At 38.4% G+C, this 70,757-nt stretch overlaps 1 protein-coding gene and 1 long non-coding RNA gene across 2 annotated transcripts; both read left to right on the forward strand.

Annotated features, from left to right (window-relative positions):
- The first annotated feature begins 26,140 nt into the window (after positions 1-26,140).
- Positions 26,141-57,402, forward strand: MTPN (myotrophin). Its single transcript, XM_014881593.2, has 4 exons — positions 26,141-26,321; positions 48,398-48,511; positions 49,601-49,684; positions 54,159-57,402. Exons 1-4 carry the CDS (start codon positions 26,250-26,252, stop codon positions 54,243-54,245), a joined length of 357 nt encoding a protein of 118 aa, XP_014737079.1. The 5' UTR covers positions 26,141-26,249; the 3' UTR covers positions 54,246-57,402.
- A 3,099-nt stretch (positions 57,403-60,501) lies between these two features.
- On the forward strand, positions 60,502-68,237 carry LOC148223702 (uncharacterized). The gene is made up of 3 exons (XR_015804004.1): positions 60,502-62,295; positions 62,952-63,001; positions 63,086-68,237. It is a non-coding gene; the product is annotated as an uncharacterized LOC148223702 (long non-coding RNA).
- Positions 68,238-70,757: the final 2,520 nt, after the last annotated feature.

The following is a 70,757-nucleotide window of genomic DNA, read 5'->3' on the forward strand; positions in this document are numbered from 1 at the left end:
CATTGACGTAAATCTCCTTTTTCTCTCCAGTCCCCCTGGCTAGCTCTGGACCAGAGATGGGTGGGAAATCCTCACAGACAAAGGCAAAAAAACCAAAGGAGGCTCTTTTTCTCTGGAACAGACCCACGACCAATGGGACACCGCCAACAGGGAGGGGCGAAAGGAAGAATTTTACCACGCCACAATGTGGGAGACGGAGAACAGGAGAAACCATTCAGTGCAAATATAAAACAATTTCTTAGTGTAATACAACATATCATTATATCATTTCCTCAGAGAATCAGACAGTTGTATTAATCTGATGTTACCATAAAAAATTTTGGGAACTTAGAAACAACAAGAAATGTATTGGCAGGAAGCAGGCGTGATGCTCCAAAACTAAATACTAAATACTAAATAAGTAGAGGGGCTTAATCCCTCTACTTCCATTGCAATTGTGTCAAAGGTGCATAACAGACACTCCTCAACTCACTGAGATTTTGCACAACTACATCCATGAAGGAATGTAAAGTTCTAAGTTAATGGAATGGCTGTGTCATAAGAACACCCCAAGAAAATGAATAATTCTGTTTACATCAGAGGAAGGGAGGAAAGAACTCAGAATATCCCACCAGCCAACAAACTAGAAAAAGTGAAAACTGAGTAAGTATTAGGTCCAGTCATTGAGTAAGCATTTTTAATTCTTTCGGATTTTCCATGGAAACAAATCTTATTGCAAGGACAAAAATTTATAAAGTCTTGTTTCTGCTGGACTTATGCCTCTTTGTTGATTGACTTTTTAACTGAATTACAGCAACATCTCCTTTTATCTCCACATATAACTGGATTAGGAGGCTAACGTGTTTTCCCTTCTCTTCCCATTCCAACTGTCATCCAGCAAAGTAGGAACAAACCCCTCAATTTCTTTGTCTACCTAAACATCTCAAGTATTAAGATAAAGTAATCTATTTCCCCTACAGTATCTCCCACTAGCTGCATACATATGAGCAGTCACAGCCCAGAGAATAGAAATTTATCTAGGACAATGTTACAAGTGTTTATAAATAAATATTTCTTATCCTCTACAGCCCAATCTTCAGCAATTCTAGCAGAACAAATTGCTTTTCAAACCTCTGTCTCTGGAAAAGGTTTAGGAGGTGATATCACACTCAGATTGAGTGATTCCCTAAGCTTTGTTTCCACCAAAGTTAGCATTAAAATAGTGACTACATAAAAAGATGTGATGTAATAATGCAAGTGTACAAAAGAAAAAGAAAAAACCTAAACCAGGTTTCCTTTGGCTTTTGAATCTTAGAAGCTTTCACAGCCTTAACATTTAGTTAAAGTAATTATGAATATTTAGAACATATCTAATATTATATTTTTAAACAAAATATAATCCTATTTTTAAGCGTATATACTTATATATATGTATATATAAGAAAATGCAGTTTATATATTTACACACATTCAGTTATACACCACTGGATGATAGTATTTTGTTTTATTATTATTTATGCAGCTGGAATGATTGCTATTCCAGCCTATTAATTTCCAGCTATGATCTATAACATTTCTCCAGGAAAAACTGCGGTGCAAAAAAGAAACAACAAAAAAACCCCAACAAACCAACAAAAAAAATCAACTTAATCTTTGCTACTGTCACCTGCTCTAACAGAAGTGCTGTTAATTGCAAACTGGGGATCCCACTATTAAGATTTCAATAATTGAGACTGAACTCTGAAAGTAAGTAATAGATCTTCTTTGTAAAAGCAGCTTAAGTGACAATTGTTCATCTCTACATATAGCAAATATATCTGCATGACATGAAGTAGTGTTTTATTGCAGTCAAAAAGCCTTCTGCAGACAGCTTTTTTCTTTTGCCTTGTGAAGAAAACACAGGTAGGCGACTCCAAAGATGAGCATTCATTATTGAACTGGTTCAGGTTCAAGCTGCGCTGTTCAGACATTTACAAAGATAAAACCATCTTTGCTCTGAGAATATGCAATTATCAGTCTTAAATGAAATTGATGAAAAGGCCCTGATGAATATTGGACCAGGATGCATGAGCAGGAAAGGTCAGATCTGGGCTTGAAGTTTCATGCATCTATCAGAATACACAGCAGCTATTTAATATTGTGAAAGAAAAACCAGAAAAAAACAGGATTTTTCACTGTTTACTAATCTGGACTATCTTATTTTGGGCTTAGCTGGTTGGTGATTTTTTCTTCCCATGTTGAAATGGTCATACAAAACACAGTTTCCAAACATCTGAAACAAAAGCCATGCAAGCAAAAGGATAAAATCACTAATCTGCCTGGGGAGCTTACATGAAGACATCTAAATTTAGACAGTTTTTGCTGCTTTGCCTAACAGAATAGGTAGAATCCCATGCTCAACTGAAGTCCTGTTCAAGATCATTTTTCAAGGCTCCAGTGTAAGTAACATGCACAGGGTTTCACTTTCCTTCAGGTAAATTTTCTCAGTACTGCTGTGAGTGAACATCTTTACCTCAGAAATTCAGTTCTACCTCTGTGAAGTATTTTTAGTCCTTTCGGGGTCAGAAGTAGGAAATTAGAAAAAGACCAATAAAATCAATAAATTGGGCCAAATTTCTGCAGGCTACCTATGGAATGCAGTGCAGAATTTGTCCTGATTACTTGTAGTGACCTCTAGTATTTCCCATAAGAAGGTAAATTCCAAATTTTAGATTTTATTTTAATCTTAGTACAGCATAAAGAAAATATCCTATAAAACAGAGAAATGGTTATTATTAAAAATGACAACTTTTACAATCTTATAGTGGATCAGTGAGTAATAAAGTATTAATTTTTTTCTTAATTTGAAGCAGATATCTTGTTCTATTTTTGATGAGGTGCATTCAAATGAACATAAAATAAGGTTATGTATCTGAAGTGACAAGATTAATAAACTTTAAGAGCCATTTCCTTCGACACAGCATAGCTCTGCACTGTGGGTTCTGGGGGGAAAAACAAATCTGTGAAGCAGACCAGCTCTGAATAAGATGAATAGGCATGTCTCAAAATCTCTTCCATCTGTTTCATACTTCTAAGTGAGAAATGCTGACAAACATCATGAGTAGAATTTCTTACAGCCTTAGTCCAGGAGAAAAATCTTTAGTTTTAGGCTCCATTTAAACTCATCTTTTCAATTGTCCACATATGCAGTGGAATTCAGGCTTGCATTTAAAGATAACCATATGCTTGATTTGTTCAAATGTATTCTTTAAGAAAGACTACAATTTCACAGGAAAATGGAAAGACCTGTATTCATTCAATAGAGCTTAGATTAAGAGACTGGAGACCAGATCCAGGGATGCATTTAGGCACCAAAAACGAAACGAAATGAAATGAAATGAATAGACTAGACTAGACTAGAATAGGTTGAGCACCTGTAATATTTCACTGGTCTAGGCCTTTGAAGTCTAAGTAATATCTGCCCCAAAATAAAATTCCCCAACATTAGTAGCCCAAACCATTGTCAAATCAATCTTGGGGATATTTGTTATGCATTTAAAGATAACATGCAGGTAAACCAAAGCTGATAAGGCTGAATGTTCAACTCGTTGACTTTTACTTTTATTTACTGTTTGCTTCTAAGTAAATTTAACAGAGCAGACACATCCATCATTAATTACTATGTTTAAAGCTTTTCCCTGAATGATAAAGAGTAAAAATGAGTTCCTAGTTGCCCCTTTTCATTACATTTTTGCTAGAAATTACCTCCACATGCACAGTTAGTTATACATATCTGTCTTTCCTGCAAAAGAAATACTGCCCAAGAACATATTGTTCCTGAGAATTAAGAAAATGAAAACAAAAATTCTGCAGATTAATATACAGCAGCATTTCTGATGCTGAAGCTAAAGGGATGTAGTTCAGTTGATTAGGCACAAAATTGATTTACCTTTAAAGATGTTTCATATTATAGCTCTTTACTTCCAGACTCCCAAATGGGGTTCTTTTGGAAATCAGTCTTCATTGACAAATGTTTTTGACAAAGCAATAACAAATGAGGCAGGGAATGGCTCCAAGGAGTGTGCTTACTGCTGTCTTCTCAGAACACCCAAAGGCACTCTTAAGACCTGCTTCATTGTCTTTGCTGATAGTAAATGTGCAGCCCAACTCCCTGTTGCAACCTGGAAAGCATCTTCCAGAGCACTCAGGATCCATATTTAAAGCCATGATTGTTGGTTTAATGTAGCTTGTGAAAGCATTAACATAAAATCCTGCTAAGCATTTCTGGTCAGGTCAGTAACCAGGTACCTGTTTGCATAGGAAGCTCCATGAGGTTCCTGGGACTTCTTTTTAAATATACAGCAGATTTAATCAAACAATCTATGAGGACCAACAAGAGCAGAAAAAAATATTCAAAGGCATGAATCGCAACTACATATCTCATTCCCATCTACTATGTATAGAAATTAGGCATTTAAATGACATGTGAGGCCATCAAAAATTCCACCTGCTAATTTTAAAGTGCAGGATGATACAATGTTTCAATAAATTAGAAAGCATATAATTCTGAACAAAAGACATCTTTGGACTGAATCTGCTGCAGGCTCATGAAAGACAAATGTCACTGGAAATGCATTCACTAAGTTAGTGCATATATGCAATTCTTTTGTAATATAAAAGCTGTGGTTTCTGCTGATTGTTAAAATATTAAGAAATTTCTCCCCCCAAGCCATAGAGAAAAAACATTAGACAGTAACTTCATGTGCATTAAGGCATAAAGGGGCATAATTTCAGCTGCTAGCTAAGACATCTGGACCTTTTAAAAGTGTTTCTACAATAGGCTGTTGCATTTTAGGACACAGCAAAGATTTTGCCCATGATCATAGGCTTGCTTACCACTTCTCTTTTTCCCTATAAAGTAGGGCTGACTTAGGCTAACCATTTCAAAGCCATTTCTGAGGGTTAGCATGTTACACTCAAATGTGCTCTTTGCATCAACTAATGTGTTTTGCTAAAATCACAGGACAGCATAACGAATTTTACCCACCTGTTTTAAGAACTGGAATATTTGTACTCATGGAAACCTCAATGGAAGCTAAAACGGCAGCTGGAATCATGTTCATCGTGACACTTACAAACCTGGACTTTGCTTGCTTTAAAAATTAAAGCCGTTATAAAACTTGAAGTTTTATACATAATAATATTGAAGGCAAAAATTAAGCTCCAGAGAATAACAGAGCTGAGAGCAAAGTCTGGAACATAACTTTTAACTCGAAGGTCCTGTGCTTAGTTTCGGGATATAATAGGTTTGAATAATTAGGGTGCATTATACAGACATGATCTGGGTTTTTTTGGCTCTATGGAAAGAAGTAAGAATAAGTGCAGTTGCTTTTGTGCTGAATTTTCTAGCAGCTGTGTTAAGTCAAACTGCTCAGGCCATGTGTTTTAAGTCCTGAACAAAAGCATGGACCTGAAAAAATATAGCAGGAGTGGCTTCTCATCTGGTCTTGCACTTCTGCAGGCAGTAAGAAAAATGCAGGCTTTGTACACAACCTGGAGACATGTTTCTTTCTCGTGGAATGCTGTCTCCTAATTTGAGAGATTTGCAAATTATTATATGGCAAATTGAGCAGAACTCAAACTTCACAAATTAGAGTGACAGAAAAATGTTTTGTAGGAGTACAAGCATGTTTTGCTACAAATGCAAGACAATGAATACAGGAAAAGTATAATCTGACACACAGTTCACTGAAAAGATCCTACAGTTGAGACCATGAATTCATTATGAAACTGCTGTCAGCAAATCAATTTAAAAAAATGTTTGATATCATTTGGAAAAGTACTGAGAACAAGACAAAGGACATTATTTTTTACTGTTAGAACCTTTGTTTACCCATATATTGAGTCCTGTGATAGGTTCTGATCCCTGCAACTCAAGAACAATGTAGTAGAGTTAGAATAAGTATAGAGGAGCATAGCTAAGATTATCATGGTGATGGAGAAGCTGCTTTATGAGATGCTAAAAAGGACAGAAGTCTTCAACAAGATTATGGAAGGCGAGATAAAGATTTACAAAATAGTTAAAGCAATGGATAAAGTGAATGAAGAACTGTTATTCACTGTACCACAACACAGGAACTAGAGCTTATCCATCAAAACTATCCACGAATCAATTTAAAAGATCTCCAAGGTTAGTGACTCAAACACTTCCCTGCACAGCCTTTTCCATTGCTTGATAAACTACAGTGAAGGAACTGAAAAGGATTCCTTATACGCAGTCATAGCAGCAATATTGCAGGTTACCATGGGAATATTGCCCACATACAGTTAGTTACTGTAGACTTAGAGCAAAGTATCACTGTGCCTTCCAGGAACTGATTAAAAATTGATTTGGGGTTTTTAGAATGCATGCAGAAAAGCTACACAACCTATCAAGAGGAGACAGGAGATGCTCGCTCCGACAAGAATGTGGCAGACATGCTGTTAGTTTCTAGCATCCCAGCTCCAGCAGATAGCAGTCAACTACCTAACTAAATCAGTAGGCTGTAGATCAAGAGAACTGTAACGTGTTTTAAAGCACTTCCTAAGAAGGAATGAAAGGTCGATTATCAGAAATTATGCCAAGCTGACAGGCAGAGTCTGTGGAGGGAGCAAGGATAATCAGCCTTCTTGGATCCAGGAAACATTAAGACTTGGGAAAAAGCACGCATATATTTTGGGTTTACTGATTTTGTGATATACCTTTCTTGAAAACATTTTATTCAAAGGAAATGTTAGATGTCTTCTAAAAGAGAGCTTAATCACTGTATAAGTTACTGTTATTGCCCCACATGGAAAATGAGGGGGAGGATCTTTCCTTGCGGAGAAACTCTCAGGATATCCTGGAGAGTAAGGGATATATCAGACTTGAGGGTAGGAGAGGAACCAGGTTCCATGCAGAAACAGATGATGAGAAGCCAAAAGCAGTAGAATGGGGAAGGCTGCACTCTTCCTGAATTGAAGGTGGCTAAGGGTGCTTTTCAGCTGGCACAGCTGAGAGATAGGCTTTGAATACAGGATATGTGACGCTGCCCGCCTTGTCCCACTCGCAATCAACCCGCTCAGCTAGCCCGCAAAGCGGGGTCACGCCAAGAGTGGCGCGGTTCTGGGATCCGAGAAACCCGGAATATGGGTAAGGCTCAAAGCCTCTATAGCGGCTGCAGGCGTCTGGAGAGGAACACACAGTCCGGGAGGGTCCTTCTGTGGCTTCAAATGAGAATTCATTAGGTAAGCGGGAGGGAAGCAACAGCGATCGGCAAGAGGTAAACCACAAAAGGCAAGGGACACGAGGGTGCAGCAACTTACATAAGGGACCTCCCCCAGGGGAAGGCACAATTCACAAACCAAGGAGGAGAACTCAGGGGAGTGACACAAGGCGGGGAAGCCAGTACACTTGACCAAGGGGGGAGACATAGGCGGGGCCCACCTTACAATATCGAGTCATTTACAAAGATAAGGGTGATAAGCACAGTAATTTCTAGAACAATGGGAGGGGCCAGGGAGGATTGACAATCTGGTGGGAAGGGATAAGGGAGACGGACAGGGAAGGATCTGGAAATGTGGGAGGAACTTAGGACAACTGACAGGGCAGTGGCAGGAATAGGGGTAACTTGAAATATAACCAGGCAGGGGGGTACAGCGTAGGATTGAACCATTATAATGCAAGATACAACAAAGGTGAAACAAGAAAAATCAACACGCTGCAACAGGTGTGTTAGTAATTAATTAACTTTACGCGCAACTCTGACTGTTAAAATGCCTAATTTGTGTTAGAAATAGTTCCTACCCCTGAGGACTGCAGAGAATGCAGGTATGGCAGCTGGTAAGAAAAAGGGATAGACACCCATCTTACACATGGAGAATGCAAACATGGGATGATAAAAAACTTGTCTGAAATAGCAAAGGTGTCTCAGCCACAAATAAAGACTGATCCCTAGATTACTGAATCCTTCTCTCAACCCTCAAGCCCAGGACCTCTTTCCCACTTGCAGTAATACTGTCATATTAGGCAGGCATGTACCCAGCTGAAAAAGTTAATACATTGCATTAGAATGACTCCATATAATAAATCAGCTGCAAGGGAGCATCTGGCAACATAATCTTCTTGCTTTCCCTTCCTTCTGCTCCTCTTCTTGTTTCTCTAGCTGGTGATTTCTTCCTTTGGATGGAATATCTTTTCACAGAAGAAGCTTTCAATAAGCTTCAATTTGATCTTTCCATGCCTCACTCAGCCATGACACGCACACGCTCTTTTCATATTATCACAATGACTAAACAAAAGAGTGGAAGACAAATATCCACCGATGTTCATTGATAGTTTTAATGAAATTCACTTCTGTAATGTTTGTGCCTGTTCTTGTGTTGCAGGAGGATTTTAGCCAGGCCGATTACTGACATGGAGGGGAGGATGTGTGTATGTTTGTGGAAAGCAGGGAGAAAAGAGTGAGACTGACAGACAGAAAGATCTATTCAAAGCAGAAACATGGAATATAACCTACAGGGTAGATGGATAGAATACTCAAAAACTCAAATCAGCCTTCTCTCAACAATTGTGCTGTGGTTACTGCGCTGCAAAGAGAGAGAAAAGACAGCAACACACACGGACCTCTTTTGGGGAAAAAAGGCCAACTTTATTGTACGGACATCCCGTATTTAAAGTGTGTTACGTGCAGCTAGCACAGGACAGTAGTTCATTGGACTACTGGGACAAACATCTCTTGGGACAGCATGTCCGGATGTCCCGTGGGAAAGACACCAGGTGTTAATCTTTATTATGACTTCCTTTCTGTTTTTCACCAAGTTATGACTCTGGGAGACTGCCTCCCTTAACTGAAGCTGTAGTCAGCTTATCAGCCTGGGAATGGACCTGGGAGACAGGAGAAATCCAGGCCTGAAAGGAATTACCAAGCTGTAGTTTCCTAGCTCTCTAAATGTGTGTGTCCACATTGTGCCAGTCATCTCTCTGGTAGATTTCCCATAGTTTCCCTTCAGGTTTTTTCATGTTTTCTTCCTACATATACAACATCCACATTTAGTTTACTTAGCAGTAAAAGGCGGGTGACGGAGGATAAATTTTTTTGGAAAATCCCAACGTTCTAGGCTCACTGAGTGTCCCCATCACATTTAGAATGAGACAATGGAGGCAAAAGAGCATCTTGAAGAGTCATAAAACACAGATTGTCAACTTCAAATGACCAATTACAACACAGCCTGTATTTAAAGCACTTCTGTTAATCACAAACTTGAAAGATAAAATTTTAAAAATGCATATCTAAAATTAGTACTAGGAAGCTACAATTTGCTCATAGATATTTCATGATCTAAGAAAAACTCATCAGATAAATTGCTTGCTGTGAATTACTCACTTGGGTCTTAGATTGCTATGTGTTCAAGCAAATACAGTGAAAACCTATGACTCCTTGTCATTGGATTTGCTCTATGGGAGCTGCTTCACACTCACCCTTTTTAGCAAAACAGGTTTTGTGTGACAACAACACAACAGTAACAAAAGGATTTTCTTGCCTTTTCCTCTAGATTTTAAATAAGCTTCCAGCACATTCATATTGTAATTCTACCTTTCACATACAGACTGACTCAGCAGAAGATTTCAACTTCCTTGCCTGCAGTTAAGAAAGGCTGAAGAACGATCTTAAAAACCAGGAGAAGGATTGTATGGTGAAGGGCATGCTTATCTTCCCTGTTGAATTGTCACATTAACATGTTTTGTAGCTGGTCTGAACCTTGCATTCCAAAGGCAAATATTTTTGTCAGTTAACCTAAGCACAGCTGAGGGCTGACAAAGGCCATGTTATTGCTGCCCTTTAAGCTGCAGCAGCTTAAGAGCCTACCAGAGCCAGTCCTTTCTCCTCACAGAAAAACCAATGGGCATTGCATAAAGAAATGGTTAAGTAAGGAGCTTTCAAAAAAATCTCATAGGCAAGCAAAACAAAAGACTATAGAAAATAACCTTGCTGCTGCAAAGTAATTGCAGAGAAACAGTTACAATAAAACAAACCAAACCAAATCAAACCAAACCAAAAAACTACAATACATTCACTCAAAAAACTTATGTCTACAATGTGAATCTTCTCTCCCACTTGAGCCAACCAGATAACTTATTGTTTTCAGGTTAAGAAGACTAGCTTCCCCTCCTGCCTTTTATATATGAATATACTCATAAAAGGCAGTATTCTTCCCCTCTCAGCTCCCTCTATCATGATCAATAATGAACTTATATCTCATTGCCATATCCTTGCCAATCTCCTTCATCATTTTTGAAAAGCATTTTTGGTTATTTCAGTTGCAGAGTGCTTAGAATAGTACTTATATTTTTGTTTTGTCCTGCTTCAGTCAGTAGTCTTTAGATGGATGACTCAAACATAAAGCAGGTGAAATGGATAAACCTAAGAAGGCCTTGGGCTGCGGCACTTGCCTGGTTGAGTATGGTTTGTTGTGTTGTTGGAGGGTTGTATTGTTACTTACCAGTTGTTTTAAACTGTTCTCATTAAATCTGTGTTCCCCAGTTTCAGTCTTTTGTGTTCCAAGTTGTACCCCCACCCTCAGAAATTCTTGTATCCCCAGTTTCCCCCTTACCTTCCGTCGAGCAAGGCCTCCACTGCTCCCCACCTGCCCATCAAACCGCTGACACCGCCTAATAAACCAACTGAGGGACTCCCATGATGCTCAGCGCTAATGCGGAAGTTTGATTAACACCCAAAATTCCTAAAAGCAACAATCAGGCACGAGAACTAGATCTAAAAGGGGCATTAATATGCGGGCAGAACATCAAGCTACTCATGGAGAGTTTCCATCTTCCTTCCTTCACCTAGAGAGCACCACGAAAGTATGATACCCCTAGACTGCATGAGCCAGAGTGAGTTCCTGGGAACCCCAATGAGGACGGAACCCCAACTCTGCAGCGCGAGCAGCAGATTCGACTTGCACCTCCTCCTCAGTGGTGTCCAGTGGGAGCAGTGGCAGCATGTGCAACCCCTCGAGCCCCCCCCCCCCCCCCCCCACCCACAGCTGATCCTCAATAAAAGAGCTGATATTCAATAAAGGCCTTTCAAAAGGAGCAGGTCTCCTGGCCCCTTATTTACTTCACAGGTACCATAAAGCTACAGCTGATGCACTATAAATCCACACACCTAACTGTGATTAACAGAGATAGGTGTTTTAGCCAGTGATCATATGAGGGATATTGGTGAGGAGGAAGAAAAAGAGATCCAAGAAACCACAGTGAAGAAAAAATTGTCCTGACAAAAGTGGCTATGTGTATATATATATATATATATATAAATGTTAACTATCCGCACAAGATAAATGGTGGGTCAACAGCAGAGAATGTCATTTGCCATAGTGAAAAACAGTCCTTTCCTACCAGGGAGCAAGACAACAGTGTCTTTGGCCGAAACAAAAGTACAGAAAGTACCTGAAAGCATTATTTTTTTGGACTGTTTCCCCAGATAAGTACCTTATTTACTTTTCCCAACCCTCTACCTCCTGACAGGGAGGCTGAAGGAATAACAGCTCTCAGGGAGTGCTCTCTTAAACTTTCAGGTGCAAGTATCTGGATGAATCATGAAGTAGGAAGGGTCATAGTCGGCTTATGGAATCTTTTCAGGCTCTTTGATTCCAAGCTGCAGGAAAGACTCCCATTAGTACATGAGTCTTTGCATCAGGTCATACAGATATTTTCAGAAGCCCTGAGGTATATCATGCAATAAGCAAAGCAGCAAGCATGTAAATTTATCTTCAGTTAGAGAAATTCAACCCAAGACAAAACTAAATGTCTTTGATCACTTTAAGTTTAAGAAAAAAGTTATTTAGGGTAGTTTCTAAAGGTCTGAAGAAGAGGATGAATGAGTGACCTCCACATGCCAATGAAAAGAGTGCTGGACTATTTTAATGATTGCCTGCACAGAGGAAAGCGAAACAGTGCCTACTTCTCACGTGTCATCTCATGTATATCCACATAATGAAAAAAAGAAAGTTATAACTACCCCAGAGCATGAAGATATCCCTTCAGGAAGTTGCCAAATAGCACTTCAGCAAAGTATGTAATGATAACTTAGAGAAGCTACCATGAAACTAGATAACCTTTCAAATCCATTTATCAAAGTAGTTACATTTTTCATTTCAAGGCAAGTGACAGATAATAAATATAGATCAAAGGAAGCCTGTCAGTACATAAAAATATGTATTAAATGAAAAATTGATTCACAAAATAGCATTATATATTTTATAGCCTCTTCAAAGCTCCTATTTAAAAACTGAGTTTTGTTTTCTATGTTGAACCTTAACTATCATATTACATAGCTATAAGCCTTGGGGAAAAAAATCACAGATTAAAGATCTGTAGTGAGTAGAGATGGTTCCAACCACAGTCCAGAAAAAGGGATGTGAATCCTTTCAGATTCCAAGGGCTCCAAAATGAGATTTCAGTTCAGAAACACAAACAAATGCTTTAGTTAAGAAAATTCATGCTAGAAACCAGATTCAGTAAATGGCTTCATCCGCTCTGCTGAACATACACAGATATTTTAGATTTCTTTTTCTGAGGTGCAAGAGAGCAAAGCATCTTCCCATCAGACAAGAGGCATTCCTGGTGCTTCAGATTGTGTAGCTAGGAAAAGCCACAGCCCTGGGCTTTGGATGCAGATTGTGCCACTTGGCAGGACAGTGTTTCACAACAGGTCTGACAGGTAACCAGCTCCTTGGCAGCACCACGGTGTCCCTGTTTCTTCTTCATTTTGTGACCTCATCCCATGATCCCACAGGTGATCTCCTTCACAGCTGTCCTTGGTAGGATTATCAGGAGAAAATGTCAGAGACAAGCCCTGTCAATGTGGGAGACAAAAGCCCTTGCTGCAGGGAGAAGCAGAGAAATCAGAGGGACAAAGCTCATGCAGAATGCCCAAAACTTGACAGATGTGTGGATGCTCTTGAGACAAACGGAACAGTGGTTCCAATGGCCTTCCCACACAGCCTGCTTGTCAGTCCTCTGCAATCCACCAGAAGTGACAGTGACAGCATGCAGCATCATTTTCACCTTCCCCAGCGGGTTCTAGCCAACCTGGCTCCCTCATGCACAAGTTTTCTTTTTGAACCCGACAACACATATGGATTTTCAAGAGAGCTGAAGTCTAAAATTTGTCCATCATTGCAGATTTTATAATGTACCTTGTCATTTCTGGCTATTTGATCCCTTCCATTCCTTTAGTAAGAATTGAAATGTTACCTTGAAATTGCAGAAGCTGAAGGAGGGATATTGCATCCCCTAATGCCTTAGGGATGTTTGACTGTAACATTTGTACAGTTTGTTTAAAAACTCATTATTTTAATAGAATTTTTTAAATGGCAAGTGTCACTTTTTCACTTAATTTTTCAGGACAATTGACTCTTTGGACGTATTACAGAGAAAATTTTAAATGTTCCATTGATTCCAAAGCATATACCTGAAGTTTTGTTAGAGTTTGCAATGCATGGAGTGAAATCCTAGCTTCTGATCTGGAAACAACAAATATTAAAACTACAGAAAACTGCATGAAAATTCTATAGCTTGTCAGATCTAAAGTGCTTTATAGAAAAAAACATAATTTCTAGAGATTCTCCAGCATCTGAAAGGCTTTGTCAGGAAAACATGTTTTAGACATAGAAAATACTAATAAAGAGAAGCCAGGATGCCTCCAATGTCATGATTCATCCACTATTTTTTATTATATAGAGTTTTAATTCAGATTCTATTCTTGTGATGCTGATTTCAAGCATTACTCTTTTGATGTCAGTTGGTTATAGAGTAAAACTCCCCTAACTGTAGGCAAATATAACAGTTACTGATGGTAGTGTGGAATATTAGAGAGAACATTCAGCTCAGCTCCAAACCTGAAGTTTACTAAGGTAATGCTTCAAATACCGTGGCTGGTTCATCAACCATGCAAGGTTCAATAACAGAAAATTAAATTTAAAATTAAATATAATAAAGAACTATTTAGGTACAACAGGGACAGGCTCCAGAGAAAAGGAGTTTACTGTTTACTCTTACTCAGAGCACATTTCCACATTTTCTCTCCCTACTTATGTAGGAAACCTCTCAGATGTTCAGACTATGATGCACTGGGATTTTACACCATTACCCAGTCTGGTGGATCTATCAACCAGAAACCCCTTCCAAATGTGGGAAGGCTTCTCCTACCAATTTTAGTATCTGCAATACAGACAAGAAACATGAATACCAGGCTAAAAGGAATTACTAATGTCAACATTTCTAAGCCGAACTGCTTATGCTAAAATCATTACCAAGAGAAATTGGTGTAGGCACTGACATTAACCATTCTAAAGTCACATTCATTCTTCTGTGAGAAAAACCTATATATAGTGATATTTTGTTTTTTAGAATTAAGTACATACTGAAAAGCAAAATTTTTTTATTAGCATGGCAAATGTAGCCAGCAAGATTCTGGATGGAAAAGCATCTGGGAATTTGTAGAGCTGAGCTGCTGAGATATGAGTGACTGGAAGAGCAGTGTGAATACCTGCCCATTCCTTTCTCAGGTGAGTTGGTTATGAACATGCTTGTTCTGGTGAATATGAATTATTTATGCTTCAACCATAGTTTGTTATAGCAATTTTTAAGTAAGCAGACAGTTATGAAAGGTTTAAATTCACAGAAATGGAACATGACTAATCGTCATAAAAAAACCAGGTTTGAGGATGTCAGACTGATTGTGCACCCACTGAAACAGGATTAAAGCAAGCAGAAATCTGCATACAGATATGTTCTAATATGTCTGCATAATCTACATGTACATTAATGCAAACAGGCTTACCTGCAAAAAGATAAGACCTATAATTACAATGGCTTCATTTTATTTTACAAGCAATAGAGATAATCTTTGAGTATACAGGCACTGATATGTGATAAATATGGACATACCACACTGAAAGTACACACACCCTTACATAGGTTCAGAAGGTCATTCCTGCTTTATAACATTAGGTCAGGATAGCTTCTATTTGGTGTCCAACCTCTTGATCTCTGCTAGATCAAGTCAACCTAAACCCATGAAAACCTTATCCATAGATCTTAAAGCACTTTATAAAGATGGATAGGTATTATTTCAACCCAACAGATGTGTAGCAGATAGGCCTAAACTCATGCAGGGGGCTTCAAATCTTTCATCACATGCAACTAATCACGCAACCCTTCACGCAACAACCCTAACTGAGAAAGAATCATAGAATCTTAAAATAATTTTGGTTGGAAAACACTTCTAAAATCATCTAGTCCAGCCATTGACTTAATACTGCAAAGTCCCACCACTTAACCGTGTTCTTAAGAGCCACATTTACATGTCTTACATACCTCCAGGGATGGTGATTCTACCACTTCCCTGGACAGCCTGTTCCAACGCTTGTCAACTCTTTCAGTAAGGAAATTTTTCCTAATATCCAACCTAAACCCTGCTGGCACAACTTGAGTCCGTTTCCTTTTCTCCTATTGCTTGTTTGCTTGGGAGACCAACCCCCACCTTGCTATAAATTCCTTTCAAGAAGTTGTAGAGAGTGATAAGGTCTCCCCAGAGCCTCCTTTTCTCTAGCCAAAACACCCCCAGCTCCCTCAGCAGTTCCTTATAGGACTTGTGCTCCAGACCCTTCCCCAGCTCCACTGCCCTTCATGTATTTCTTTTAGTGAACGGCCCAAAACTGGACACAACTCTCGAGGTGTGGCCTCACCAGTGCCCAGCACAGGGGGACAATCAGTTCCCTGGTCCTCCTGGCCACATGCTGGCTGATACATGCCGGGATGCCATCGGCACGCTCCTGAAATCCCATTTAGCTTCTCCGTATTGCACTCTCTGCACACAGGAGATTCACTTCGGGAAGAAACCACTAGAGGTCAGGCGGGATATAATCATGGCCACAATGAGAAGGGAGATTGTTCAAAGTGGCATTTATATATTTAAATAAATAAAATAAAATAAATAATAAAAAATTTAAATTTTGGCTACTTTTCATATCAGGAAGAAAAACTGTGCTCTTGAAAACTGATATATTCAAGACAAATCACATGCACTGGTATGAAATTATCAGAGAGGAAATAGTTTTATTACATAGGAAACAGGTGTGCAGGTAAATATAGGCATTCTATATAAATTGAAGTTGTTTACAGTAAACAAAGTTGCTAAACAAACACTCAGAAAGTGTTCAAATCTACCCAAAATTTATTTGCTTACTGTATTTTCAGCTGCCACCTGAAACAGGTTTTCCACATTGCTTTCGCTATACAAAGTTGTGTCTGAGCAGGACAATATGTAGAAAAACACTATAACACTCTTTTTTTCTCCTCTGAATGATAAATCCAGTCCCAGTCTTAGAATACATGTAGACTATCATACTGAAATGAGCACAATTGTTCAGCAGCTGTTCCCTGAATCTCCCACTCAGTTGTCACTGTTGTGGTGTTCTCCTCAGGGACATCTACTCTTTCAGTGGAAATGGATGAGTCAAGCTCATGGGCTCACGTGTAATCACTCCCTGTCACAAAACCGGTGGCACCACTCAGTGGGAGAGCTGATCTGCAGCTGCCACAGCCTCCTTTAGCCTCATAGTTTTCCTGGCCACAGGAAAAGTGCTTCTTCTGATGAAAAGATCTCTCCCCTCTGATACAGATACTCATATTCCCCTGCATCCTCTACAGGGCTGTAAGCTCAAAGGCTAGGTGGCATTTTGTACTTCAGAGTATGATTCAGAGAATTTCCTCAGACAATCACGTTTCTTTTTCCCCTGTGCCACTTCACTACTTGGTGCACTCATCATCCTGCTTGATTTGCAGCTGGGTGCTCTAACAGCACTTCTGTATTTCCTGGAAGCTTATTTCCCAGGAAACATTTTAAGTAATTCCACCAACACTGTCATTATGGTAAGCTGAGTTATCACAAAGAAGGCTACAATAGCCATATTTATTTTGTTAGCTACCATGTCCTTAGTGAACAGAAGAAATTATTTAAAACTCAGTAACAATTACTAAGCTTCATATCTAACTGTATCTCCTACATTCCTAATTCAGTACAGATCTGTAAATCTATAGTGATACTTGTATCTGATAACTCCGTCAAAAACAGCACATCCAGCAGGAATATCACTTAATTCAAGTTAGCCAAAATCTGTATAGGTACTTGCCATCTACTAGACTGTGAGATAGCTGTCTGAAATGTGAAAGTCCTTAATTAGGCAAAAACAGAAACTCAAAAAATCTACACCTTCTTGCCACAATATGATGAAAAATGAACAACAGAAAACATGAAAACATGTTACTCATTAAAAGATAATCTGCTAATCTTTCAATACTTACTGATTTCTAACAGCTCATGTCAACTTTAACAGATATTTAAAAGTAAGTCCTACATCTTCTATTCAGCTGCTTCAATGTCAGAACTGACATTACATAAAGCAGGAAAAGCTGGGAACCCTCCTGCTCTGATTTATGTCTGAATAGATGCACAAAAATTGATGTCTAATTGCTGCCTGCAATGGTGTAAACTTGTTTCTAAAATTGTGGCTCATAGTGACTTGATTATTTGCCCCTTACCACTATGAACAGGGTCTACAGAGGCAAATTGAAAAGTGCTACTGAAGTCTGCCCTGGTTCCTGTGTCCCCATACGTTATATTTATGTGGCATTGATGTTTTAATACTTCTAAGTAATATGCATAGCTAAAATCCATGTATGGTTCAGTTTCCTTCAATTCAAATTAAAAAAGCAACCCTCAAAAAAACCCAAACAAACAAAAAACTCCAACCAAACGAAACACAGAGCCAACTGTTCCTCAGTTTCCATGGAGAAAAGGAACAAAGAAATAGACAGACATAGGAAAAGTCATTGTTTTTCTCTTGTTTGTATTTCACCTCCACTGCTAGGTCCTGAATTTCACTTTGCATAGCAGCTGAAAATTGGAGAGTAACACCTGGTGGATGGATAAAGAAATAAATGTCACGTTTCTGTGCATAGGTGTGTTGGTTTGAAAGTAAAACCAGTGCGAGACTCCAAGTCAGTAATACAATTTAATAGGAGAAAAGAGAAAAAATAAAATACATGCAATAATATAAAAGAAACAACCACCAACAAAGTCAGAAATACAACCTGACACCCTGTCAGTCAGGGTGTTGGTAGCAGTCCGTATAAATGGTGGCTGCAGTCCTCCTGGATGACAGATGTGGTTCAGTTGAAGCAGTGCTCCTGTAGAAGGTGCAGTTTTCCTCCAAAGATCCAGCGATGATGTGGAAAAGGTCCGACTTTCCTCTGGGATCCAGTGGAAAGGTCTGCCTTCGCGTCCCAAACCCCAGTTTTTTATCTAGGTAGGAAAGGCTTGGCTCCTCCCCCTGGCTGGGGCATCTCCCAATGGGATGATGTAATCTTATCAGTCACACAATAGGACTTAATGGCCCATTAACGGAATATATCTTCTGGAGGAAGGATGGGTTGTGAAAAGATAACGATGATCATCCCCCTGATCTTATCAGATGGCACATCAGCAGAGGATATCTCCCACAGAGATAAGGATCACCACCCCTCCCACATTTTAACAGATGGTGATAGAATACACATTTTTGCATTGTACCCCAGGACAATAGGCTTTATTATTACCATGTACATAATGTGATCTGCAATTGCCTTTCAAACGGGAACTATGAGAAAACACTCTAAATACTCAGGTGCCATTAGTGATTCTGCAAGATAAGGAAGACTATGCCAGAAAAAGGGAAGATATGGAATGACACATACACAGCATGTGTTGGTTTATCCAGAGAGGCTGTATTAACACACTGCTCCTATACTCCATGCCCTCTGGCAGAGACAGAGTAGGTACATCCACAAGAATAGTGACAGAGCTCCCGGGCATATTAGACTGGATGGATCAAAGCATGGACAAAAAGTGGCACTGCCAATTCATGGGGGATGACCACAAAGCTTTAAGATTATCTATAGCTGCAGAAATATTCTGGGCATAGAACTCTCCCTCTCCTTTTCCATGCTGAGACTTTATAACTTCATTAATCTGCTGAGGATATAAACAGAAGTATCTATTAGCACATGGTTGGTTAACTGAAAGTACAAATAAACTGAGAATCAGGAGGGGCTACCGTAGCCAGTCTTTTCCATTACTGAGGGTACTGCAGGCACTTTGGGAGGCATGGGATAGCACAGTACAGAGACACCTGAGATGGCTCCACTGCTCCAGCCCGGCATCTCCTAGGATGAGAAAGAGCAATGCAGATATTTTTGTGCACACAGTGATGGAGAGCTGCAGTCTGTTAACAGAGGTGATGGCTGTACTCTGTCACTGTGCCTGTCACTACAAACATCAATGGCTGTGCTTCTCGAGTGTGATATACAACAGGAGCAATCTGACAGAACACACTGAGCATTACTTAGCTGTTCTCTTGAGAGACTCCTGCAGTATTCCCACATACGGTGTTGGAATAATTAATGTTAGAGGATTGCTGGGGCCTTAAGTAACTGTGCTATTAAGGTGAAAGATAAAATTTTAAAATTTTAAAATTTTAAAATTTAGGACGGCATTTAGTCCTTCCACTGCCTGCTAGGACCATGGAGAATGCAACAAAAACATTCTTTGGGAGGATGGAAGGAGCAGCACTGTGACACAGCATTGCTCCAGACTGTACTGGAGATGCACTCCAAACAGAGCAAAATGTTTCATAATCCATACAATCAATGTAGCAAGATGAAATATACACCCACTCAAGGAAGCGATTCCCTTTTGAAAAAGAAGGCACAAACTCTTACATAAATGGATTATGGTAAGAGTGTTACCACAGTTCTGCCTCTGTTAATATAAAAGGATAGCCCATGTATTAAATAAGAAATGGACAGAGGAAAGAGAAAAATATGGAAAGAGAGAAGAAAGAAAGAAAGAAAGAAAGAAAGAAAGAAAGAAAGAAAGAAAGAAAGAAAGAAAGAAAGAAAGAGAAGAAGAAAGAGACAGAAAAAGGAAGGAAGGAAGGAAGGAAGGAAGGAAGGAAGGAAGGAAGGAAGGAAGGAAGGAAGGAAGGAAGGAAGGAAGGAAGGAAGGAAGGAAGGAAGGAAGGAAGGAAGGAAGGAAGGAAGGAAGGAAGGAAGGAAGGAAGGAAGGAAGGAAGGAAGGAAGGAAGGAAGGAAGGAAGGAAGGAAGGAAGGAAGGAAGGAAGGAAGGAAGGAAGGAAGGAAGGAAGGAAGGAAGGAAGGAAGGAAGTTGATTAAAAATGGGCACTAAGTCATTATGGTTAGCTGAAAAACACTGGAGAGCTCTCAAGCACAGAATTTTTAGTTTATATAACCTGTCTGATTTTTACAGGAAAAACATAACTGGAGACACAACTGAAATATAAATGACATAAGAATATGGTTAGTTACTGTGAAATAAGAACATTTTCATTAATGTAGAAGACTAAGCATTTTCACTGTTGTACTACAAAAAAGAATTTGTTGTGTGGCTGTGGTCTTTCTTGCATCTGTTTCCAAACATATTACTTTTTGAAACAAGGAGTTGCAAAAAACAGAATATGTTCCAATTGGTGAAGAAATCTACTTGTCAACAAAGTATCCTAAGTCTTTTTTTTGTTTTCCCAATTCTTTTCCAAAGGCAAGTAGTAAGAACTGTAACTGATTCCTTGTCTATTCTGCATCTCAGCATATGATTATCAGGAAAAAAAAGCGTCAATATTGGCAATATTTTTCACTGATATAACATTCTTCATCTGAGATTCTCAAGCTCTCCACAATTGTAGAAAAGTATTGGATTATGGATGGGAAAATGAAAGCATAGAAAATGATGTCTGGGACAATGGAGTCACTCTGTGGCACTGTGAGTGTGGCTTATTGCTTATTGTTTGTTAAACACCACTAGTGAATAAGGCAAAACCCAAGAAAATAAGGAATTTACTGTCCTTGCCCTTATAGTTATAAGGAGATATTTGGCTTATTAAACACATTGGTATATTCAAAATATTTCTCCAAGTATTAGACTATAATAATTAGCACAAACATACATAAACAAATGAGGGAGGGTTTGTGGTTTGGGAGATTTTAAAAATTTTTTGGTTGGTTGAGCGGGGGGTGGCGTTCGGATTTTGGTTTGATTTGGTTTTCTATCTTCTGATAAAAAAGACAACCAGTATAGGACAACCAGTAAAAGCAGTGACCAGCCTACACAAAGCCAGGCCTATACTGCTCTGAAAATGTACATCTCAGGGTGGAACCCTGAGTAGTACCTCAGTGGTCCCCATTTGATTATGATCGTGTGTGGACTATGAGCATAAATTTTCATCACTGTTTTCAAATGTTCAGATATTAAATCCCCTGTAAAGTTGGACATTATGAACTTGAAAACTGTTGGTTTGATTAAAGTAGATTTATTCCTTATCTTGTGATCAAAACCTCTGTGTTTTCTCGAATGATGATAGCTTACAGTACACATGCAGACTACACACACTGTAGAGTTTCAGACAGTGCTCAATACACTCAAAATAAGAAACTCTTTAAAAAATAGCAAGATTTGGAAGCCAGCAATCAATATCTCTGACGCTTGCAAAATCTTGCCACCATGAAAAAAGGGGTCTCAGGAAATTCCTATTAAAGGTAAGAAAACCCTAAAACACGATGAAGTACATAGTCCATGAGCGGAAAATTGCAGATCTAGTAAGCAAGAGGCAGCTTCCTTTAAACTTTAAGACATTTTCTTGTTTGTTTGTCCTAATTCTGGTAATACCCAACCTCTGCAGTCCTCCTTTCACCCAACATATAAATTAGACATATTTATGCTCACTGTCCAAATGTAACTTTCACACCTTTTCTGAATTAGGCTAAAAATACATGCATATGTGTAATATTTTTTTCTCAATGGCCATCATTTCCACAAGAGGCAGAATTTTGCTATCCAATTCTTCAATAAAGACCTGGGAATTTTAACTTTTCTAAGTGCTTGTAAAATTCTAGGTCACTTACAGTATTACTCTAGGCAGGTGAGAAAATGCAATAATAATAATAATTATTATTATTATTTTCAATGAGCTAAAAAAATCACATTGGTATCACTTTTACTAGTCAGTTGTTTATTGCTTTAACAATGAGGGAAATGATGCTGTTACATTTCCTCTTTGTTAGTATCAGTCCCTAATGCATCCAACTCTCATTTGCTTACTAGCAGAAGATTTCACCTTTGTCAGCACTGCAAAGCCCGAGCTGTTGTGGGAAAAAACCGAACTGCAACCTATTCAGCCCCTGGCCCCATCAGCAAAGCTTTGGGCTAAATTCTACGGATTGTGATGCTCAGCTGTCCTGAACAGCCCCTGCTTTGGAACAGAGATGTATTGACACTCACTGCCAGCATGGCACTGTTAAATACCCTGATGCTTAACCCTTCATTGCAAAGGTTTGCCTGAAGGCAATTCCAGCCTCCAAAAGAAAACCAGGGACTGAATCTTTTCAGTCATTCCTTGTGAGGCTGCAGGTGGAATACTGCTTACAGATTTGCACTTCTGGGGCAAAAAAGACAGGAACATACTGGATTGAGTCCATTGGAAGTTGACCAAGATGATAAGCTGATTTAAACAATTGACATGGGACAAAAAGCTCAAAGGAATTGGCTTTGTTCAGCCCTGGGATGACAAGGTTCAGGTAGGGGGGTCTTATTGCTGTCTTTGCCTATCTCATGCGAATACTCAGAGAAGGTAGAGCCAAATATTACTGAGGAGGTAGGTATAGGATAACAAGTAACAAAGTTACAGCAATGAAATTTAGAAAGAAGAATTTTTTGTTTGTTTTGTGGAAGAAGTCAAACATCAGAATAAACTGCCAGAAAAAGTTGTGGTTTCATCTCACTTTGAGATATTCAGAACTTGACTGGTTGCCCTGAGCAGCTGCATCTAAATTAGCCCTGCTTTGAGCAGGGATTAGATAATGTATAACCTCCACAGGTTCCTTCCAATCTAAATTATTCTGTTTCTAGAATTTTATGACTTTGATTTAAAGATATAACAGAGATTATCAAAAGAGAATTCCTTTAGCTTCCATTTTCCATGACCTGCTCCTGAAAAGAGAGAAAATGTTATAGAAATAAAAGGTGATTTCTCTGGTGTGAAGGCACAAAGATTTTAGTTTGCTTTAATCATGGAGAATAGAACAATGTAACAGTGACATGCATACTCTCGTAAGTAAAAGAAGGTGCAGTACTTAGATGTGAAATAAACAATGAAAACTGTAATAATACAAGAAAGGAAACCTACAGCCAAGAGGAGATTTGTATACTCTATCCAGCCTGGTTATAAATTGTGACAATTGATAAAAGATTCGTGTTAATCACAAAAGCATTGGGGTTTGCATAAACCAGAATACTAAGCTCTGAAGTGAAGCATGGACACTAGATAAAGGAAATTATATGATTAAATAATTCTGTTTAAAATCACCTTGTTATGTTATATTATGTTGTATTATGTTACATTACATTATGTTATATTATGTTACGTTTTTCAAATAAGTTGTATCCGCTACCAGCTTGCGAAATCGGACTTCCCAAAAAGCCCTTCCTGCCTTTGTCTAATCAATACTGCCTATCCCAAAAACCAGACTCCCAGAACTTCTCTGGTGGTCATCTACAAAGACCAGACCTCTAAAACTTCCCTGGTGGTCATCTACAAGGACCGGATGGCTATCTGTGACTGATTATCACCCAAAGGCTTTGTGAATTTGTGAACAACGAGAACCCACAGTATAAGAAGAGGCTGCAAACCAAGGTTCAGTGGAGCGTGGAGTGGGCAGTGACCCCTCACGTTCCCCAGCATGCTGCTTGCTCTTTCTATATCAAATAAAGCAATCTAAATTTTGCTGAATATCGAGACTTTTGTCTCTCATTTATAACAGTATTATGGGTCAGACTTCCAAACCATTATTCACTTTCTGATTTGGCTGAGAGTATTTGTCGACACTGAACCATCCCTTGGTTCAATTTTCAGAGCCAGCCTCTTGTTTAGCAATTGCTAATTGTGTTTACTACACAGTGTCCAAGGAAAAGGCATTTCCACTCCATGGCAAGATGCATTTCCACAGAATGAAACCCTTCCTCACCACCAAAGGCTGGCCCCCAAGTGTCTTTCCGAGGTCCAGCCTCACTGGGATTCATGAACAGGCACCAAAGAACTGGTGGGGTGTGTCTGACTTTGTCTGCTTCCCCTCCTGCTTCCAAGTCCAACAATGAAAACAGTAAATAATTGTTGAGTTTCCCTGTTTGTAAGCCTTGCTTGACCTAGGGAAAGAAAAAAATAACTCCTCTTTCCTTTTCCTTTCCATTCCCTCTTCCTTCAGTATAAATATAACTAACAAACAGAAAGAAAATCAATTGTTCAGTTTTCACCTGTCACTCCCAGATCTCTTGTGTCAGTTCCATAACTTTATCTAGGCTGCAATCTGTCACCTTTATTATTTTCTCCTCAATAGACTGAATTTTATATGATGATATTTTATATTACTGTTTGGCTATTGTTGCTGAACTAACAGCAGTTGTATATGAATTGTTCTGGATTACACAAAGGGAATATAGCAAGTATGAGATCAAACCCGTGTTTTTAAATAAAACCTGCAATGGGACTAATATGTATTCGAGTCTCTTTCATGGATTTTTATGTTGTGTTTGTTCTTTTGGGTTTTGTTGAGTTTGGGATTTTTAAATTTTTTTATTTTTTTTATTTGGATAGCTGAATTGATTAGAGTATCTTTTATTCAAAATTGTGTACTGTATTTATGATTTATACAAGCAGATACATTATAGAATACAGTGCATAAATGACTGCAGAATGAATTCCATTTATTTCTTGAAACAGATTGGGATACTTTATGAGTAGGACTTCAAAACAGAGCTTAGCCAGTAAGCAGAAAGTTGCATTTTATCTCAAAGGGAGTAACTGGGCTAGAAGAGGCAAAGTTCATTGATCTAGAGTCTTCTGCTTTAACTTATCATAGAATGATAGGTTCACAGAATCATAGTATGGTTTGGGTTGGAAGGTTGTTAAAGATCTATCTAGCTCCAAACCCTGTGCCATTAACAGGGACAGCCTACATTAGATCACACTGCTCCAAGCCCCATTCAGCTTGGTCTTGACACTTCCAGGGATGGGGCATCTGTTAACTTCCTTGGGCAACCTGTTGCAGTGCCTCACCATCCTCACAGTAAGGAAATTCTTCCTAATCTGTGTATTTTCATACTATCTCCAGTCATCTGGAGGTGTTCAAGGAAACACCTTGTGGTACTCAGTGCCATGGTGTGGCAGACATGGTGATGCTGGGTCACAGGTCAGATTGGATGACCTCAGAGGTCTTTTCCAAATTATTCTGTGATTCACACTGGCTACAGCCACTGCAGAGCAGCTCCGCCTCCAAGAGTGTTTGGGATGCTGTTTGCCAGGGGGGATTAGGAAGAGGGGCTGCCTGTTGGCAGAAAAGCCTGAGTCACACAACAGGCTGCATGTTCCATACGCAAAACATGTGGCTTTGGAAAACAGATGCAACCGCTGAGTGCCAACATATTAATTAATCACCACATCCTTCATTCCATGTCTCCCTGCTGCTGCTTTGGAAGCATTATGATAATTATCCGCAGCTCAGAGCCTCAGGGTTTGCAGAACAGCTATTCAGACACGTGGTTCTCTCAGCGGGAACAGACTGTGAGGCCAGATCCTGCGTCCCGGCCGTGTCTGGCTGAGCTCGGCACGGCTCGGTCGCGGCGGGCCCGACCTAGGCCGTGTCTCCATGGCAACCGCGGGGACAGGGCGGGGGCGCAGGGCCCAGGGCGCATGCGCAGCCTTCCTTCCTCCCCCTCCCTTTGCCCCCGCGGTATCTCCGGGAACGCGGGACGCTGCCTTCGCGCGCATGCGCCCTGCGCCCCGTGTGCTGCCGTCCCGCGCGGGCGTCGCGGTGGATCGGGAGCCGGACGAGGCAACCGGAAGCGGAAGCACGGCTGCGCGTGAGTACAGCCGCTCCTCGGCCCAGCGGGACCGCCCGCGTTGCCTCGTGCCCGGCCCGGCCCGGCCCCGCCCCGCGCTGCCCGCGCGCCTTCCCGCGCTGTCCCGAGCCCGGCCCCGCCCCGCCCCGCCCGGCAGCCGGGGAGGGGCTCCCGCCGCCCGCGCCGCCGCCCGCGCTCCCGGCAGCTGCCGCCCGCCCCTCGTCGCCTCGCCCGCCCGCGTCCCCCTGCCCGGCGGCCGCGATGTCCGACAAGGAGTTCATGTGGGCCCTCAAAAACGGAGACTTGGATGAGGTGAAGGACTACGTGGCCAAGGTAGGAGGAGGCGGCGCGGGCAGAGGAGGGAGGGAGGAAGGAAGGAAGGAAGGGAGGGATGTGCATGCAGCCCCCAGGATGGGGCCGGGGCGGTGGTAGCCGCGGTCTGGGCGAGCACCGCCGCTCGCTGAGCTCCGTGCGGAGCTGAGGGCTCCCTTCCCCTCCTCGGGGCCTCTCGGTTCCTCAGCTTCCTCCTTCTTTCCTGCCCTCGGCCGCCCCTCGCGCATGCCAGTGGAGTTATTCCGTGTCACTACGCGAAACTTAATGGATTGACAGCTAAGATCCCGGTCCTGCCTCGCTGATCTTGTGTGGATTTGTGGCCTCGGTTTGGTTATCCTTCCACTCTGTGCCTCAGGGCTCATCCTTAATAGGATGATGTTAAGCTACCGGGTGTGCTGAGGCTTAATTCATTAATCTTCCGGGAAGTGTGCTGATATCTAGCTAGAGCGAGGGCTGCAGGAACAGCATACACCTGTGTGATGGCTGAACAGTCCTCAGGTACATGGCAGTATTTGAAAGCTTCTTTCTGTCCTCACTGAGGTTTTTGGGAAAAGTACATAAGGCCAACATTCTGCTTCAGCGAATCCTTACTGTTCAAAAATATTGTCTGGGAGTTGTTACATCACAGCAGAGGTGTATATGTAATTTACCTGTAATTATTTAGATCTCCGAACAAGTGAATGATTGTCTTTTGGAGCTTGACACATGCTGACACAATTTGTCGTGGTGATTTAAGTTCTTTCTAGTCCAGCTGTCAACTTTCAAACTTGCAGTGCTCCTGGCAAAAAGGAAAGTGTACCAGTACTTCCAGCTGCTTTAGTACAAAGTCCGATAGCTTAGCCTGAATAGTCTTCTCTGACAGTTCTAGCTAAGCTTCTGGACTTTGATGTAAAGTCGCTGTGCACTCACATGCTCTGCCTATAAAGTTCTAGGGGAAATAACTGGGAATAATGTAATTATCCTACTTCATCTATTTGCTAAAGGTTGTGTACCTGTGTCTGTGTAATAAAGTTGGGTAATACATTGGTATGTCTAATATCTTCTCAGATTTGGGGACTTGAAGAGTGTGTCAGCAGAATACTTGGGTTTTTCCTACAGCTTTTAAAGGATTTCCATGTCTAAAAAATTTTCACTGCACGTTAGTAATTATTGGATCCCTGTGTATCTTTTGCTGAGGCAGAAGCTTTAAAGCTTTGACAGTGACTGTTTTGGTTCAGTTTATGTCTACAAGTTCACTGCAGTACTAATTAGAAGGCTTTTTTTTGTATTCCCACTCTTCTGAGTGGCACTGCAACTTGTGTAGCAAGTGGATCTTATGTGATCACTCTTCATCTGCTTCAGTGCCGAGTCAGATACTTGGTTCCATCTTCTACTGAAAGAGGCTTGAGCTAGCCTGGATGCTGCTGTAGTAAAGAGGCTGTAGGCTATCATCTAATTGCACTAATGAGGCCGAAATCCTTAGAAGAGAGTTACTCACTGGGGATAGATGATTAGCGTAAAAGGAGCCTGCAATCCTTGAACACTCTTACATTGTGGAACTGCTTCTAATGTAGCCGTTGAATAAACTCTGGGCCATTTTCTGTTGGTTTGTGATCTAATTTTATTCATACTTTTCTCCCACTTGCGAGTATGTGTTGTCTTCAGTTGTTAAACAGCCTACAAGAAGTCAAATATTTTCAGTCCTTTTTGTTTCCTTGATAGAGTATGGACTAGTAAACTCTTAGGCTGGTTTCCTGTGGAAACAAAGCTTATATAAGCCAAGTTTTGACTAGTCCTCATCCTTCGTAGTGGTTTGTAAATTTTTTTGTCTAATTTTTGTAAGTTTTACAGACGTGCAGGTAGGTGGGTTTTGGGAAGGTAAACGAAATAGAGGGGGTGCTGTCAGGGGAGAAAAGAATACAAGAATGAGTTTGTTTTACTGTATGATAGGAAACGTATGTTGAGGAGGGCCAAGAAAACTCCATAAACCATCTGAATGTCGGAGAAGCCTCAGCTGGAACTTCACTTTCTCAGTTCTGAGAATAATGAAATACATAAAGACAAATCATGCTTCGGTAGTTAGAGTTCTCAGGAAAGTATCTGTCTGTGCTTTCTGACTTTCTTCTTTATCAGTTATATGGCTTCTGCTCCCTGCTACTTTCCTGCTCTAAGTATGATTTAATGTTCAGGAATTCTACTTAAATAAACTTTGCAGTGGCAGGAATTTCCTCTCCCTGTAATGGGGGAGGCAGTCATATATCTTACAGCCAGCATCTTCATAAAATTATTGCTTGTCTGTCTTCCTGAAACTTTTGTTTCCCAATTTCTCATTTGTTTTATTTCTTGTTTCCTCGTTACTTGTTTAGAAACAGTACAGCCTATTTAACTATAATCTTGTCGTTTTGCCACCAATTACCACATGAAGGTTTTCACCCCTGATTTTGTTTCATATCTGAATGGCAGTGCTTGAAGTGCTAACTAGGTGACCCTGCATGCTTTAAAAATAATAAGTGGATGTTATTAGTGGGACTGTAGAAGTTGAACTATTTTAATCAGACATTTTCTTAATTTGTGTGTAATAAGGTGTGGAGGTTCTGTCTTTGGAGTCATAACTATCTATTTTTATTTTTTTTTTATCTGAGGTTTGGCTGGTAAATACAAAGAAGAAAGAGAATGTTTCTGCCATTTCAACAGTCCTGGACAAAGAAAGGATACAGAAACAGAAGCAAGGGTCTATATTTGCATTACTTATTTTTCTACATAGGGATCTTTTATTCTCCTGAAGGTATTTTCTTCAGGAAAAAACTTTTCACATGAAGTAGATCTGAGGCGTGGCAATGAAATGCGTAGTGCCAAATGATACTGCTTTGTTGCTTAGCAGAAGAGATCTCAGTGTTCCCACTCTTCATTTGAAAGACACTGGTGGCTTCTATTTGATGAAAATATGAAAGATTATTTTTATAGTTTGAATAATCTTGTAGGAGTTCTTTCTGTTTTTGTAAGAGACATCATATTAGCATCTATATTTCTCAACTTTCAACAGTGTCAACTTTTTCTTTATGGTAAATGTAAATTTCTCCTGGAATACTGTATCTAGTGTGTTACGCTAGCAGTTAAGTACAGTGTCAGCTATTTTTATGATGACTAGATTAAAAAGTAATTTTTACTGTTTGTTTTCTTTGATGTCTTCCTTTTTAATATAGCCAGCATATGTTGGCTTCAGAGATGCCTACAGGATTCTAAGGTATTGAAGGAATTCTGCTCTCTTCCCACATACATTCACTCAAAGTTTTAAAATTCCTCAAGAAAGCAGAAACTTCCATGGGAACAGCTGAATCAAATATGCAGTTTAATGGGGGAGGAGGACCCACGCAGCTGAAAGAAATTTACCTTACTCAAGATAGGGAATATGTTAAAAAGTATTAGTTGAAGAAGAGCAAGTTATATTAAGCCTGCAGAATTTCTTAAAATGAATGGTGTTTGTTCTTTTTCCCTTTCTTTAGCCTTTTTCCCCAGTAGAATTAGATAAACTGTGCAGTTGCTTAGAAAGGACTTCTCTATCAGCATGTGCACATAGCATTTCCAATAGCAGTAGATTTCTGAGGCGAAGTACAATTTCTTTTATTCACTAGGCAAAACGTTTTTGGCAAGATAAACTTCGATTTGTAGGAGAGGCTTCAATAAATGTTCTGAAGTAATTTCATCTCCCTTAGCTTAACTGAGAATTCCCCACTTTCACGAGCTGCTTTAACACGTTACATCGTTTCCTAAACCTATCACTGCTTACAGTTAAATTTGATAAATCAACTAACCTAATACCATAAGAGAGGACAGGCAACCAAACTGGAAGCACCAGACTTTTACTGCTCAGAGGACTGGGATGCTGAAGTGATGGTAGGCTGTGAAATGGATGTTTGTAGAAAGTGGCCTAGTAGGCATTTCTGGTGTGGAGTCTTGTTTTTTTAAATAACGAAACAAACCCAAATTCTTGGAGGACCTCCAGTAACTCATCTAGACAATAGTGACCACTTGTGTTCTTGACAAAGCTGTGATACTGCAGTCGTTCAGTTCTTTAGGATATAGTGAAGTTTGAATACAAGTCTTAATAAATGCATAAAACTTGACTACTGCTAAACTATGGAGGCTAAAATAAAAGAAACTGTTTAGAAGTACCTTTTTGAAATAGAAGCAGCAATCAGGGATATAGTTAAGTGTAGTGAAAAAGAGAAACGACTTAAATATATATTCAAGAAGAAAGATTAACACGGGGTAATAAATAGCTTTTAGTTCCTGGGGGTAACCTCCGCTCTTTTCATTGTCCATTCCAATGCCTTCTACACCTTCAGTTACAAACTAAATGTAAATGAGTACTGAAATGGTTGCTGTATATGAGTAGATTGCTTGATTTACAGATGAATCATACCATGGGTACATTGAAATTCCCCTGTGTCATCATGCTGAATGCTGAAGTGCGCATTATTATTATGGCTACATTGATACCTGAATTGCCTCTGGTCAGATAACAGGTTTCCTGCACTTGAGTGACAGCCTGGAAGCCTGTCTGGATTACAGTGCAGGGTAGCTATATCTCATTAGTTTGTCCAGGAGCCTATCAGAGCTAGGCCTGACCTCGGATCTGCTGGACTGAACTTTTTCCCTGTGGGGCCTCTTAGATATCTCTGTATTGTAACTCGCTAGTGTTATGCCAGCACTTTTACTATGTGGGTTTGTCTTTTTCTGCAGATTCTAGGAGTTTGTTATTTTCCGCTTGATTACTTGATTTACACTTGATCACTCCACTTGAGTTGAGTGTGCTGAAGTGTGATTGCTAAAGATAATTTTGTTTTACTTGTAGTTCTAATTAAACTTGGTGTTCAATTTACATTTTGCAAATTTGAACATGATGACCTAAATCCTTCCTTTTATGGAACAAGAGAATTATTTGATACTGTCACCTGCCCTTAGCAGGTTCCATATTCCTAGTGGACTTAGTCTTAACAAAAATGTTAGGAATGTATTAGAAAAACTTCCAGAAAAACACAATACTGCCCCTTCTTAGTAGTGTGTACAATAAAACGAATGAGGTTGTTGAAAACCATCTCTTCAGGATATTTAATTAATTTCCCCAGTCTGATCCAAGAGAGTCTGAGGACATGTGGCAAAGAATTATTCACAGATATTAATAGTTTGTGCATCAGTTCTTAAGTAGTTTATAGGACCAGCGTGGAGTAACAAACTTGTCTGCAAACCTGGCATTGCAGTGGAATGTGTGACTCACTGATTGAATGAACAATTCAGGATTCTCAAATCTCTCCCTTTTTTGGTGAAGGTACAGATAGAAGTGATTCTTCAGCCATTTCAATTTGAAATGTAGATAGAGCTCACATCGGATGTGGTCATTTGAATGATCATGAATCTGGAACTGCTAAATGTAAATTTTCTTTGCAATGTTGTCAGGCTGTGGTGATTTTGTTCATTGAATTTGCTTCTGTGCTCTGAAAATCTTGGTGGCTTTAACATATTGCCTAAGTGATTCACAATTAACTTTGCTATCCTTAAAATCCCAAGTCAAGTACTTCCTTACTTGATTCTGTCTGGGCTGTTCTTACTACACTGACTTGTCCTGTACTTAATGGGTGCTTCCTGCAAAAAGTAGAGAGAGTTATTAAGACCAGATTGTAATAAAACATTGGATTTAATTTTTTTTTTTTTTTGCTGATGTGCTAATGTATTCCATGTACTAAGGTACTTCCTAAATTGAAAGCAAATTATATTTCTGAAATATATCCTGTTTTGTCCAAGTGTGTGGTTTACAGTATATACCTTTCTAAGTATGATAGTCCAAGTTGGGAGTATGTTATGAATAGCAAGCAGAGAATTCAGTGGTATGAGGAAGGTATTTACTTCTACCACTACTCTTCTTTCTCCCCTCCCTTATTCTAACCAAAATTTTCCCTCTTGTGTCAGTTCTATCCTTAATAAATCCTTGTTTTTCAAGCCTAGATCAGTTAGTTAACTTGGACTTCAATAAGAGGGCTTACAGGAGATGTGCTAAGCTTTCTAAAACTCCAAGAGAACATTTCTGCAGTGGTATGGATCTGTATCCATTTGGAATAATGTGTATGTGGAAGGTTTTGTTAGATGTGAAGATTGTACAGTGAATGTTGACTTGGCTACTATGGCATTGGTGACTCATGCACGCCACATAAATAAAAAATACTGAATGAGTGAATCTTGCAGCAGTGTCAAAATGCATAAATAAGGATTCCTTTGGGTAGTTCTCAACAGACCAAGCAACTTCCGTGTTCCTTTTCTGAAGGACCCTAAGCTTAGCTGGTAAGATATCAGGACTTGAAGGTCAAATATTCTATTTAAGTTCAAAGAGAACATTGTGAACTCAGGGTTCTCATTTCCAAGAATTTTTATGTCTGATCAAGAGTCAGAAGAGAAAATATAAGAAAGATGCAGAGAACCAGGAGCTGTATATGATTGTATTGCTGAAGTTGTAGGGATGCAGTTTTATGTGAACCATCAGTTTTTGGCATGTTTTTATGGCTTTATGTTTATGCTTGTTTGAACTTCTGAATATGTGTCCACACAAAAGTGTGAGCAAAGTTACTTCTTTCTATCTAATTTGCCCTTTTCTCAAATTGAAGGTTTTTATTAAATTATTCCTAATTTTTCTTCCCCTCCATAGCAAAATGAATGTTGAATTTCCAAGTACGATTCTGTGGAAAGAAGTAATTGTCATTTCTGTAGACAGATCTATTGCTAGGACAAAAGCATGAGCTGGAATTAATAAGTGCTAATAACTGACCAGTTGGTTATACAACAGTTGTTCTTCTTACAAATTGCAGTTTCAGCAATTTTGAACAATTAGATGTTTTTCTGCTTTAGCTCATGATGAGGAGAGATAGATATAAATCAGCACAGCTCATATTAAAGTGAGTTTAAAACTTTTATTGGATGCTGTGTATGAGATTAACTTTTTTTTTATAGTATACTGGTGTTAAAGCCTGTGTTAATTGTGACCAGTGATGGCAAATTCTACAATTACAGGCCACAGATGGGGAGGGAAACAATACTTTTATTTAAATGGTTAAGGAACTGCTATCTAGTGTTGCTATTTTGACTTGGAATGCAATCAGTACTAATAAGTCCTCTTGAACAAGCTATAGTTCTTGTCTTAATTCTCTGGTTGGAATGTACTTGTTGTGTGTGTTTTGTGAGGTTTTTTGTTGTTGTTTTGTTTTGTTTTTTGTTTTGGTTTTTTTCTCTTTTTAATGAAAACTGGGGTATCAAATAATTTTTTTTTTTCCCAAAAGCAACTGAAATCCTGATGAGGGATAGCAGGAAGAAAGAAAAATATGGTCTTGAAAACTCATAATGCACATGAATATGGCTTTGAAGTAGCTTGGGAGACTTGGGATTTGGTACTTTTAGCACTTCTGCCCATTTTTACGTCTTTATTAGTATTTCTTAGTGTAATTCTGTAGCTCACTTCAGATACATTGTCTGCCAAGGGCATTGTGTTTCTTCAAAGACAGAATTTTTATGTCTCTTGCTGCATCAAGAATTAGAGTATGGTCTGCAGTTTCGTCTTTGTTTACAGACATTGCTGCCTTCCTCAGTGGTTACAGGCCGGAAGAGAAATGGTGAAATCCTTTCACTTAGCCTTCAGCTACACTTTGGAAATCAAAGAGAGTAATTGCAGGCTGTGGTTAATAAGCTGAGCAGGCAAATATCACTAGATAGGTGTTCTGGAAGCTGCCCTGTCACACTTTCAGCCAAAGTTCAGAGGATGTTCTGAGTCAGTTTATACAACAAAACTGTGTGCTCAAAGTTTCTGATGAGCTAAGGTCAAGTCTTGATAATTATTGTTGAATGACTGATACTTTCGTTTCCCAAACTCCTGTCATTTATGAACTTGCTTTTTAACACATTTGTGACCTATAAATTAGTGATTACCTTCAAGCAGGAAAGATGAGCTCTTAGGCCATTTGAGACAATAGATGTAGAGAGCTGTCCATAGAATAGTTACCATCAGCATCTGTCATTTAAACTGATTCGTTAATGGCACTATGAAAGTAGATACCGTAGGCAATAAATGTTTAAAAAGTATTTTTCTGTTTGTTCAAAAATACTTCCAGAGCTTGATTCAGGTAATGCAACTGAAAGTAGAAGATTTCAAGTCAGATAAGAAAGAGGTCAGGAGAGTTCTGTGAGGTGAGATCTGCATTTCTGTATATGCTCTGTATTAAGAAAAACCAAACAAACCCACAAAAAAACCTCACAGTATCCTTTGTACTCAAGTGAGGCATTTGTGAGAAGTTTTATTTCTTGGATTGCTGAATTTCCAGTAACTTCAGTAATGCTATTAACTGTTTCTTGGCTGAAGTCATGGATATTTAGCATGGTTTAAAAAACTTTAATTTGTCTTGTGATAAAAAGAGTAATTGTTATTTAAATTTGTCTTGGGCATAATGACAGTAAATACAATTACTTTCAAAATAGGGTCCTCTAATTTAGAGTATAACATGAAATACAGTCTTTAGTTCCATTTCTGTGAAAAGTTAGTAGACTGTATTTACTAAGGCATTTCAGCAGTAATTCCTGGAAATCTGGAGAAAATAGCTTAACTTTTGTAGGTGGATTATTTCCAACTTAAAAGTGCAATACCAATATTTATAAGTTTTAGTGAAAGTATAACAGTGAAGCTGAATATTCAGAGTGTGTATATCGGTTCAGGGAGCCATTATGAAGTTGTTAATGCATATGTCTTTAAGTATACATTGCTTAGAAAGCAGTGTTTACTTTAAGGATGCAAAAATACCTTTTCTGATTGAGTTTTTTTTGCTTCTGTGGCTTTTTTGGTTTTTTTTGCATGAGACCAATTGCCGACTGCTTCATCGTGTCAACAAAACTGCATTAAGGCACAAAACCTCTAGAACTCATTAATGCTGCTTTTGACATTTCATATAAAGATATGCATTGCTGAATGAAGAAAATGTGAATTCAATGTGCGCAGGAAAATAATGCCTGTTAATCTTATAGGAAAACGTATTTAGATGCTAAGCTTCACTGCTTTGGTTTTGATAGAACACTGGGTTTTGCCTTGGGACATATATTTTGTTCAGTTTCTGGGGAAGTAATTCCTGCTTATGGTCCTTATTAAGCCCCAGTTAAAGCACTTAAATTCAGGGGGTTTTTAACCATAGCAATAATCTTTGGGAGATACACTTATGTTCCTGTTTATTCTCTCATACTTTTCTGATACAGTACAACTTGAGCTTTGAGAATTCACATTTCACATTCACTGTTGCGGGGTGGTTTTTTTTTAATTATTGTGTCTTTATATCATGCAGAGAATTCAAAATATCAAGCTGGCACCTATTGAAACTGAAACCCAGTAGCTGGTGCTGTGTGTTTGCCTCAAAGGAAGATATCTACTTCCTGTTCATTCCTTGGACAAACATGTACTGGGCAGTTTAATACAGGACTTGATGTGAGCTTCTTCCAGAAACTGAAAGTGTTTTAATTGGGATTTAATAACTCAATACAGAATGTGTGGTAATGGCTGGGATCCTTTGCTCAGCTGCTTAACTTTTGGAGCAATTTCTGACCTGTTAAGCTTGAGAAAAAAAATTCTTTTTTTGCAGGAGCAGGTGTTGTTTTGTAGATTTTTCTGTTTTCATTGTGTAGTCTGTTGTCAGTTTGCTCAAGTCTCATCATGAATTATTGAGGCTGATTTACTGCTCTGATTCCTGGTTTATGTATGGTTGATGGCTCCTGTTTGATAGTCATCTGGAATATCTTGTACTTAGTATAACCTTAGAAGTAGGCATCATCCAAATCACATAATCGAAAATGTAGTGGGAAAACACGGAATCTGGCCAATCACTTCTGGAATAAAAAGTACAACCCTTTCAGGCCAGCTCAGTGTTGCGTATGAAAATGGACACTGCACTGTGTTCAGTAGATGCAGTATTTAACACCTTTTTATAGTGAACATCAGGTTTATGTAAACTTAAGGTTTAAGTCATTGGATTGATCTGCATTTCTTTAGAATTAACGGTTAAAGGCTTTTACTAATGTTTGTGCCCCCTGTATCAGGGCTGACAGGTGAGTCCTGATGCTATAATTAAAGCATTTTAACTTTAATTCTGAATTCTAACAGTCTTTCGAAGCAGAGGCAGTTTGGAAACTGTCTGATCATTGGCTGTTTCAATTCGTGATCCAGAATATTTTGTGCACTAACATTGATCAGTTAAAGATAAATCTGAACAGACAGTAATGATACCTTTGTCTGCAACAGCTTAGTCTGTTCTGTAACTAGTTGGTGCCATTACTCTGAGCTGTTGCCTAACTAAGAAACAAACTTATAAATGGAAGTTTTGGACCAAACTTGTAAATGGAGATTCATAGGAGCTAAGAGAAGCTGCACAACTGGGCCCTTCATTCCTGTTTCATCCCTTGGTAGTGCAATTAGTGAGTGAGTTATTTCTCACTCAAGTCTTGCATAGATGAAGGATTTTGGGGAGGAGAGAACAACTGTTTTCAATAACACATGTGTTTGGCATATCTTTGAAGCTGGGATTGTAGCACGAGCTTCTAGAAGCTGTAGCTAGGAAATGGTTCATTACTTTTCTACAGAACAACTCGTATCAGGTTTGTTTGTCTCACAAAATGCTGATACAACTGAAGCACAGATGGCTCAGTAGTTCAGTTTATTTAGCAGTTGTTTCTGGAATTGTATTTGTTTGACTGAGACAAAGGACTTCAGATTGCATTTGATTATGGTGGATAAGCTAGATACTTGCTTACCACCACCAAAACCTGAAAAGTATGCTTGTTAAGCATCTTTTTGTTGGCTTAAGCCAAAATAATTGTAGCAGTGCTTTAAAAGCTTTGCAGAGTTACTTTAGATACCATATCAAGACAGGCAAAATTCATCATCAGGTTCATAATTAATTTTCTTAAATTTTACAAACCAAATATTGGTGTTATTATTAGCAATTAAGGCTTTTCCTAAAGTAGAGAATTGCAAAGTAGATATCCGTCTTTTACATGGACATCTACATCTATCTGCTCTGGTTGTAGAACTTGCTGCAAAATGCCAGCTGGAGGGACACACGCTCTCCTCAGAACAGAAACCCCTTTTTGATAAACTTTTGAGGGTCTGTTGTGCTGAAATGTTTTGAGTAGCCTTCTTTTCATATTTTTAAAAACAGAAGCTCAGTTGGATGTTGCAGGCTAAACTAATAGCAAATACCAGAAGTGAATCCAGAAAAATAATGAAAATTTGATACCCATACCTGCACCCTCTTCCGCAGGGATTTAACTTTCTGTATTCAAGTTCCCTTCTCAACATCTGTTAATTTGGATTTGGTTTTTGATCACTATCTCTACAGGATTTCTTGTGGATGTTTTTGCTATTTCTGTTTGTTCAGTAAGATGTGATAAGGGGGAGGTGTAAAATCAACTCGTCCCATATATTTCCCAAAGCATACAGGGTAGAAAGAAGACATCTGGGAGAAAATTCCTTTTTGCTTCAAGTTATAAAATTTAGAGGACAGGGAATGAAATACGCAAAAGAGTTGAAAATACCTGTGTGGATAAGCAAATAAATAATGGGTAGGTAGGCTTAGCTAATGCAGTCACTCTCAGCTGTTAAACAAAAAAACAACCAACTTCTAGTTTTCTGAAATTCTCCAAGTGAAAAGTGGTTATCCTACACAGTAAATGTAGGTCATTTGCTTCAGTTGTCTGCAAACAACTGTAGTCCACTCAGGCTGCAGTTGGAGAGCTCCTGGAATGGTCGGAATATGCTGAACCACTAAGCAGCAACAGCAGTTGTCTCTGTGCAGGCTGAATGAGGCCGGGTTACACTGATATTTTTGGATGGACTGAAACTAAGTAATTTTTTAAAATATAGGTGATTCACATGAAACTTTCAATCTGGCACAAAATTCTTGCAGTTGCTGTTGGAAGCTGCCTACTTGCAGTTACAATGAGTTGATTTCCTTGGCTCTGGCAGGATCTTATTGCAGGTTTTTAACTGAAGAAATCTGCTTCAAAATCATAAACAATTCACAGTTTACAACATTAATCTTTTTACTTCCCTTTCTGCTCTTTGAGCTAAACCCAGACTTTGAGTTACTAGTTATTTCACCAGCTTCCGCTCTTGCTCTTAATTTGAATATTAATGACTGTTAGTGAAACATGGTCATTTTTCTTTTGTACCAGAAGATAGAGACAAGAAAACTTGAGACTCAGACTTGTGAGCAGAAATTATGAAATACTGTTGCTTCTTCTTAGGCCTCCTGCATTGTTTCAGTAGTTTTTTCAATAAAACAGCTTGAGTGGAAATGTGAAATTTACCTTTTCCATTTGCTCTGCCCAGTTCTTTGGTCTGCGGTCCCTGAGGTATCGTATGTCAACAGTGTTTTCCATTTATGGGAAAAAAAATGTACAGATGTTTAAATGATACCTTGCACTGACTTGTTTTGAGCTGGTCATTTGAATTGTTCTTGCTCTTAGTTAAAACAGATGGGAATGTGAAAACAGCACATTGGACTAGTTATGATGAAATACACAAAAGCTTACATAGATTATTTTCTTGGCTAAAATACTGGACCGCTGGCTTCATTACCTTCAGATTTGTATTAGGGCAGATGATGTTAGGATCTGTCTGCTGTATCAGTGCAAAGCTGTGCCAGTTCCTGTCATAGACACAAATATTTAACCTCTCTACCCAGCAAAAACTGCTTCAGGCTGGTGCTCATTTCCGTTACCATAACGAAATATTTAAAGGAAATTTTATAACCAGCTTGGAAGAAGAAATGAATATATTATCTCTGCTAGTCAAAGGTTTTTAGAGTTAATTTGACACTTGAAAACAAGAAATAATTTTTTTAGAAACACCATGATATGGATTTGGTAATTCATACTTAATGTCTTTACCTATTGGTAATCTCCAGGGACCTGTGAAAATGCTAGCATGGATTTTGGTTAGCTAAATCAGTTTGCCTTGGCAAGAATGAAAACTACTCATCAAAGCCAGTGCTGCTTTTTAGACCCTGAGACTCTTCCTGGGGTGAGGGCAAAAGTTGAACTACAGCACTGCTCAAAAGATCGGATGGAATGTTGTGGGATTACTGAAGTGAAGGCCTAAAGGGCAGACGGGGTGACTACTTTTGTATAGCAAGCTGAGTTGTTAGGACCTGGTGTCCTACAATGCTGTTAGATTTCTTCAACATATTTTATAAAAATTCATATCTTGGGTTTGTGGGTATGTTTCATTCCAGTTTGCAGTTAAGGTTGGCAGTGCATTAATCACTGCTTTAGATGAGAACAAGAGTTTACAGAGTGGCATCCATACAGAACCACTCCAGAGGCAGACTGAGGAGTAGGAAAGCCCTCTTGTTCAGGTCATATGGGAAATCTAGTACTCCTGCACATAAGCCCAAGGATTGTTTCAATAGTGATACAATTCCAATAGTCAGAAAACTGGGGTAGTAGCAGTTGAGTTTTCATTAGTAAAACTCAGCCTACTGTGTTGGCTTTTTGTGTTTGAACTCATAATACTCAATTTTAGTTCTTCTCAAGTCTTCAAAGTTAATGGAAAAACAGAGTATTTGAGCTTCCAGTTCTGTGTTTGAACAACTGATTTGTGAAAGAAGAATTCAGAGGAGGAAAGCTATATAAAGTTCTTTTTCTATGATGAAAGATCAGATTGCCCTTTTTTGTGCTATTTCATGGAATCATAGAATGGTTTGGGTTGAAAAGAACTTAAAACATAATTTAGTTCCAACCTCCCTGCTGTGGACACAGACACCTTCTGCTATTCCAGGTTGCTCAGAGCTCCAGTCTCCCTGGCCCTGAAAATTAACAGGGATGGGGCATCCACAGCCTCTCTGGGCAAACTGCTCTGATGCCTCACCACCCTCTCAGTAAAGAATTTTGTCCATTTTGTCCTAATATCTTATCTAAATGTTTCCCAGAGCTGAACACAGCAATCCAGATGAGTGAAGAGGGGTAGAATTGACCTGCTGACCCCATGGCTTTAGGTCCATTCCATGGTACATTTGGCTCTCAGGGCTGCAAGCACTCTTTGCTGAGACATACTGAAGCTTCTCATCCACCAACATCCCCAAGTCCTTCTCCCCAGGGCAGGTCTTGATCCAGTCTCTCCCCAGACTGTACCTGTGCTTAGCTGTACTTGTGTGTTTGATTACAAATAAAATGTTACTGCAGCCTCTCTGAAGTGAAGAAGCTCAAGATCCTTCAGGGGCCTTTCTTTAGAACCTGGAACTCTTTTACGTGAGAGCAGGAGAAATGCTGAGTGTTTTTCAATGCTGCAGCCTGCATCCCATGTCACATATTTTGAGGAATCTATAATACTCAGAGTTACTGAGAAAGCAAAATGGTCCACTGGAAGGAATCTAGAAACCTTGTCCAAATATGCAGAGATGGAGGAGGTATGACAGCTCGAGTTCAGTTGTAGTTAGGTGTTGTGGTTGGCGTTCTTGTTGAGGTGAAACAGGAATGGCCTTTCCGAAGGTTTCACAGAGATGTTTATTTCAGCCACGCGTGTGCACAGTCCCGGAATTCAGAGGCAAAGGCAATGGTCTGGGGCTTTGTGTTAAATACATGGGAGTTTTAAAAGAGTGTGGTTAGAGTGTAGAGGCCAACAGGGAACCATGGTGGGAGTGACTAAAAGGCTGACAGACAGAGAGAGGGCAGGGGGCTGTCCCCAAGGAACAGAACAAGGGTTGTCTTGACCTGGTAGAACAGGATTTGTTATCAAAAGGAGATAACTGAGGCTTCTCCTATCTTTTTAACTGGGAGTGCTTTTCAAGGTCTCCACAGTTAGGAATCTGGAAGGCATAGGAAGATCTGTACCAACTGCTTTATGAAGCAAAGGCCTATTGAAAAGAATATAAAAGCTTTTTTGCCTCTATTTTTATTGGTAGGTGAAGGATGTACAAGTTGATGCTGTTAGAATTGTGGTAGCTTGATTTTTTGGGTTTTGTTTGTTTTTTGGAGGGTTTTTTCCTTTTAGGAAGATGAAGGGAAGATTTTATAATTATCTTTCTATACAAAGGGCAGGATATAGAGAAGTTTGCTAAGTTGTGCATAGTGAAAGTATAAGAAACAACAGTTCCAGTTGAAATGCAAAAAGTTCTGAATGGGTGTAAGAGCAAAAATACTTCCCTGTGAGGATGATCACATCCTGGGAAGGGCTTATGCCTGGAGACCTTTTGTAATCCTCAGTCCTTGGAGCTCTGTGGAACTCAGCTGAGCAGCCTGGTCTCATTGGACCTACTTGGCGCAAATGTTAGGCTGCATAACCTCTAGAGTTGCCTTTCAGCCTTAAATAGCCTGTAATGTTATGAGTCACTAGACTGACAAGCTTGTAGAATTAAACTCTCCTTATATTTTTAGATTATTAGTCAGATTTCATGAAGTATGGTATTTGAATTTTTCCTCATTGCCACCAGTGTTTATGACCCAGTGTTTATGGATTAGCTATATAAAAAACATCAGCTTGTTTTTACTGTTTGAGTAAGGACTGAAGTTTGTGCTTGACTTACAATATTTTTAAGTTCATAGTTTTTAGAATGATTGACCTTGTGTGTACAAAATGGGTGGGGTTTTTTTCAGTTGTTTCTGCTGTATTGTTTTTAGAGCTTGTCAGTCAAGGTATTTACATCTTCAGAGCTAGAGAGGTAACTTTTGATTAGATGACATGTGGTCCCAGTAAACACTTAAACTCTATGAACAAACAACTGAAACAAACGCAGACTAAGCAGTAATGTATATTGGCTTAAGTACTTAAAATTCAACGATTTTGAGAATTTAAGTAGAATGGCAAAAATAACTAATGTATTTTCATCTTTAGAATACTTACATGGTATTTGTGGATTTTTGAGCCCTGGGGGAGTGGGCTTGTGGTTTTTTTTTTGGTTTTTTTTTTGTTTTTTTTAATTCTTTCCAGGTGATGAATGAAACTGGAGAAAGTTATAGTGGAAAATGATGGAAAGGGTGTGAGCAGACTCATTCTGAGAAAATGAAACAGTGTTTGGGGAAGATTAAGACATAATCAGTTCATCCATACCCCCCACATAACCACTGTGGAAGTGCAAGATTGTTTTCTAAACTGTTTGGGTATATGGATAATAATTTTTTCTACAGGTGTGATTTATCCAAGCTTGCTCTTCTTTCAGAAGACTAGGGAATATATAGTTCTTAAGTGATCTCAGTTTATATATGTTCCACTTCAAAACATAGAACTTACTATTTCAGGCACTTAGTTTGTTTTAAAAACTAAAACTTAGTTACATTGGAGGGAAGGATTTCATTCAGTGGATACCAGTATAATTTCTGTTATAGTAAAACATGTCTTGATAATCTCTTTGAATGTTTAAAAACAAATGATACAACCAGCATAAACAAAGGGGAAAATAGTAAATATGAAGTTTTTGGAAGCAGTATTTTCAATGTGCAGCAAAATAGTAAAAATATCTCGTCCATGGGACTTAAACTTTTCTCTATAGAAAGAGGATTTTTGCTCTTTCCCACTGAGACAGCAATGATTAAGTTGTTGCTATATGTAAAATGTCAAAGTTATCTAATACACTGTAAGGGTGGCTATCCCTTGTATGCAAAGAGATGGAAGTAATGCAACAGACAGTACAGTGAGTTATTTTTTTTCCTAGAGTAATGAAGACAGGAATTGCACAGTAGCTCCTGAAACTCTTCCCTGCACTCTAAAGAGATCACTACATGGAATCTTCCTTCATTAAAACTGAAAAGAAAGGAACACATGGAAAGGGGAAATGCGGTTATTTTTGCATGACAGGATAAGTACGGATGGGGATATGGAGTTGCTTCTAAATCTGAAAGAGCATTTTAATGCCACAAGTACTACAAGCACTGCTCTACTAATACAGTTAACCTATGCAGTAGGGTTTAATGAAGCCACAATTGTCAGTTTCTATTCCTGTGGTAGAACTGCAGTGTAAATCCCAGCTACTAATTGCTGGTGTGTTCAGGTGCTAAGTTATGCAACAGATGAAAGGAATGGTCAAATAAATTCTCACACAGATTAGTTCCTTCACTGGATTCATCATTCAGCCTCTAATTCTGGTACAGGGGTGGAAAGGGTCAAACTTTGGCTGGAAGTAGCAAAGTTGTTGCTGCCACACAGGAGAAAAGTTGGTGCTAAAGTGAAGAGTACGCCGTGAAATTTGTAGTCTGGCAGTAATGTTCGATAATAACCCTTCTGACAAACCACAGTGTTCATGTGAACACCTGGCTCAGGTTTGGTTTCAGTTCCTGAGCCACTGCAAAATAAGCCTGTGCTTGAAGCACCTGGAGTGTGCTGTAGGGGTGCTAGAATGAGGTTAAACTTGAGTTTAGCTCATTTGGCTCTAAGTGTTGATGTTCTGAAACTGACAGGAGCTGGGAAAAGAGGGAGTTAGCAGATAAAGGGAGACCAAGGCAGGCATGGAATACAGCCTTGTGTAATAAAGGCTACAGAAAGGCAGGGGCTGTTGAAGGATGGATTCAGTTTGATGTGGTTAAATAATCTCCGTGGAATATAATGAGCTTTAGAACTTGTACTTTATGACTAAACTTGTTCATCCAACATTTTCATGGAGCTGATGTCATAGCATGCATTAGGGACAAAGCCAGCAAACTCTGGTTCATTCTTTTAACAAGGAAAAGAAAAAGGAATTAAATTTGGCACAACTTATTCAGGGTAGCTGTTAAGATACAGATCCTTCCAGATTACTCTGGGACATCCATCCAGGTGTACAGGAGGGCTTGGTTGTCAGGGCCTACTCTCTAAGCTTGGGAAAAAAAGAGGGGGAGCATAAAAAGTGGAATTGGGGGTGGGTACCCAAGGAGAACATAGGCATTTTCCCAGGGTGTGCAGGGATGAAACTAAAAAACCCAAAGCCTTGACTAGAGCTAAGCTGGAAAAGGATATGAGATATAACAAGGGGTTTTGTGTAGGTATATTGGCAAGAGAAGGTAAAGCAAGGAAAATGTGTGAGAGAGAGGGTAATGAAAGAATTAAGTTCAAGAGTAACTTCTTTTGACAGTATTCACTTAAGAAATTAGTTAGAACAGATCTTTTTATACATTAAATTGCTCCAATTGCATCTAGTGGGTGATAGTTGCATTCATAGGATGCTCTAATGAATCCTACTTTTAGTTACTTAAAAAGCAAAGTTCTTAAAGGTACTTGGAAGTGAGTTTCCAGTTTTTGTTTTCCTGTCCTTCAGTAAAAAGTTGATAGCCATGTTTCAACTGACATTGATACTTAAAGACCTAATTGAATGTTCTTCTGCTAGCCATTTTAGTTGAAATAGGGTATAACAGTCTTCTTTTATGTCGTCTTGTTTAGTAATTGGAGATTCACAGAGGCTTTTCTTTACCCATAATCAGATTTTAATAGAGAGGATTAAAGCAGATACCTTGGAACTGCTGTTTCTGATGTTTCATGGCCTGAACGGGTTTTTAATGTTACTGCATGGCTGGTGCCCTGGGCCTTTGATCTGAAAAGAAAAATGTTACTGATGTGATTTAAGCCAGACTTAGCCTTAAATGGCTGACTGAGTAAACTCAATGTATTCTGGAAGGTCATTAAAGAGGTGGTTATGTCTTTTCTTTTGCATGGGCAAATTACTTTTTGGAGCTGTGCACATATATTTGCATCATTGTTAGTGGATTTGTGGGTCTACTCTAGAAAGTGAAAATAAATAATCTTTCAGGAGAAGCATGACCTATGACTGAAGCTTTGTTTTATTTTGAGGGTGATACTATTCCTTGATCTTGGCTTAATTGTGTCTTCTCCAAATACACAAGTTAACCTCCTTCCTGCTCTGTTAGATTCTAGAAGATGGCAGAAGTCCCATAAAACTTCCTTGAAGAATCATGCTGTCACCTTTGGTCTAGTGCACAGAAGATTTTACTCCTGTGTGTGTAAAGGAAGAACTGTGCTCCATTTTGTCAGTTCATGTGGATTCTGACCATGTGCCTCTGCAGGGGATGGTGATTTTTAATGTCAACCTTCAGCAGCTTAGTTTCAACCCACCAATATATTGGTTACTTTGCTGTCTCAGAGTTCTGTATTGAGAATCATCACCTCATAAGATTACTGATACCCAAATTCATAACATTTATTTTGGCATGTTTGACCAGTATTACTCAAAACCACAGTATATTTGGAAAACTTTATGCAGAGGTAACGTTTTTTTGTGTCTTTACTTGTGTGCTCTTTCCTGAACCAGCCTGTGACAGGGCTTGAGAGACCACTTTGTCTCCTTGTGTTGGCATAATTAGCCACACCTTAGCCAGAGCTGTCCCATTTATGAGGCTGGGGCTCAAGTCTTTATCTTATGCTTAAAGATTTAGTTCCAACCTCCTTGCATGAATAGGGGCACCTTCCATTAGGCCAGGTTGCTCAAAACCCTATCCAGCCTGGCCCTGAGCAGGGGTATTGGGACTTGATATTTAAGGCAACTTCAGTATGTACTCCTGTACTGTGTAACATGCACATTATAAAATATACCCCAAAAATGGTAATTAAAGATGAACTAAAGATGCAATAAATGCTATTTTTCCATTTTATTAATTGTGCGATACATATTTTCTTCTCGCGCACCCCAGTGGCTTGTCTTGCACACCTCTCTGGGTTTCCACACCTTGCTTTGGAAACCACTGCTTTTCCTACAGAGAGATGTCCTAGGCAATATAAATAGAAGAGCTAAAGCCCAGAGAGAAATTATCTGTGAAGAGTCCTGCAAGTTTTTTAGTGTATATATATTAGTGACTGCATTTGAAACAAGTGGTTTTGCCAGAGTTTGATCCCTGTATATTAAATGCGTTGGTTTATCTTTCCTTCCTACTCCTATATTTCTTGAACTGGCAGTAAGAAAGACCAGGTAAAGCTTTACAACATTTAATGGTCTGTTTTACAGTGGCTTTTCATACCTATGAAACAAGTGGATATTTGACTTGCTTTATTGCAGAATATAGGAGTACTTGTTTTTTGTCATTTTTTAAAAATTTTTGTAACTTACGTGATGTCTTTGTTCTGTTAATTCAGACTAAAATGTTTTGATGTTTAACTTTGAATGTTAATAATATGTGTTCTCAGTGCCAGTATTCAATACCATGCAGTCTTTGTTTGGGACATCTTTATTTGCAGACCTTTTGCTAGGTACTCCCCTGTAAATAAGTTTTCATCATCTTTATGGGGATCTTAAAAAAATAGGAGTTTGGGTGGGGTTTTTTTCCCCTCTGAAAGTTCATAATCCACTAGGAATTTGTTCCACAGCCGGCTTAGGAGAGAACAGAGACCTTTGTTTTATTCTTTAAAAACAAAGAAAAATTGCTATCATATAAGCCAATGAGTCAAATAATATTTATAATCTTAAGGAAGTGGGAGCTTTTCTGGACTGTCCTCATCTTGAGAAGTGATGACTCTAGCTTTCCTTTGGCTGTGAACTTTGTGACTTGACTGTGTGCTGTTCCAGGACTTAGCCTGCCTGCCATTCTCCCGTGCTCCTTTACTTACCATGTCATGGCATGTGTCATACTTCTGGAGACTGTTTTGTGTTGGTTATTATGTGGCTTTCATGTGGTTGGCTTCTCAAACTTGTGTACCCAATCCCTAATGTATCAGCAGACATGATGGGTTAAATGCCAGTTGTTTTAAAATTGATGGGAAGAGTCCATGTACAAATAAAAGTATGTGTAGAGTTTAATGTTCAACATAAGTGTATTCTGCTTCTTTATATGCTTTCCCAGACTATTTATGTGCTATTAGCATACTTTGATCTGGGTGATTTTTTTAAAATTTGAATTTAATTGTCAATGAAATTCAGCAAATAAGAAACTACATCACAATGCTGTCTGCTACAAGGGTGTATGATGAGTAATTGAATTGTTGAGAAGAGAAGAGAGAAGAATAGCGAGGTCGTCTTGATACTTGACTAGTAGTGTAAAACTCTGATTATATAGAACATCGAAAGCAGAGTAAGATTTCCTTCTGGCAATCTTCTCTTCCATTCTTAGAAAGGAAGTAATGTCTGGAAGATATATGTCAATCACTCTATTCTGTGCACTTTCTAGAACTTTGGGACAGGAGTGAGGGAACTGCAGGGGCTCTATAGAGAAGTATGAATTGGTGCTGCAGCTGAAATTTTTTTGCTTGTTTCTCTGTGGAGATACAGGCCTTGAGGTATGATGCTAAATTTAGCCACTTCCTAAAATACTGAGATTCCTTGCACATAGGAACACGAAGCCACTTACCACACAGCTTGTTTCCAGTAACTTGTTACTAATGAAAGGCAGTAAATCAGTTTATCCTTAGTTGCACAACCCAAGGTGAGGAAACAAAGCTGATTAGGTACTCAGTAAATTAAATTTTGTTTACGTCTTAAGAGATGTCTCAGTCCATTTGTACAAGGGGCATTAGAGTACAACTTCCTGTGGCCTGATTTGGTTGACTCTTCAGGCTTGTTTATATCGTGTAGAATTGGCAAGTGCTATTTATAAAACAGGGTGGACAGTTTCATAATTGGGTTGTAAATTATGGATGGCCCGGACTCACTTGCTGGTAGTTACGATGCTGAATTACTTCTATGCAGCTGGTTTGTCATTAAGCAAAACTTTAGTATTCTTAGAAGTAGATAAAGGAACTTAGCCAGATAACTATGATCCTAGCTGTGGGGCAAGAGAAGCAAAATGAGCCTAGGGGAGTATTTTGTACAAGCTCTAATGATTTTTGTTATTGGTTTGGTTTGGATTTTTTTTAAATCATGAGTTACCTAGTGCGCTTGGTACTTGTTGCACCTCAGGTGCAGTATGGAGCAAGGGATCAAGGTTGTCTTACAGTCATAAAATGCAGATGTGAGGGAATAGAAATTGAGCGACTTAATTTTCATTTTTCTTGGACAGTGACTGAAATATTAGGGTGGAACGTTCTTCAGCATGTTTGAAGGTGTTGGATTTCTTTCAAGCTCTTTGTCGTGTGCTAGCTCTAAAATTTTGCTGATTGGATTATGTTTGTATCGAAGGGTGAAGATGTCAACCGGACACTTGAAGGTGGACGGAAGCCTCTTCACTATGCAGCAGACTGTGGCCAGCTTGAGATTCTGGAATTTCTGCTCTTGAAAGGAGCTGACATTAATGTATGTATAAATGTATTTGCAAACAGGTCTTAAAGTCTTCCCACACACACTGAAGGGATTGGTGTAAATGCCTAAATGGTCGCTGAAAGACATAAATCAAACCTAACAATTCAATGCATTTAAAAATACTTGAGAGGTAGGATTCTAGAGGTTAGAAGCTTACAATTATGTTTATTAAATGTTTTAAGTGTCTCTTTGGACACACTGGAAAAAGTTGTTAGTAGCTGTAAAAAAATTGAAATTTAATTTTAGCGCAATTAGAAAAATGATTCCATTAATCACATCAGAATAAGGTTTGCAATGTGTCTTTGCATTTGTTGGAAGGGGTTTCAGAAGGCATCCTTAGCCAGGGCAGAATCAGCTGTTTAAATTAGTGTGCTTTTTTCTTCTTTGAAGACATTCTTTCTTGTTTAAGTCATTTTGCTGTAGCTTGACATGCATGGCTTCTTGTTTTGAAATGACTTAACTAAGCTATATCAGCTCTCTGGAAGTTAAGTTCCTAAATACTTTAACCATATGCCCCAAATGTTATGCCTTGGAATGCTTGCCCAAAAGTTAACATGTAAAACATCTTAGCTTTAGTTCATAACAAAAATGCTTGGATTTTTCTCCTGGGTGTCTGGAAAGATTATCTCTTCCTTGGGAATTTTTCTAGCTGGGGAAGAGTTTAAAATAGCATTTCAGATGCTCCATTTTTGTTCTTCTCAGGACTGTAGTTTAGAGAGAAGACAGATAAAATAATGTTTCAGCCAAAGTGATGTTGGCTGTGAAATAGGAAAATTAGGAGTTTTAAATAGGGCAAAATTTGTCAGCTGAAACAGCATGATTTCTATCATCTGCCTAAAATTATGGACAAGCTTTGGGATACCTAGAAGTCTTGTGGAAGAAATATCTTGCTATTACCTCTTTTTTAAATGGTAACTTTTATTTTCTAAAAAAGAGAGATAAAAATGCAGTGCAATGCATTTCTGGCTAATATTCTTAAGTTTTTGCTTCCTCTACTATTGATTATAGAAAATTGAAAAGTTCTGTGAAACCTTATAATGCTGTGTGAAATTGTCCTTCAAATAATTGTATTTCAATTTACAGGCTCCAGACAAACACAATATCACACCACTCCTATCAGCAGTTTATGAGGGCCACGTTTCCTGTGTGAAATTGCTTCTGTCAAAGGTGAGATACAAATGTTTCAACCAAGTTGCCCATTAGCAAAGCATATTACTGTGATCGTTTTTATCAATAAGATTATGATGCTCCAGATGATACGTTCAGAACATCAAACAAATGCCATTTGTGTTGCTAAAACAGAGAGGGTATTTTGAGCATGGTGAAAGATAGCTGAAGGACAAAATTGCAGGACTTCTGTGGTGTGACTGTAAGAGTATAGTGGGCTCCAACTATAGAGCAGAATTGCAAATCAGTAAGGGAGGGAAAAAGATGCATTCCTTCAGTGGATTTGGCTTTGGCAGCTGTTTAAGTGTTTCATGTGATGGAATCTCTGCTGTGAAGTTGCTCAGAGGTGTGGTTTCCCTCAATTTTTGCCAGATGACTGAGAACCCATCTGGGTTGGCAGAAGGCAGGGAAATAAAAGCAGGAAGCCAAGCTTTCTCTGCCCTACAGCTTGTAAATTTTGTCCTGGGGAAAATAAGCTTAATCTGTCTCTGTTTGCACTTTGATTTGTATTACAAAGGTAAATCAATTTTGCAGAGCCAGTAGATAATTTAAGCGATCTTCTGCCTCTGTTCATATGCACTCATTCATGATTACACTTACATCATTTAGCCAGAGGATTTCTTGCTGTGTAATACTTTCATATGCCACTTCCAGGGTAAAGTTATCTTTAACTGCCTTAATGCTGCATGAATTTCACTTAACTTCTTTTCTCTTGTCTGATATTACTTTTGCTTTTGTAAACAAATGCAGTGACTGTTAATTTAGGATTCAAATGGTGTATCCAACTTGCTTAAATTTATTGTGAGGATTGATCCTTCATTTAGGATCATCAAAAAATAAGGTATCCTTTATTCCATGTTGATTTATTTCTATTTCTGGTTTGAGGGTTTTCCATCCTAAGTAAGCTGCTCAAATAATAAATTACTTTCAGATTTCTTCATGAAGAGTTAAACGTTGATTGCTTCCATTTACATAGGCTAGCTGATTAAATATTTATAAACTGAAAGTTGGCTTATCAGCTCTATCTGTTTGAGGCAGCGCTTATACATAGAGGTTGTTGTGTCTCTTAAAACAGTTATTTTATGACTCTTGTTTAAACATTAGTTTAAACATATCACACCTTGTTTGTACCATAGTCATATATTCTTTGGCAGCAGATACCTGGGAATCAAGATTCAACCCTTATTGAAAGATCTAAAAATTCTTGACTGCTTAATGTTCTTTCTGGTTACTAAGCCAGTTCTCCATTGCTTTCTATGGTGAATGGACTGTGGGGGTGTTTGTAAAGCTTTTATGTGAGACTCTTGAGCTATTGGGAGGGAGGAGAAGGAAGAATATTTCAAGAAATGTTTCAAGCACTGATCTATGTTTTTCTTTAATAATCTGGTGTTTGATTTGTTATGTAAAAAGTTGTGATTTTTTTAGTGTCAGAGAAACCACTATGTTAAAACAGTTTGAAAGCTTCAAATGGAGGATGAGGGTTGTTGCATAGGATGCAACAAACTTGATCCATTTGTTCAATTTTCAAAATAGTTCTGCTTTTGCGTTGCAAGAAATATCCTGTTAAGTTGGGCAGTTTAGCACCTTTTGTCTTCTCTGACAGTGGCAAAAGGAAGAGGTGACTATGACCACACCTGCTCACTCATTCTCCTCGTTCATTATTTCTGTACTGGGGATTTCAGAGGTACGCACATCTGTCCCCCTTCAGATGTGTTGGCAGATCTGTTGTCCATTAATTCATTCATGTACTTTTTGAACAAGAAGACATCTGCCTCTGTTGTGCCATCTGGCAACTCTTTTTAGCAGTTTGCTGCTTGCTAAACTAATCTTGTCCCGGCTTTGTTAAGTGCCCCGAATTCTGGTTTCACAGTTTGGTGGGAGCTCAACTCCCATCATGGGTTTTGCATTTGTTGCTTTGGGTTTTTTCCAGAATTGCAGATGTAGCCAAGTAGCTCCTGTGTGGCTCTCAGAGCTTGTTTAACATTGTGCTTCGCCTGGTGGCTTAAGCGGGCAAACATTCTTGTTTGTTATTACCCTATCAAGGAAAGGGGGTTTATATTTGTTTGTGTATGTGTATTTTCAGAGTCAAACATAAGACAAATATTAGTAACTTTTTGCTTCGGGGAAGTAGAGAATGCTATGGAATCATTGTACTTTTTATGAGGTTTTTTTTTAAAGTTGCTTCCAGGCAATGTTGTACTTCTGCAAATCAAAGTCCTCTTGACCTGTACTTTATTGTTTCCTTCTCTTTTTATTGAATGTAGGCAGGAATCTTTCTGTCTAGCTAATGGGCCATTTTCTAAATTTATTAGTACTGAGTTTAATAAACTGTGTCCTTCTTAGGTAGTCATGACCCTTTTATCCTACATTCAGTAAAGCTCTTTTAGAAACTCAGGTCTTACATGTCAATAACTTTTGTGAAGTATTTTTCTGAGGCGGGGGGAGAGCAGTCCTATATTAAAATTAAAGCCTCTCTTTATACTTCAAATTTATCTCAGTTAACTGGTATCTTTCGTGCCCTAAATGCTGGTATGTAGGTGGAGAGTTTTATGAATTAAAGTTCTTTAAATTCTGTCAGGTCAGTTATGGTATAGTTCCATTTTTCTTCAAATCAAGATTTTCAAGGAATAGCTGTGAAGCCTTCTTGATTTCCATATAGATTCTAATCTGAGTGATATCTAAGCAGTAGAAATAATCAACTCCTGCAAAAGAAGCTATTTGTACTCTTAGTTGACTTTCTTTTCCCTGGACAACTGGGATTATAAGTGTTGAATACCTGCTAAATCTCTTGGGGAATTTTTAGGGGAAAAATAAATGTTTTACAAGTGATGTTCCCATGGTTTCAGCCCAAGTGTGTGTTTGCAGTAACCAAATTGTCACTTGTTGGACTAATTCAGCTCATGTTCATATCCCAAAGAACTGCAACATTCTTGTACCATTTGGGCCAAGGATGTTACACAGTGATTGGAGAGAGGAAATACTATAATTGCTCTTGTCACTGGAGTGAACTCAATGCATCTCTTGCCCTGAGAGTCTCTAGGGACCAGAAGGAAGATGAACAGCTCTGAGAGGATCGGTTTGGCCACTGGGCCACAAGACTGGCAGTACTATCTTAAAAACCACTGCAAAATCATCTTTTTTGAATGACAGGTTGAATGACAGGTGTACAAGTTTCAGAGAGGGAAATATCCTACACTGTGAAAAGTAATATTGGTAGCACATGACAGTGGTATCAGATCTAGTTTATTATACCATTAGAAAGGTTTAGGGAAGTGAGAGTTGTCTCGGGAGCAGACATACATATGCATATATATGCAAGTTCAGTGGGGCTTTGTGTGTTTAATCAGTAAAGAAGCTGTGGGAATTCTAGGTCCATTTTAATAGTAACTAACAATCTCCCTTGTAATTGAGACAGGATTTGTATTTACTCTGTGGAGAGCTTATGCATAAACTGAAGACAGCTCTGCTGTACACAGTTTTGACAAGATGTGTTTGTACCCAAAGTGTTTTTCCTGTCGTTTGATAGAGCAAATACACATATTTTCAAGCGACATTTGCATATCATCTTGCAGAGTTTTTCTGAAATCAGTCCTGTGATCTCTAATAACTTTTGTCCCCTTATTTAGCTACCCTGTTTACAGTTTAGTCTGTTTTATTTTTCATGAATGTGATTACACAGTGCTCAAAGCAAACATGACTAGTTAATCACTGTTTCCCTTCTTTTGTTCTCCTCTCATAAATCTGAGACTGTCCTTGTGATTACTTGCAGCAGTTGATTGTAGTTCTTTGATTTATCCAGTTAGTGCATTATCTTCCAGTTTATCCAGTTGGTGCATTATCCTCCAATTTATCCTGGTGCTTCCCTGTTCTGTTTTGTTGCCTTTTAGGTGTACACATAATTCTTTCAAAACAAACCTGAGCAGTTTTGGACTTGGAATGATTTTGTGGTGTTGTTTTTCTGATGTATCAATAGATGCTTTTTTTCAGAATGGAGGATCCATCCTTGATGAGTGTGGCCGTTTATGATATAGAATGAATATAGTATGATATGTTAGGAAATCAGCTCTTCCAGGTATTATATGTCTGTTTTAGCACGTGAGAGCTTCTTGCACCATAGATTTTGTAGAACTGTGTAACACTGAATTTTTGCTTCTGTAAGAGTAGTATTTGCTGGAAACAAAAAAATCATTTGTTTCTAGGATTAACTGATAATTTGTTGGATTTGCAACTTGCTGTGTAACAAAAATTGCGTGGCTTTTTTCCTTATTTTTAAATGACAGTTTTGAAGCTCAGATTAGCTGCATGCTGAAAAGTTCTGTACATAAATATTGTCTGATTTCTGAACGAAATACAAGGCACTGCAGTAAAAAGCTGTATGTAATCAATATAATTATGCAGGGTATGTAACTTTTGACACTTTGTACTGATGTAGCCTGGCTGTATGAATTGACAGTCCTTCTTATTGTCTTTCCAGGGTGCTGATAAGACTGTGAAAGGCCCAGATGGACTAACTGCATTTGAAGCCACTGACAACCAGGCAATCAAGACTCTTCTTCAGTGATAGATGGACTGATATCTTAAATGTCTCTCCTGTGGCCTCACACTGCTGCCTGTCTGTCACTCTTTGCATCTTCCAGCTTCTTCAGCTAAATACTTTGGGGTGAGGGAAATTCTTTATGAGTCAGACTAGTTAGGGGCTTGTATTGAAGATAATCTGGTTGGAGAGGGTTGAAAACTATTATGAACAGTGTCCCTCTAGGACTTCCTTCCAGTGCACAATCTCTTCCCATTTCTAGTGAAAATGGAAGAAGGAAGACAGACTATGTTGAATTTTTAGCTTGTAAGCCTCCTAGATTAGTACTAAGATTTTTCTAGTTGGATGGAAGTACTTCTTTTAGACGGAAGTACTGTGCTATGTACCTGAAACTAATTGTGAAGGAGACAGTAGTCCCATGCTCTTAGTGTCTGCCCTAATCTGAAGTGTAGTAATGTAGGTGGCTGGGTTGCTCTTCTCTTGTCTCTCTCAGTGGGTAGCTTAAATTCTTCTTCTGCCTAAAGCTTCTGTTGCAATTTTGAGGACTTTTGATACTAGTTATTGGATCTGTTCTTTATATTGATTAATTGGATGTCACACTAATGTTTTCTGACTCTTGAGCAAATCAAGAAAGACCAGTTGAGGTATGGTGGTGTTACACTCTATAATATCTGCCAAGGTACTTTTGGATACTTGAATTTGAAATCTTTCTATCCCATATTTGTTCCAGTCCAGGACAGAAATTTTAAATAACTGCTTTTGAGAGAGAGAGGTCAAAATTTCACTGTAGTTTTTTTCCAAAAGGAATGTAAGATGAAATTTCTTTACTCACCACATCAGCATAAAATTCCTAGACGCGTGTGAAAGCTCCAGGTTGTTTGGTACACAAGGATAATCAAGGCAAATGTGGAAAATGAGCAGTAGTTATTTAGACATTCATGCTACGTGAATATTGTTGAGAAACTTTTCTGGTAAACATGGAACTTTTCTAAATTCAGATATAGAAGCAGGAAGATGTACAAGCAGAAGTCTTAACTTGCTCTAACTACTACAGAATTTTGTAAATTGTGCGTATCTTCAAATCAGTGTTTCATTGTCAAATGGATGAACCTCTTAAATTCCATTAAGGCATAAGGCTTGTTCTGGAAGTTCCCAGTGTGACCATACCACATTAACCATTGACTTTTAGCAGTAAGTATGACAGTCGTGACCATTCATGGGAAGGTATTTAAAGATGTTGTAGGCGCTCCAGTCACATCTTATGGTCCTCAGGAATGCCTGAGCTTCTTGCTTTCATCCTGAAAATTTTCATTAGACACCTGCTTCACCTAAAACCGAGTAACAGGTTCTCTACCACAAACTATACATCTTCCTCTTCGTTGGAATACTGATTTCAAGCTTCCTGGTAACAAACACAGTACAGAAAAACAAATGTATATAATGTCTCATGCTGAATTCTTAAACAAAAGCAGCTGATACTATTTTGATATCACTGTTGAAATTGAGAGGATACATAGAAGTAGACTGGTGACTACCACTCATTTTTAATGGAGACTTAGTTTTACTTGAATAATGTTGCATATTAGGATTGAATGTCTCAGCTATGAATAGCATTGCATTTAGACGGTAAAACAAGAGCAGGAACTGATTTACATCTACACATACCATGAGAAAAGCAATGGAGAAAACAATCAACTCTGGCCACAAACTGTACAGTACAATTACTCTATTTCTTGGAGATGGGTGGCAAGGAAGAACAGAAGGGTTGGAAATCAGTGATAAATCAATTGGTGAACTGCTGATAAAAGAACAAGAATATTTGGTGAACAGAGCTTTTAATGACTATAACAGGACTCTTCAATCTTGTCTCTGATCAGTGCTGGATTGTCATGTCATTGTAATAGTGTGAACACCGACTATAGGTTTAATTCTTTATTCAGCTATGAAAGTTACAATCTTAGGCATCAATTTGCCTCCATATTTTACTATTAAATACTTAGCTATTCAAATGCTAGTCTAGAAAACTGTAATCTGTTTTTACTTGGAGAGCTTGATTGTTCAAGTTTTTTGTGTTGATTAGTGTCAAGTTGTCTGGCCATAGTGGTTTTGTATTTTTGTTGGAGTTTTTTTGATTTTTTTTTTTTTTTCCTTCTGTATTCTTTCCTGACCTTCCCTTTAAGTGAGCAAAGAAACATCATCTTTATACTAACTCTTCTGGAGATTCACTGAGGCAATTTTGCCTCCCTTTTTCTACAGTTATGGGGACACCTTATTTTTTTCTTACTTCACCCTGGAGGGGAAAAAGAAAAGCAAACAGACTTCAGTAAGTCAGGTGTTAATTTGGCTGTAATATATATCCAAGCTGCCTTTTGAGATAGTTAAAAAGATGGAATTAAATGTTTGGCTTATAAAGAAGAAATACTTTTCTGCTTTTTGCACTACATAAATAACAGGTGTTTAATCATTTTGCCCAGGATTTAAAAGAAAAAAAAGTAAAAAACGAAAATAAAAGCTTATGCATTTATAATTGTCTAGAGACTGGGCTTGTTTATTTGTTTCTTTCTTGTTAGCTATTTTGTGGAAAAAATAATGGATGGCTTCCTCTATCTTTGAGTAGGTCCTAACTAGATAAAAATATCAAACTGTAAATTATTTTTCATTCTATAAACAGAATTTAAATGCTTTGTCAGACTGGAATTGCATATACTTGGAAATCCACTCTGTTCTTAAACCTTTTCCTTTGAAATTTTTGCTGAATAAGTTATAAATTTAAGTATATTTTGGATTTTGTACCCTCTGCTCCCGTTTTCTTACAGGGAGCAAATAAGAAAAGGAGTAGAATAGTTAAATGGAACTGAACATAACAGTTGTAGAAGAGGCTGGTAAGAATAGAGTGTCCTAGGTCAAGCAATTGCAGTGTTGCATGCAAAATTTCAAAATGAACTTGTCTTAATTATATTTTGTAAATGGATAAACAATCATCTTTCTACGCAGTGACAGAAGAAAAATTAGTGCTCTGTGCATTTTGATATTTGACTTTCTTTTTTCACATTGTTAACTGTTTTGACACAGTTGGGTTCATCATTATCATGGTTCATAGACACCAGAATGCTAAATGATACTGTATTTTTAAGTTTGTGTTGCAAGAACGAATGGAATAAACTTGAATTGTGCGATATGAGAATTTGGAGTTTCATTTCCCTTTCTGCTCCTGTTTTTCTTTAATCTTGGGCTACGTCTTATTTGCCTGTAAGGCATCTAAGTTCCAGTTCACATGTACAGTGATTAAACTGTTTAGCTGCTTGTAAGACTGAAAAGTGGAATGGAAGCTGCTTTGAAAACTAAATATATAATGTTATTTGTGGTTGTTTTGGGGGGTTTTAAAAAAGTACATCTATTTAAAGGGATTTTGATAATTTTTGTGGTCTTGTAGTCTGCTTTTCCTGCTTAAATGGTAATGCCTAAGGTTGAAAATCTTCTATTCATGTTAAATTCTAAGAGACAATCTGTAGAGAGAGGAATGTTTCTTCTATTACCTCTGAAGACTGAAGTAATTTGCTTTCTCCTTCATCAAAGAAATTGAAAACAGTTATTAACAGAAATGGCAGCTGAAGTATGAATAAAATTGTATAGAAATGTTTGTTCATTATTTTTGTGACATCTTTACAGCAACTTTGTCAGAACTTCCTTTTATAACATTTTATAACTTTGCTTGTCAGTAGAGATTTGAATTTAATTGCCTGAAGTGTTTGATATGATTTATTTTAAAATAGACACTTAAAAGTACAGGAAGATGTGTTAAAGTAGGAGAACTATAAATAAAAAAAAATTAAAATAAATTTAATTTTCCTGGTTTTCTCTGCTAAACTTTGAAAAGTTTACAGAACTTCTCTTGCTGTATGCACAACCTTTCAGTCAAATATTGGCGAGAACAAGTGTGTGTTCACTATAAATGCCAAAGCAGTACAAATGGTGCCAGTGGCAGCTGATGTGTGTGGGCTTCAGTCCTTGTCTTCATATTACTGATTGTTTGTTTTGTGGGGTTTTTTGGTGTGACTTCGGGGTTTTTTCAATGGGCGGTTTTTCTACAGGAGAAAATATTCTCTGTTCAAAATGCAGATTTCTTTCACTTGCATTCCTCAGTGACTGGCAAATCAAATTCATCTATGCAGTTCAAGAGTTTCTAATATTTATCTATCTATGGCTAATCTTCTCAAAGAGAATGGTTTCCCAGCTCCATTCCAAAAGGATGTTGGCCCAAGAAAATAATTTTTTCAATTGCACCACTTGATTGTTTCTCTCAGTTTAGAGAAAACTATGCTCTCAGAGCTCTCCTCAAATTTTTTTTACTCGTGATCTAACATCTGGGAACAGCTTTCAACTCTTAAGCTATGCCATAAACTTCCTAGATAGTATTTGAAAAAGCATTTGATTGCATGCAGTGCCTTCAGAGTCTTCAAACCCATGGAATTTTTGTCTGCTTGGGAGGTGGAGGAACTTTTTTTTTCTTACCATCAAGGCTCCTCTCCCTACCTTTGCAGTCAAAACAGTGTTTTCTAATTTTAAACTTAGAAGTGTTGCATTTAAATACCATTGCTTGCTATTGTGATCTAATGTTGTTTTGGAGAGCCTTCTTTTAAACAGAAATCCTGGAGTCTCTTAAGTCTTCACTCTTCTTGGAGAGCACCGGAGTGCACCTCTCCATTCTCCCATGTCCTAAATGTCTCAGGGTTGTGTGCATTGCAGGCTGCCACAGAACAGAGGATTCTTTTGTGCTTTTTGGTCCGTTCTTTTTTTACTACATCATTTTGCAACATTTCAAAATTAAGAGTAGAGGCTTTCATGCACTGAGGTTCGTCTTATGGCCATTCCAGTTAAGAGGAAGGACAGTGTGCCAAAACCACAACAGACTGCATGTCTCGATCCATTTATCAAAATTCATTAAAGGAAAATTTATTTCAGTTGTCTCAAGCTGAACATAAATTTGAAGGGTCTAAAACCCAGTCTCAAAAATAGTTTCTTGGCCAATGAGCTCAAGTTTGGTGCATATATTAAATAATTCACCTCTGAAACATCTTTCTATGTGTTTCTTACTATTTTTCCTTGAATTGAATGTATTTCCTCATTACATTTGGAAGAACATTCAGTTTGTTCAACTAAAGCTTTTGTCTCAAAGTAAAAAATTTCTAGTTTGGATTAATGTTTTAACTTTTGTCTGAAAAGTATTTGGAGGTGGAAAGTCTTGAAAAGTATGTAACTCTTTATGGAAGTTAAATTATGCTTCCTCTTTCCTTTTGAAATAGACTTTTAATTAAGATTTGTAGCCTTTTATTTGAGTAGCAGCATCTTGTGACCATGTCCAGCCACCATTTTTTTTTCTTTTATTATTCTTCTTATTTATTCTTGTATTGTTTTCAGTGGAAAACCAACAGATCTGTTTGATTGACACAAAATGTTTTGTTGGTTGGTTGGCTATTGCCAGTGTAGCCACCAAACCAGATCTATGGCAAATAAATTTTGATTCTACATTCCAGAACTCTTTCCAAAAGTATTCTTGTTACTTTATAAGCATTTTGGTGGGCTTTGTCTTGCAACACTACTTTTGGAGGACTTTTTTCATTGCACTTTTGCATAAGGCAATAATTTTACCTTTTGCAACAGAAATTTTTCTTCTACAATATTTTGGCCCACTCAAAGAAATTTAGCCTGCATTTGTGTGTATCTGTTATATAAGAACATTTGTGCTGAAGGATACCTCACATCTATATTTTTGACAAATTGCTATGGAAAGCTAATGCAGCACCGTCTACCAATATCTACATGTAGATAAGTCTGGAACAGTTTTTGAGATACTGGTAAGCTGCCACTATAACTGGGATCAATACAACAGCAGCAGATTTTTCTTTTTTCTTTTTTTTTTTTTTTTTTGTGACTATGCACAAACTTCTCTGTACTTATAAATTTCCTTCTTTCTCTTTTGTTCACTTAAACTGTAAGCTGATGGGAGGATGATCTCTAGGTCTTCATACACCTGAAAGAGTTTTTCAGTGCAATTTGCAGTCAATGTTATTAATGTTCTCAAGCACAGAAGAGCGCATTTAGAGAGAGATGAGACAGGTGGAGGAAGCACACGGAAATTTCTAGTGTCAGAGGCTTCAAATATAAGAACAAGACCTAAAATTATAACTTAATGAAATTGCTGAAGGTAGCTATACATTTTAGTATTTACAAAGCCATATGAAACAGTAACTTTAAAGGAAATAGACCCAGCCTACACCAATGAGGCTGCATAACCTGTACACTTAATAAGGAGGTGCTTCTGAGGCTGTGTTCTCATTATAAAAAGCTGAATATATATTGGCCATTCTTTCTTTAGGCTTTAAAAAATTTTTTTAGAAGTAACTGGCAGTTACTTAACAGTTGCTTTGGGAAGAAAATAATTCCCTTTTTCCAAGAATTCCCTTTTTCCGAATTTACAAAGCTCAGAGGTTGAGATTGAAATTTTTTTTTTTTTTTAATTAGTAGAGGTGTGGTTGAGAGAGACGTACAGAGAGTGAAGTGTGCTATAAATTACTGCCCAAATCTCCCTGAGTGGTTTCAAAAGATTTTCTGTCAAAAGCATTTCTCCAGAGCAGGCCTGTGACACCTGTTCCTATTTTCTCATCTTTACCTGCCCCTCCTGAATGGGGGGTTGGAACTGGAAGATCTTTAAGGTCCATTCCAACCCAAGTTGTTCTATGGTAATGCGACAGGTTGGTAGGAATAATGTAAATTGAATGCATTTTGTTTCAACCTTTGCAGGAAGATAATTTTCTGAAACCTGCAAGGTACTGAATTTATCATACTGAACTCCTGATGGTTAATACATCATACTGCTGGCAGAAATAGAAGACATCACATATTACAATCCTGCAGCTCTTTATGCTGTAGTTGGCCTTCTAACTAATGATGCCTAATGTTCGTGTTAGTTGTGATATAGCATAATTCAGAATACAGCTGGGCAAGTGCACGCCTCAAAGATGAGGGATTTTTTGATAGAAGGATGACTCGGAAACAGACCTTTTTTTATTAAAGATCAGGATTTAAAAGACCATCTGCAGTGTAGAAGAGTAAAAAGACAAACATAGGAGCCCAAGAGGCGCTAGACTTGGGCTTTGCAGGATTTTAAAATATTGCAGCAATGAACAAGGCACGCAAGTGAAGGATAAAATAAAAGATCCCATAGCGATTGAATAGTTTTTCACAGACCAGTTTCTATTTCAGGCTGATTTCTTCACAGTTTCTATTGGAAATTAAATGCTTTTCAGTAACAATTATAAGACAAGTTTATAAAAATCTGAGCTGCAGACTAGGGGTTTGGAGGGCAGTACATGTTGAGGTAAAGCAAAGAAAGTTGTATTGCATTCAGGTTTTGTGTTTGACAAATCAAGTCTGTTTCCCTGAGCACCTGGTAATTTAATGAATAAGATCTTTTTGTGCATCTGTGAGATATAATTAATTAAAATTGTTGGCTTTTGTTATAAATATTTGGAGCTTAAGTGTTTGGTAATACTTGTTCATGCTGAACATGTTTTTTATTGCCTTCCTGCTTCAAAATGATAGATGATAGATAGATGTTCTCTGTGAATTGGATTTTATCACTTTTTTCTTTTTTTCAGAAGATCTTAGGTGTCCCTTGCTCCTGAGCCATTTGGACTGGAAAATGCTGCTTTTATTGCACTGGAGCTTAGCTGTGAAGCAGAGGCCCATGTCAGTGCAGAGCTGCCTGCTGCGTACGCAAGCCTTTTCACTCTGGAGAGCATCTGCAACACATTGTAGACCTCCAGATGCACTGGTGACTGGGAAAACCCGTCAATAATTTCATGGCCATCTAGGCAGAAAGCTATTACCTTTTATAAAAAGGTTTCAACCAGATTGTTCTTCTTTTTATCTAGGCACAGCATACCAAAGTGAGGAAACACTGATTTAAAGAGCTTACGTGAGTTTGACCTGTCTGGTGAAAACTTTCTGCAGATAAAGAAGTGGATCCTACTGGAATCTCCCCCAAGGAAATTTTCAAACCTTTGCCAGGTAGTAGGTACGTGTGCTAGGATGCACCCATGGATGAGTCACTTCTCAGTGATTTTCTGAGGAGTTGGAATGTTTATTCAAAGATTCTGTGTCCCACTATTAAGAAGCCTATGGCCAAAACCCCCAGTGTAAAGCTTTGTCACTCTTGCCAGCAGTCCCATTAAGAAATCTTACTGTGGACGCAGACTGAGATGGTAGCAAGTTTCTTTTTATGTTTTATTTAGTATAAGTGCAGCACTTGTAAAGGCACTATCTAGTCATGGATTCAACTTTGTAAAGTAATTGACTAAGAGGAAATACAAACCTTGTCTTGCAGAGGCTTTGAACTTACACAATATTTTTTGACAGGTTAATAGTAAGAAATGTCACTTTTTAATATGTTATCAGCAGTTGGGATTATTTTTCAGGGTTTCTTCTGTTACAATGAGGAATTCGGGTTTTTCCCTTGTATTCAAAAATTTATCTACCTGTAATGGTAGATGAATTCATTATTCTGTGTTTTGGCTCTTTTAAAGCTGGGAGTTATGTTGTGTATGTTCTTTGATTAAAATAGAATAATCCCTTGTTGCCTCAGGGAACCTTCTGTATCTGTAAACAGGCAGAGTAGCATCCAACACAGAAGTAGATTTTTTTTCCCCTTTAATTACTGTTTTTTCATTTTAGGAAGAAAGAGAGAGGATAATTCATCTTGCTCATGAACCATTGATCACCAGGTAATAAGAGGCAGGAATTTCCCTGATTCCTGGACTTGGATACATTTTTTGTGGTTAAAAATTGATCCTTTATATCTCTGGCAGGCTTAGTGGAAGAATAAGAAGTGATGAAGTTTTTGTAGCAGCTGAATGCTACATAAATGGATCACATCAGACGTCATTGTTATCACAATTGGTACCTAACATACAAGAATTTCCTCTTGAGAACTGAAGAATTTAGAGCTATTTAATCCAAACACTTTTTTGTAATGAGGAATTAAATGGTTGTACTTGGGTTTGAGAGGCAGCTGGTAAGAAATACGAAAAACTGGTATGAAAATAACCTTGGTATTCTGCCATTTCCTTTCCAAATGTAAAACAAATAGCCTCCTACCCTCCCCTCCCAAAAAAAGAAACCTTACTACAAAAAATGGAGAAAATAAAACAGAAAAAGAAAGAACAGCAACCAACCAACCAACAAAAACAACAGAAAAAATGAATTTGTATTTCTGCCTGGGAAATTTCCAGTTACTCCAGTTCTTACTGGTATTTTGATACCCACTCCAGTACTGGTAGTATCTTATAACTGGTTTCCCCAAGGCTGTGCAACTACATCAGAGAAATATGAGATAATCAACCTCGAAGGTTCATGTGTTAGCAATCTGCTCTATTTTCCACCATGACAGGAGGCAAATGTTTCTATGTGGTGTTGTTCTCATTGATATCCAGGCCAAGTGTCTACAGGAGGCCAGCTCTTCTCAAAAACTTTCATCTTTTCTACTTTTGTGAGATGTGCTTCCCTCACTTGAGAAATACTAGGGAAAAATATTAGGGAGGTTGTTAAATAGTTTCACTCTTTTAATCTGCGGCATTTAGCTCTCACACAGATAAAGTTGAACTATGAGTGTTGTTCTTGCAACAAGTTATTTTTGCAGCAAAGGAATTCAGACTCATACAAGAAGTATGTAGAGAGAGGAAAAAAGAGAATTTTGTTGATTTCTGGTTCTCCAACATACAAATAAACTTAGCAAATCTGTGCCTCCCTCAGTTACACAGTTATTTAGCAAGACTCTCCTTGAAAAGATTTGGTTTGACCTTGCCAGTTATGATTTTCCTCTGGAAAGATATGATCAAAAGGAGGAAATGCTCATGAATTTAAGCACTGTTAACATGCAGTGCAGTTACCCAGGATATTACTGCCAAGTTGAAGAACTCTGAATTTGTCCTGCTTGCATGTCAAGAAATAATACTTGGATGGAAAATAAAATGTGGTTAAAAAGTGGAGCCAGTGGTGGGGAGAACTTTTTAATAAACACAAAACAAGAAGCTGAAGTGTGCAGGGTCATGTGCAGTTCATGTGGCTGTGCTGTCAAAGTAGCTGAGTCCAAACTATTGCGCTCTCATTATTATGAATTGATGAGTTTTGGAGGAAATTGCATTGGAAGTTGATGCTACAGAAAACATCTCTAGTGGTAATACATAAGGGGGGCAAAGCAGGATATTTTTAGTGTTATTAGGGAAACCAGAAAACTATCAGGTAGCATAATAAAGAGGAAAGTAATTCAGAGTTCGCATTGCAAAAATTCAGTAAAAACATACAAACAGCAAAGTGATTCTTGCAGCAAAGATGTCTTGGTGACTGGGGCAAGAGAGAGTTTTAACCTGACCGGAAAGGAAAGCCATGAGTGTCTGTTGCAATGCATTCACTAATAAATTTCAGATTTACACAGTCCAGTAGTTTCTGCTGCAGAGAGCTTTGACTCATTATAGTAAGACAAAAGTTGATAAAGTTCAGGTGACTTTTTGTGCTGCAATAACTTGAGATAGTAATTATAATATTTTCAAATTAATTAACTGATTTTTCATTTAGCTTTTTTCTTTTATTGTAAGTTACAGTTTTATATACATGAAAGCTGAATTAGTGAATGTTGCAGCTTTGAAGTTCTTTGGCTCAATATTTGCTTTCTAAATGATGCTGTTATTTAATCTTGAACTGTGAAACCACTATATTCTGCTGAGTTGAAAGAGCATTGTGAAATATAGTATTGCAAAATGCACAGGAAAGCAGTTGTAATGTTTCTTCCTGAAGCAGGCAAGTACAACAGCGCTTCTAAAATGCAAAAGCATATTTAAAATTGTCAGTATATAAGTGAGCAATAATTACCAAGCGCTACTTTCCACAGGTTTTCTACGCTTTCAGACTCTCGTCTTTTTTGTGAGAATGACCACATTCTTTTAATTTATCTACAGCTGACATGAAGTCGTGAAACTTTCTTCTGATTCGATTATACAGAAAAGTTTGAGAACCACTCACCCAAGCCAGTAATGCTCAATATAGAAATAACCAAGATAAATGTGTATTTCAATGAAATAAACAAGCAATAAACTCTTTCAATTCTGGAATAAGCAATCCCAGTGGGGGTTAGGAAGTACAAATCTATCTGGCTGAAGGTGAGCTCAATCCACTGTGACAAAGCTGTGGGTTCTCCTGTCCTTGAGGCACCTCCCTGCATCCTACCTCGAAGTGACAGGAGTGCCTGTGTAGGGTGGCTGCAAATGACTTAATTTATCACAGCTGTCACCTCTGGGATGGCTTTAAGCTCTGCTAAACACCTTTTTTTTGTCTATGGTCTTGCAGGCCTTGGTGGATGAGCTTCCATGAGCCACACTGGAGGGAGAGGAAAATCTGTAACATATTGGGGTCTGCTGTGAAGGATCCTTATGCAGCTAGTGTGAGGTACAATGATATGAGCTGTCCTGGCTTCTGTAAATCTCTTGCTGTCGTTGCAGCAGTGGTGAGAGAGTTACAGGTACCCACAGAAAAACACAGTGGGCAGCCAGGAGAATATTGCTGTTCAGTGCTTGCCCCTGGTGAGAAAAATGATGTTCCAAATTATTAAGTGGCTGTCTCTGGAGTCAGGAGAGCTGATTTCCTTGTTATTTTGTTTGATCTTCAGACAAATCATTTGTGCTGCAATTTGATGAAACAGTTAAAATAAAAAATGCTGCTGAAAAAGCAGAATTCCCGCACCCCTCATCATTGTTTGAGCCCCAACCTCCTTTCCTGCATTAGCAGTACTTCTCGCCTAGTCCTGAGGAGAGCTGAAATGCAGCCTAACAGTGACTGCGAAACTATGGTAACCCTGAGACAATATTTTAACTGCTGTTAGGGAGACAAAGCAAATTTTTCTTTCTTAATTTGCAGTACTGACAAAAATTGTAGCTGTCTGTGGATTCATCACGTCTGGCACATCCCCCAGGTCTTTGCTAGGTCTTTCCAAAGTTTCTTGTAATCCGTAGTTGGCCACAAGAATCTAGAATAATCAAGGGGACATAGTCGCCTTGCTGTTCACCTTCCTTTTCAATTCATTAATTCATGGGTTGAATGTCCTCAGTCCAGTCCTGAGGCTGGTCCCTAGGTCACTCCAGTATTAACCTCTGTCAACAGTGAGAAATGGCTACTGATATCCAATTCATTCTGTCTCCAGTTTTAAACTGTGCCACGACTTTTATCCATGCTGATTGCCAGATTTCTTCAATAGCTTCTTGTGCAGGAAGACTTTTTTGGTCCAAAGTCTTTGGAAAACTTAAATATTTTCTGTCTAGAAGTTTCTCTATTTAAAATCAATTGGCTACCAGGGATGAGGGGCAATAGGAAGAAATTATATGGACAATTATTTTACAAAGCATATTTCCTTAACAATCAGTAATTACCCTGCAAATTTACAGTCCTTGGGGGCTGGTGACTCTGACTTCAAAGGAAGCAAGAATGTGAGTATCCCAAGCATGTAAATGGTCAGGCAATTAAAAGTTCTTGTTTTCCCCAAAGTCTTTGTGAAGCATCCTACTCTAAACTGCTCTTTACAAGGGTAAGTATATGCTTTGGGGAGCAATCGATTCCTTTCCTGAATGAGTTAATCAATTCCCTGTCCCTGCCTCGTGTAGCGAACAACAAATTACCAGTGGCTGTTAAGGCAACTTCAGTGCACGACTTCATCTAAAGTAAGTTTGGATAGATCATTAATATTGCAGACCCTGGAATAGGGTGAACTTGTATCTCTGCAATATGTTCTAGAAATGCATTGCATCTGAAAATCCAAGGTTTCCAGCAGGCTGACACTTCAAACAGCCTGTGAGAAGCCATCAGACTGTCTTGTGTTTCAATTACTTATCATCAGTCTGTGAATACAGTAGACAGTCCTTTGGAATTCAAAGAAATACTTTGAATGGAAATGTATCAACTTTGCTAGAGTTCGTCACTACAATGATAGCATAGACATGAAAAATAAAATTAGTAATGCCTGGTTCTTACGCACCATTTGCATGTGGGAGGTTTGACAGAGGAAGCAGATACTTGGAGATAAAAGCGCCATGGTCAAGGACAGAAATAGAAAGAAAATTCAGAGTCTCAAAATTCTCAGTCAAGTTCCTCTGGGGCTTGCTGCTACTAAATCTATTTAGGACCTTATAGTTGTGTCCAGAAGTCCTGGCCAAATACTGGTGTCTCTCTTCTATGATACAATGCACACAGGTAAATAGCTTAGAGCAAGCTAATGTTTGACATCAGCTGTCACTTCAAATATTTCTGAGAGATCAAAAGTCCTCAGTTTCAGTAGGATAAACTCTGAATACTCTTCACACAGAGGAAAGCAGCAAGACTGATTAAAGGTCCTGGAAACATGCAATAACAGACCTTCTAATATGTAAAACACTCTTGCAAAGAGGAAGGGAAGCTGTCTTTCTCCATGACTGTGGCAGATGAGGTAAAAATGGGTATAAACTACAGTGAGGAAACTGGTATCAAGAAATAGTGAATTTCTGAGACAGCCTATGGAGTCTCCATTGCTAAATGCTTTTAAAAACAGATATGAGGGATTTTTCTTTTTAAGGAGTTACTCAAGTAAGCCTTTGCAACAATGTGCTTTTTCCAAACTCTTCCTAGGCCAGCAATTTTGTGAAGTTTCATCTTCTTGAGGGTTGTATATATATTTAATATATATACAGCTAAATATACTGTTTTAAAAAGCATTAAAATACCTGACAAAAATGCATACAAGGAATGCATATTCATGCAATTTATATGGATTATCATATCTTAAAGTCATAGAAGTTCAGCTGCCTTTCTGGGCTTTTTTAAGGTTGACTTTGGATTTGGTATCCTCTGAAACTGAGTAATTTATGTGTAATGTGTACTTTATAGATACTTTCAGATGTTTTCAGATATTGTGCTTGTTGAAGGTAACTTCTGTGTAGACCTTATGGGAAAAGAAAATTGGAATTTTAAATTGGAAAATTTTAATAAATTTAAAAATAACTACGGAAAAAGAAACTTGGCTTGGAATTTTAAAAAGAAAATTATAAATCTTGAAGATGAGGTTGGTTTTTTACTTCTTTCTTTCAAGTACACGTCCCCTGCAGCTGTTCGTATTGATTCTAACACCGACTACTCTGCAGAATCCTACTGAGTCACTGTTACAGCTCAGTCTATGAAAAACAAACCACCTGAAAAATATTTCAAAAACGGCTCTGAGACCCATGCTGGATGTTGAACAGTGTTAGAAACACAAAGCTGTTCAATTGATCAAAGTTCAGTTCTGATGCCTTACATAGGCATAGGCTATATGCTGGTGTCATTAATTAATTTCGAAGTGTAATACTTTATTTGTGTATCTGTCTGTGTTCACACTGTCTGTATTATTAGTCTAGTGTGAAAACAGCTTCTAGCAGTAAAGTTTATTTCTATTCCCACTCAGATATGATGTCTGCCATCGCTGGCCTCTCTTCACTCATGCCATACTTAGCTGCACCCACAGTGCTAAGGTTGTGCTTCTCTAGTTGTACAGGTCTACGAGTCTAGACAGGATTGTTTTTTTCTGTTTTCTAATAGATTTTAGTTTCCTTCATGATGTAGCATTGCTGATTTATGGATCTTTACTTCCAGGAAAATGGGATTTATAAAAAACAAACCATTTGCCAACTTCCTTTGGAGATTTCCCCCATTCATTTTAGTTAATTGAAATTATAAAAATTCTGCAATGCCTCCAGCAGAGATTTCTCTGCAGAGTACTACTTCTGGCCAGCTTCACAGGTCGATATTACTTCAGCAGATACAAATAAGATATATCAAGAAATGTGTGTTAAAAGGCCCCATTAATTTGAAATAACATGGCCTAGGGTATTGTTTTACCCTTTATTAAACACATTAGGGGTTGTAAAAGACTCTTTCTTTTCTGTTATGAGGCTACTATTCCCTGAGTTTCGAAAAATATTTCAGGATAATTTATCTTCTGTTATTCATTTGTGCTTAAGTTACAAATCTGATGTTATTATTGTCTTTTTATTAGTAGCAAATGATGTTCAAATGAAAGGAAAGCCATGGTCTGCATGCAGACTTTCAGCTTTTAAAGTGTGTGACTAGATGACAATTTTAGCTGCAGGCCACGTCTATAATACCAGGACCACTAGTGTGCTATGCTAGAAAAATGCTTCAGAAGTGAACACAGCTGCAGTAGGAAAACCATGCTTTTAATCAGTCCAGACATCACCCTGAGCAAAAAAATCCACACAAAACCAGCAAAAGGGTGCTGGTAGGGCAAGATCTGCTTCATCAGCTTCAGTGGCCAAATATGTCCACAGATATTACATCCCTCTTGGTTGCAAAACTGCATCTGCATGGGTTGTAGTTTAACCTTTCTCATGGAGGTTGGACTAGATCTCCTGAGGTTCCTTAGAACTATGCCATAATTCTATGTTGCATTTTGCATGAGTGTTAATATTTCATTCAGTTATAGTTTGAATTCATACACCCAGAAAAGAAATATTTCCGAAGATTCTTCCTCATTGTCCTTGTTGATTTTCTGAAACTGTAGAATATTGGTGTACTTTCAGTTTCCAAGTCACGTGTAGGCTAAAATCAGATATTTAAAGAACAATCTTGCTAAAGCTGACAAGCAAGCCTTTGTAAATGGGCTGGCATGTTGCAAGTCTCAGTGAGTCAAACACATGCTTCCAGTTTTGATCTAGGCTGTACATTTTACAGGTGGAACAACCCTAGCAATGACTTTAAATAGCACTTTTCAACTGCACGTGGGCAGTTTTTGTATCTCAGCCAGTGAACTGGCTTTGGCAAAGCACAGGGGCCTGACTGGCAGCAGCCCCCTGCCTCATCCTGCACAGTGACCAGAGATTTTTCTGAGGGGTTGTACGATTTCTTCCGAAATGTCTTGTGCCAGTTCAGCACTGGTACCAACATGGACAGTGTTGTGGTGGGAGTCTGCAACCTCTCTGACCAGGCAGAAGTGGGTAAGGCCTTCTTCAGGTAACTGGGAGAAGCCTCGTGATGGAAGTCCTAGTCCTCACAGCAGGCTTCAACATCCCCAGGGTCTGCAGGAAACATATTTGAGGCAATATAAAAACCTGAAAAGCAACCCGACTTGCAAATAAATATAACCTCAAAGGACTTCAAGACACCAAAAGCATATCAACCCTAAAAGTGGCTTCCTTGAGCCAGTTCTACATTGTTAGGGAGAAACCAATGAGCTGTAAATAATCAGAAAGGTGATTTCAACTGTACTTGCAATGAAATATCAGTTAATTCTAAATTGTATTGTGCTACAAACAAATCTATGCTTTTTCTTCTCTACTTACTAGGTTTTTATTAAGTTACAAGAGACAAATACAAATAATTACAGCTCTAAGAATATCTGGAAGTGGGATAAAGCTTTGACTCTGCAAGGCTTTTAACTGTACCTAATTTTAAGGATCTTCTCACCTTGCT

Source organism: Sturnus vulgaris, chromosome 5, assembly GCF_052056855.1.
Source record: "Sturnus vulgaris isolate bStuVul1 chromosome 5, bStuVul1.hap1, whole genome shotgun sequence".
NCBI classification, from domain to species: domain Eukaryota; kingdom Metazoa; phylum Chordata; class Aves; order Passeriformes; family Sturnidae; genus Sturnus; species Sturnus vulgaris.

Coding starts and splice junctions, on each gene's coding strand:
- MTPN (XM_014881593.2), top strand. CDS start 26,250: ATGTCCGACAAGGAGTTCATGTGGGCCCTCAAAAACGGAGACTTGGAT. Junction 26,322..48,397: donor TGAAGGACTACGTGGCCAAG/GTAGGAGGAGGC, acceptor TTTGTATCGAAG/GGTGAAGATGTCAACCGGAC. Junction 48,512..49,600: donor TGAAAGGAGCTGACATTAAT/GTATGTATAAAT, acceptor TTCAATTTACAG/GCTCCAGACAAACACAATAT.